The sequence below is a fragment of the Hemicordylus capensis genome, chromosome 4, assembly GCF_027244095.1.
Source record: "Hemicordylus capensis ecotype Gifberg chromosome 4, rHemCap1.1.pri, whole genome shotgun sequence".
NCBI classification, from domain to species: domain Eukaryota; kingdom Metazoa; phylum Chordata; class Lepidosauria; order Squamata; family Cordylidae; genus Hemicordylus; species Hemicordylus capensis.
In genome coordinates, this window is record NC_069660.1 from 9,270,360 (window position 1) to 9,342,448 (window position 72,089).

General features: G+C 46.2%; 1 long non-coding RNA gene across 2 annotated transcripts; it reads right to left on the reverse strand.

The window, feature by feature from the left end:
- Positions 1-11,693: 11,693 nt before the first annotated feature.
- Positions 11,694-37,746, reverse strand: LOC128324756 (uncharacterized). 2 transcript variants are annotated; one of them, XR_008307078.1, is made up of 3 exons: positions 37,615-37,746; positions 36,477-36,583; positions 11,694-11,809 (listed from the first exon to the last, which is right to left on the reverse strand). It is a non-coding gene; the product is annotated as an uncharacterized LOC128324756 (long non-coding RNA). The 2 variants fall into 2 exon arrangements; XR_008307077.1 differs by lacking the exon at positions 11,694-11,809 and adding an exon at positions 33,470-33,774.
- Between the last annotated feature and the right edge of the window lie 34,343 nt (positions 37,747-72,089).

Below are 72,089 nucleotides of genomic sequence, written 5' to 3' on the forward strand. Positions count from 1 at the left end.
TCAGCTTAAAAGAGGTATTCTCTCCTGTGTGAGAACGGAGAATGCCTCTTCCCAAGATGGTGCCACCTGGAGTTTTAATTAACAATTGTGCCAGTATAGTTAAGCTGGAGAGTGTTTTCAACATTCCACCATGATAAGCCCTGAACATTCTCTTGCTTATAAAATCAAAACCCTTGGTCCGCTCTGCCTGGCCCCCAGCACACATTATTCTGTGTGTATGGCTTAGATAGAGCAGTTCAAAGCTTTTCTCTTGTGAACAAGGGTTTAAAGGGTTGGCGACATTTTTTGCAAACTGAGGGAGTGCTATTTAACTGATTTTTTAAAAGTCCATTTGCATAGTTTCAGCCTTTAGACAGCATGCCAGAAAAGTGCCTTTTGTATAGCCCCCCGCTGGAGCCCAATTGTTGTTGCTTTGCCATAGATCCTCAAAGCTGGGTATTAAGAGGGAGCAAAATGCATTTTTAGTGCTAACAGAGTCTGTGCACTAGCCAGTTTGAGGTTACCGTGCCCACAGCGCTGCCCAAAATAAACATGGTGGCTGACTCACCGCTCTGCACCTCCAGCTGCTTTGACCCTGCTGCCTGCTGCCGCCACCACTCCTGCCCACCGCTCCATTCTGGCATGTGCCCCTAACCCATTCCAGCATGTGCCCTTCCCCGGCCCCCGGCCCCGGCAAGTGGACATTTCCTGCTGGCTGCCCCAGCCTCTGCCCCAAGGACTCAGATGGTACAGTCTAGTATGGCTTTAGAAATGAGGCTCCATGCACCCACACTTTGCCTTGATCAGAGATGCATCAGGCAGAAATTCACAAGGGGCATCTCTGGGAAGTGGTTAGGTAAACTGCATCTGTTAGTCTGACTGGATGCATCCCTCCCCAGCCCAATGTCCAAATGAAAGGCCAAGTCAAAGTGTGGGTGCATGGAGCCTCATTTCTAAAGCCATCGTCATATACCAGATTGTACAAAGTCTTTACAGCTTATATGGTACGGAAACTAAAATGGGCAGCTTAACTTGCGATTTCTGTTCTTTTTAGAGCATGATTGAAAATGTAAAGCAGCTTAACTCTCATTTTTAACTGAAGATTTTTGGATTACAGATCAATATTTACATTAAAGAAGAATTAATTAGTGGCTGACATCCAGGCTAACAAAATACTTGCCAAATGTATTGTGCAGATGCAAGGCTTCTGCACTAGTTAGTTGCATGAAGTCTGGAGCTTGCATTCTGTTGGGAGTTCTCTAATAGCAGAATGCACAGAGGCAAAACACAGCGGAGTCTGCCCAGGCATGTGTGTCTGCTAAGAGCCAAAAGAAACTTGGAGCCAGTTCATAGTTTCAAGTCAATATGAGGAGTCTTTATTGGAGAACTCCATTTTTGATCGTAAAGTGGAGAGATGGTATCTGTAATCTAGCTAGCTAGCTGGAAGCAGAGAGATGCTGTCTGCATCTCTGTGCACACATGGTGCAGAGAGAGGCAAGCATGTGTTAGGGAGAAGAGAAGGAGGAAAGGAGGAAGTCAGGCAGGAAGGAAGTCCCTGAGAATAGCAATCTACATATCAAAGGGATAGTGTCAGAGCAGTAGAGAGGAGGAATGACCAATGTCTTGACCCCTCTAGCCCTCTGACTCACTAGTCTGTCCCCCTCTGTCATTGAGGCATGAGGCAGTGCAGAGTCCTTCACTCCCAACACATTCCACACTAATGTTGTGTGAGGTTGTAGTGGTAATCAGGCTTGAGAAAGGACTTGGCCTCAATTAGAGTAACTGCTTGTAGGGTGGGTATCTCCAAATAAGGAAGAAAGCCCAGAAGAATCAAATTTCTGTGGCCCAATCCAGAGTGAGGGTCAGGGTATACTGGACAACAGCCTATGGAGAAGGGGATGAGTGTGTTAGAGTTCAGTTCTTCCCTGGAGACCTCTGAAAGTTGTCTGATCAGGGGTGTAGCTATAATTGAGTGGATGGGTTCAAAGAACCCAGGACTCCCAGCTCCTGAGGGCCCCCCCAGTTCCACCCTTCTCTATTTTCTTTGTTATGTCCCTCACTCCTCAAGGGGCCACCAGGGCAAACACGGGCCCCCTCTCCCCTAGCTATGCCCTTGGGTCTGATCTGCAACTACTGTAAGGAAAGGGGAGATTAACAGCCTTGGATTAGGTATCAACTGGAAGCTCCTTACCTGGAAGGAAGGAAAAATGATAGGGACCAGTTTAACTAGATGCGTCAGGGAGTTTATTTTTGTTTAAGTGCTTGGATCTTACTGCATGGTTCTTGTAGTTAGGAACATAGGAAGCTGCCATATACTGAGTCAGACCATTGGTCTATCTAGCTCAGTATTATCTTCACAGACTGGCAGTGGCTTCTCCAAGGTTGCAGGCAGGAGTCTCTCTCAGCCCTATCTTGGAGATGCTGCCAGGGAGGGAGCTTGGAGCAGTGATTACTGATACCTCTATAGCTTTATTTGTTTGTTATAGAGTGTCACTCCTTATTAGGTTCTTCCCTAGCCACATGCTCCTGAAGGCCAAAGATTGCTCAAGCCTTTTTTGTAGGGAGGGGTTTCCCACTTTACTCTCCCAGAATATTCCCTTGGAAGGGTGAATCTGCTCATATTAAAAAGTGGATGGTGGCAGCCTATCTGGCACTTCTCATAGCTAGAGGAGAGATTTTTTTTTATCTCCCCCCACCACTTTTGATCATTACAGAGGTACACAACTGTAGCACACCTCAACTCTTTTGCAGGGAATGCTTGCACAAGAGCACAGCTTTGACCATCTCTGTGATTTCAAGTAATTATGCAGCCTTCTTGCACGAGCTAATTTTGTTTGTTATGCAAGCACTTTACTAGTCTGGATGTCAGCCAAAATTTTTAAACATATGCTGCTTGATTAATTGGGGATGCCTTTATAGACAATTAAGTGGTTTTTATTCAATTAATCTGAAGAATATTTTGATTAAAGGTTGCAGCTCCAATCTAAGGCCCTGCGTTGCTGATAAAAGAGCAGAATGTTGTTACTGCTGTTGCATAACACTCAAAGAAAACATGGGAGTTCTGACAGGAATGAAGTCAAAAATAATAAACTGGAATAAAGAGTTCATCTTTTATAACTCTCACTGAGCAAACTGCAAAGTAGAGCATAAACCATCACTCCTTCTGTAATTTTCATATGCGTAAACTTATAATTTAAAGGCGAGAAAACACTCAATATCGAAGTTTGATATTGGGGAGTTTGTTTTGAATGAGCAACTGAACTGATGGCGCAAGCACACAGGTCAAAATAACTGACAAATATTTATAATTAACAAATGAGTTCAGTGTCTATCATTTTAGTGGCTGATATACTGCAGGAGCTTCTGTTTGCCTTATAATGAAGTGTTTGCATAATTGCACAAGACAAGAGCATTCTTGCACTGAACGGGGATTTGAACTCAGATCTTCCTGTTCCTAGTCCCACATTCTAACCACAACCGCATTCTGGCTCTCAATTTTCATTACTCTTGAAACAAAGGCCGATGTGGACTGAATGGGCCAAATGGGACTATTTGTGGTCCCATTTATTTTCACAAGTCCCACCGTAAGTGGTGCAGCGGGAAAATGCTTGACTAACAAGCAGAAAGTTGCCGGTTCAAATCCCCACTGGCACTATATTGGACAGCAGTGATATAGGAAGATGCTGAAAGGCATCATCTCATACTGCACAGGAGGAGGCAATGGTAAACCCCTCCTGTATTCTACCAAAGAACACCACAGGGCTCTGTGGGCGCCAGGAGTCGAAATCGACTTGACGGCACACTTTACCTTACCTTACTTTCACTACACGTGGGCTAACCTTCTGTTGTGACACACTGCTGGGCTTTTTCCCCTTTAAGAACAACCTTGTTTTAAAGTATGAAAGGAGCATCAGAGCATCTCCTGGTGGATGCTCCTGGCAGTTACTTTGTTTTCTCTCTTCAACATCGGAGTGTTGTATGAGCCCAGGTCACTGCATAGGAAAAATTTGGCCGCCCGTGCCATGTGATGAACTGAATGCCAATGCAGCGGATGAAGGCTCATATGGAGGAGACTTTTAGGCCTGAAAATGAAAGGAGTCATGAAACAATTCTTGTTTTCTTTTGTGCACCTTGGTACTACATAACAAATGCCTGCTAGAGACACACAAGCCAGTCAGCGTGTTCTGTTTTTCCAGCTAGTTGGCAAATGGCCAGTGAAAAACACCTATGAGTGCATGCAAAATGTTGTCCTGAATAAAAAATGGCCTGGCAGGAAAAAAGTCAATAGGAAAGGGATGCGTGGGAGAAAGGGGGAGAGTTGTGCAGAGGGAAGAGTGCTGGAATCCCTCTTCCCCTGTGTGAAGGAAAGAGGGAGTGTAAAGCAAGATGCAGAGGTGTGCTGTTGGATATGGTTGAGGTCAGGACATCAGAAGAGGCCTGCTGGATTGGGCCAAAACTCCATCTAGTCCAGCATGCTGTGAGTTTATTGTGTACCTGAGTGTGTGTGTGTGTGCATGTGTTCCAACAGTGATTGATTAACCGATTCAGTGTGTAACTTCCTCCTATATTCCTCATGAGGACTCTTACACACACACAGCTCTTTTGATGTTATTTTGGGGTAGTTGACCCCCCACACCACGAGCTTAAATGTGCCCAACTCTTCCCCCCACAGAAATACAAAAGTGTGAAATGGCTGGTGAGAAAATGAAAGGATGTTAGAGTAGACACCTTTCTCTTCAGAAGTAGAAAGGGTTGTGACCGTCTTGAGAGAATATTCTCCAAGTTGGTAAATTTCCTGATCTTTTGTTCCAGCCCTCCTTCCTTCACCACTGAGTTCCATTAGCTGCATCCCCGCTGGTTGTCTGTTAACCGCCTTCTGAGTCCGCGGACATTCTGTTCCATTGCATTACATGGAGGCAGATTTGGGGAGAAACTGTATTATGTGGAGCCAGATTTGAGAAGAAAAATCTTTTCTTCAAAACTCTTAGATCTCTCCACCCGCCACTTCAGATATTTGTGAAACTTATGTATCTGTAGGATGTCTAGAATCTGTCGGTACCTCCCCTTCCCACTCCCCTGTACGTGTTCCGGTTAGGAATCCATAAAGAGCATAACATTTCCAGCTCTTTTGGAAATAGATGTTGGATATAATCAGAGTCCTGCTTCTGACTGTGTGTCTGAGACATTCTCCTTACATTTCTTTCCCCTGGAAATGCTCGCTTAATGGTTTCCCATGCAACTACAAATACCATTTTTAAATGGTAGAGATGTGGTTTGTGCTTGGGTGCTGCTGACAGCACGCCTTGTTTGCTTTTCTGTTGGAAGAATACATGCAGAGTCGACTTTGTGCAAACAAGAGCTGTGATAGGAATATTAGCATGGGTTTCAAAGGGTATTTAATAAAGGGAACTTGAAAGGTAGAACTAGAAGAACAGGAGGTGGATAGGTCCCTGGAATGGAGTGGGATGAAAACAAAAACAAAAAAACACCCCAAAACTTGATTGCCATTGACATGACCTGGCAAGGAAATAAAAGGAGAATGGGTGTATGGGAGAGAGAGATGATTATACACAAAAGAGGAATTATCATGCAGGATCAGATCAAAGGACTACCTTGTCCATCAGTTCATCTCCAGCAATGGACAACCACATGGCCATGTGCTTTATCAAATGCAGGACGTGATGGAGACATCCACTCCCTACTGCTTCTCCTCAGCATCTGGCCATCAAAGCTACATTGTCTCTGAACAGCTTAATGGCGGAGTGCCTGATTTGCGTGTATAAGGCCCCAGATGAATCCCTACCAGCCCAAGCTAACAGGATCTCAGGTAGAAAGCCTGAATTTGCAGACAGCTGCACCAGCCAGAGTAGGCAATACTGGGCTTGATGGACCACTAGCCAGTGTCAGTATAGGGCAGCTCCTAATTCTATGCCCATTACAAGTCTCGGGGCTTGTTCATATATGTATATCTTCCATCTAGCCTTTGGCTATTCTGGCTGGGGATGATGGGAGTTGTAGTTCAACAGCATCTGGAGAGAACCAGAAATTTAAGAACCACTGTTCTACTCTGTCTGCTGGATTTCTTTGCTCTATAATAGCTTGTGCCACCCAGGCTGAAAAGGGGTGTTTGTTCTGGTGGATAAAGATACCCATGAAAGCATAATTGCCATTGTAGTGATCCGCCACTGACCAGCCTCTTCTCTAGAGTAAACTGGAAGTGAACCCTGTCCTGACTGACAGCTGATGAACTCCAGAGATCAGCCAATCAGCACACCATGTGGGTGGGACCTAGAGAGCCATGAGGAGGAAGAGAAGGTTCCTTTGTGGGAAGAAGCTAGGCTGGAGGTGAGGGAAGGGCTTAGTGAGGAGCAATGGAGTTTTGCTCCCCCATGGTCAAAAGTTAGCCTGGAGATTTCTCTCATGGAAAGACTTCTGCAGCTCCTTGAAAGACAGGAGGGCAGGAAACTTGAAACCTTATCCAGGGATTGATGAGTTAAAGACAAAGGATGCCAGGATTTTGGCTTCTGGAAGTTTAGCCTAGGGAACAGCTTGTTAGATTTTGTGTTAGAAACTTATATTGCTTTTTTGTGCTTTGTAAATCCCTGATAGTGTTCTAGGATGATCTATCTGTAAGTTTTTAAAGGCGCTTTTGTATTTTCTTACATCCATGTTATTTGCTATTTATGTGTTATTTGTTATTTACATCCATGTTATAATCGTGGATAACTACGATTTTTTAAAGGGTGCTTTTTGAAGTATTCTTGTAACCACTGTGTATTTTTAGCTGTAACTAAAAGCTGAGAAAGCCTCAGACCAAAGCAGTCTGTAGCATTTGAATAAAGTTTCTGGTGCAACATGCCTCATATGTTCCGCAACTACCAGTTGTTTCACCATGTATAAGCTTGCACGTGGAAGGTTTTTGTATACTTTTCCAGTAGAAAAAGAAGGAGAGTTTCCTTGGGATTCCACCCAAAGCTGGGGTGGTGTTAAATTGGGTGGTGGTGGCAGCCTAGATCCCACCAAGATTTCAGGAAAGTTTTGGGATAAGCCTTTACTCAGAAAGAATGGAGGGGATGATTCAGCATTTTTCTTCCCCTCACGTGGACTTGCTCTGAGACAAAGTCTGGTAATCCTTTACAGCGGTATATTATCAATGCTTCAAAATGAGCTGTTGCAAGCTGTGAAGTAGCAGGCTGCATTCTGCCTTAATGCGCATGTGCACAAAGTGTGTATGTGAGAGGCATGACCCCATTTGAAGACCTAACTTCTAAAAACAACTAATAGTTATATACCGCTTTTCAACAAAAGTTTCCAAAGCAGTTTATATAGAGAAATAATAAATAAATATTAGGGAGGGGTCCTGGGGAGGGGGCAAAACACTGAAGACTGGCAACAACTCTTGCAACACTGTTTTAAGTTTAATATAGCCCCCCAAAGCAAGAAACAGGGACCAGCAGTGGCTCAATCTAAGAAGCTGGGAGGAGGAGGGGAAATGAGGTGCAGCTGTCTCTGGCAACCCAATTATGCCTGTTTCTCCCACCCTGCTGCAGCCACGCTACCTGCAGGCTGGCCATTCACCAGGTAGAGCTGTGTGGGCTTAGCCTACATGACACTACCTGGTGAATGGCCTGCCTGCAGGAAGCACGGAATGGAAGATAGAGGTGCAACTGGAGCACCTGGGAACCAGAGGCATCTGCACCTCATTCCTCCCCGCCCGCCCCCGCTGGCTTGTTAGGATTAGCTGCTGACGACAAGGACAACAATTGACTTAGGAGTGGGTACCAGATCGATGGGGAAAGCTGGCGCATATGCTGAATAAGCACATGCTTAGGAGAGGATGTTGGAAAAGTACATTGTAAGACTGCATGATATGGAGCACATCCAGGTATTTGGTCCAAGCCAGGACTCTTTCCAAGATCCTGCTCCAGGGACTGAGATCTGAAAAACTGGAGTCTCAGGCCAAAAACCTGGGATCTCACAACCCTGTGAAGTATATTTGAGGACTACAGCTATTAGAAAAGTGTCAACATGCTGCATCTCAAGTACATTATTCTTATTATTCATGGGGGAGAAAAGGCTCCAGACAGTCACACTGGTGGGTTCCAGCTGACTTACAATGGGAATTTCAAAAAGTGAGCACCTTGGAGGGCAGGTATCCGGAGAGACATGAGGAAGTGTAATTATCCTGAACTTTACTCAGACTAATTAGCTGTAATTAAACAGTAAATTAGTAGCAAGAACAGCTGTTTCTACTTAGGAAGGAGCTGAGTTCAAGCAAAGATAGGAGTGAAGGGGAGTGAAGGGGATGAAAGAGCTATCTAGATCTATATTTCTCGTAGAGGTGCCGGACCGTGGGGATGCGTGGCAGACCTCTCGCAAGAGTTACTCTGGGCAGGTGGTGGAGCCGTGTGCGTGCCGGGAGGTGGCTGGCCCGACCTAGACAGTGCTTTGGGTGGAGGCAGCTGACAGGAGGTGACCAGAGCCACGCCGGCAGGTGGAGGCAGCTGGCTGGCGGGAGGAGGAGGCCGGCAGCAGAGCCAAGCTGGAAGGAGGAGGTGGGCGAGCAGGAGAAAATGGGCCAGCGGGAGGAGGCAGCCGGCCAGTAGAGCTGAGCCGGTGGGCAGAGGAGGTGGCCAGCTGGCCAGGGGCAGCTGACAGGCAGGTGAGGGACAAACCCTCACCTGGACGTAGATGCTCTGCGTCCAGGCCAGCTAGTTAATAATTATTTTTCTGAAAGACGGCAGCAATTTTTAACTGTCTGCGTTGATTCAGGTGTCAGTTAAAGTGTGGCTCTGTGCAATGTTTCTGAGCCTCCGGAGTGTATGTGATTCTCCACTCCATGTCTTTGTGAGCAATGCATCCACTTCACACCTAGGCTAAAGTAAAGGAAGCTTGGTTGTGACATCATCCGATCCTATTCAGTTTATTCCAGCCCAATAACATCTACTAAGCCAAGTTCTGTACTCGATGTTTGAAGTAAGTTGCAGATATCAGCTTATTTGAAGCATCCACCTATCTATCTATCTATCTATCTATCTATCTATCTATCTATCTATCTATCTATCTATCCCCTGATATGTGTATCCCTAGCTGGTGTAGATAATTTAAAATACAACAAATGTAAAAAGAGAATAAAAAACAAAACAATTTCACAGAATAAAATCAGTTAAAACAGTTTAAAATTAGTTTTAATTAAAAGCCTGAGAAAACAAATGCATCTTGTTTGAGGGTCTTTCAAAAAGCAATCAGAGATGGAGAAGCTCTTATTTCCCCAGGGAGCATAGTCCAAAGCCCCGGGGCAGCCACAGAGAAGGCCCAGCTCTGAGTCACTACTAAACAAGACAGTGGCAACAGGAACCAGAGCTCCCCAGATGATCTTAATAGGCGGCAGGGTTCATGACAAAGGATGTGTTCTCTTAAATACCCTGCACCCAAGCCCATGTAAGCAGGCTAGAATAAAGAGACATTGATGGGCTTGGATATCATGACTGATCTCGGTTTATTTTAATTAGATGGGTTCTCGCATGGGGGTGGGAGGAGGGATTGGGCACTCCGAGGCTCAGAGACATGGCACGGAGCCTGGCTGTAACTGAGTTTTCCACATGAAACCAGCCCATTGTGTCTCACTTCCTGTCTGAGATGCTGCAAAGGTCCACAGAGTAGCTAGATGGGCCACAAACCGTGGGCTTGTAAGTGGATCTCGCAGCGTGGAGCTGGGGGAGAGTGGGCTTGTGTTTGCCCCTCTCCCCGGTGGCCCCTTCTGCACCCCTACCCCACCCCCTGCATGCAATGTCACAAGTAGGGGGTGTGACCAGCTCCTGGAAAGGCCAGTGCAGCACTCCAGAGCTCAGTTGCCAGCTGGCTTTGTTTCTGGGTGGCTGTTTTCTTTGTTCTGTCCTTTGCTCAGAGCAAGGAACAAAGAAAATATCCAGCCGACAATGAAACCGGCTGGGAAATGGGGTTGTCGGTGCTCGTGGTCCTTGCCGGTTGCAAGGGGCAAGCTAGGCAGCTTGCAAGAGCTGGGGGGCTTGGGTTGTTCGAACCCATCTGCCGGATTTTAGCTCTGCTCCTGCCTCAGAATTAAGGTGGTGGGCCACGTCTGCTTGGTTCTGCACCTCTGTATCACCTCCTCAACCTGCACATTGGTAAATATAGATTATTTTACAAGGGCTGGTGTCAGAAGTCTTTGCTTCTTCCCCAGGCATCATGTCCCTCCTTGCTGTTCGTGACGCTTGCGATGGCACAAAGAGGCAGGAAGGCAGGCAGGCAGGCAGCCAGCCAACGTGCTCTTAAATTAATGCTCTTGAGTCGAGCTCCGTCTCATTTACTTCTGACACCCCTCCTGTGTCAAATCACCGGCTGGAACATGTCCGACAGGTCGAAATAGCTGGGGGAAATGCAAAACACCATGGGACTGCATCTTTTATGCAAAAGAGGAGGCCTCATCATTTGCTTCCATTAGCATCACTGTGCAGTGGCATGGCCATCCCAGGAGATTTCTCCAGCCCTGGGAATGGCTAGTGTGGCAGAGAAAAGAATGAAGACAGGACTAGATTAGTGCCAACGTAAAGTCTATTTTCAGTATTAGAACTGAATATATGAAATAATAAAACCACAATACGTACTGGCCAACATCCAGAATACCACTTTGCAAATGTACCAGAGTTTTCCATACAGGGGTGGGTGCGATTTTCAGCTATCTCTCCCTTCCCTCTGCAGCAACCTGTGATCCCCAAAAAATGTCCTTGAGGGTCCCCCAACCCTCAGGGGCATATTTCTGGGAGCCCGAAATGCCTGCAAAGGGAAGGGGGGATTACCAAAAATCATACCCTCCCTTGGGCAATGAAAAGCTCTGGTACATTGGCACAGGGTTCATCTGGATGTTGGCCATTATTTTAAAAATGGCATTTATTTAATAATAATAATAATAATAATAATAATAATAATGTGTAAATAAATAATAATACACAAATATTCATTTGCATTGTATAATATAAAACAATGCAATATACTTATATTATACATTCACATTATATGCATTTAATGTTTATGATGGTTAGAGGTAATAGCCATGTCATTAATATAAGTATTTTAACAACCGCCAATTATTTGAGCAATTGTCAACAGAAGAGCCTAGCTGGGTCAGATCAAAGATCTGTCTTGTCCAGCTTCCTAGAATGGTCAATTAGAGGCCCACAGCAGAGCTTTACATCAATAGCTATCTTGTCTTGTAGCTCTCCAGTGGTATACTGCCTCTGGCTTTGGAGGCTTTATTTAGCCACCATGACTAGTAGCTGCTGATAGCTGCCCTCCCTGCTGGTGCAAGTCTGGCAAATATTGCAGTCAAGACCACTCATAAAGCAAGTTGGTGTCCTTGCATGACTCATATCACATATATAAAATTTGCAGGACCAGTCCAAGATATTGCCTGAAGGAGAAAATCCAAGTGGAATTTTCCCTTTCCATTAATCAACATGAGGCATAATCCATTGGGAATTTCTCCTGTATCAGCTTCAATGAAACAAAGTAAAAACTATCTAAAACACTTTTGCAAGAAAGCCATTTGGCTTCCCACTGCCGTGATCATCACTGGCATTTTCCTAGTGCACAATGTATTCATCACAACTTGTCATCTTATGCAGGTCTTTCTTTTCCCCTCTGAGCAGTCCGTGTTGCAATGATGGCTCAATTAAACACTAGAACTGGGTGTTTACCTGTCCTGAGTGTTGAGTTGTCAGGGAAGCTATAAGAAATGTATTTTCTCCTTCTGTTTTGCTGTCATCTCCCAAGTTGCAACCTTCTCCCTGTCATTTTATGCTGCTCATTAAAGCTGAAAGAAAAAGTTGGTTAAATTGTAATTACTTGTGCCAAGTATCAACTTCTGTAAACAGAAATATCCTAATCCCATCACTTGATGACAAGAAACAATCAAGAAAGAACTCAAAAGGCCACTCAGCGGGGAGCTGTATTCTTATGGAAAACATAGAAATAGCAACATTGTATACATTGAATTAATTGCACAAATTGCATGCATTTGATATTCTGCAGGGGTTTGCAGATCATCTGCCCATCTTTTTAACCTAAGTTCCTTAAGAAAAGTAAGTGTATGAGATCACCTGGCATATTGTGTGTGTGTGTGTGTGTGTGTGTGTGTGATCTGTCTGTCTGTCTGTCCCCCACTATCAACTTCGCAATGCCTGGACCACTATTAACCAAATTGAGTACAGTTGTAAGGACACATAGGGAAATCTCAACAGTGTAGTTTGTGATGATGTCATCCACCCCAATTCAAGATGGCAGACGCATAAACCTTTGAGGTGCAAGTGAGCTAACATGTGAACCGTTTAACCGATTTGAACCAAATTCGGAAAAGCTGTAGTGAGTGACACATAGGGACACCTCAATGGCATAGTTCATGATGATGTCATCCACCCCATTCAAGATGGCAGACACATGAACATTTGAGGCCTAACTGGCCTAACTTATGAACCACCTATCTGATTTGAACAAAATTTGCTGCAGCTGTAGGGACACATATGGATGGCTTAAGGGTGTCGTTTGTAATGATGTCATTATCATTACTAGAGTCATCCACTCTGATTCAAGATGGCGAATGCATGAACTTTGATGCGCAAGTGGGCTAACTTGTGGAGCACCTAACCGATTGGACCAAATTTGGTGCAGGTGTAGTGAGTGACACAAAGGGACAGCTCAACATCATAGTTTGTGATGACATCATCCACCCCAATTCAAGATGGCAGACATGTGAACTTTTGAGGTGCAAGTGGGAACTGATTTGGACCAAATTTGGTACAGTTGTGTGGATACAAAGGGACACCTCAAAGGCATAGTTTGTGATGATGTCATCCATCCCAATTCAAGATGGCAGAATCATGAACATTTGAGTCATAAGTGGTCTAACGCGTACCACTAATTTGAACCAAATTTGCTACAGCTGTAGGGACAAACAGGGACACCTCAAGGGTGTCGTTTGTGATGATGTCATCCACCCCAATTCAAGATGGTGGATGTGTGAACATTTAAGGCTGAAGTGGGCTAACTTGTAAGGGTGATAATTATCAATTAAGATTATAGTAAAAGGAATGTAGGCAGATTAGTTCTTAGCAGAACAACTTGCTTTGCTTTTAAATCAGGGATTGATATAGTTATACTAGGGAAAACAGCATGTCATGGTACCTTTGTGCTTTAATATAAGGATCCCTTTCTGGATTGCCCCACTACCAGACAGATATGGTGGCTGGCATCTGGTCTAGCACTACATGGGTTGCATTCTAGGCTACCAGAATGCTGTTGTGCATGTGAGGGAAGGGGAGATTTTGTACAATCTTCCCCTTCCCTCTGAAGTCCACTGAATATTGCGGAATACATTCCTAAGGGTCATGTACCTGTGCTTCATGGAAATATGTCAATGACAATCACACAGCCCTTAGGGGCATATTTCCACAAGCGATAGTGCAGCAATTGTCTGGATCTCAGCACTGATGCACCCACACAGTGCTAGTCTGGATGTGAGCCAGTATCTTCACAGGGTACTACGCTCCTAGCTTCTGGGAAATCCCTGCACCCTAACTCCTCGCGCACTACTTGGTTTCTGACTAACTCCAGTGGTGTGGGAGGACATGAGAATCAGCGGGAATCAGTGAATCAATGGGAGAACATGAATCAGTGGGAGGACATGAGAATCATTGGAAAGGAGAGCTGGTCTTGTGGTAACAAGCATGACTTGTCCCCTTAGCTAAGCAGGGTGCACCCTGGTTGCATATGAAAGGGAGACTTGATGTGTGAGCACTGTGAGATATTCCCCTCAGGGGATGGAGCTGCTCTGGGAAGAGCAGAAGGTTCCAAGTTCTCTCCCTGGCAGCATCTCCAAGATAGGGCTGAGAGAGACTCCTTCCTGCAACCTTAGAGAAGTCACTACCAGTCTGTGAAGACAATAGTGAGCTAGATAGACCAACGGTCTGACTCAGTATATAGCAGCTTCCTATGTCCCTAAGACAGATCAATTAGCCATGGCGGCTGGATGGAGCCTCCATGTTCAGAGGCAGTATGCCACTGAATACCCGCTGCTGGTGAGCAATAGCAGGAAGGGCTCTTTTCTTCATGTTCGGCTTCTGTGGACTTCCTGGAGGTATCTGGTTGGCCACTGTGAGAAATGGGAGTCTGGACTAGATGAACTCTGTATCCCTGTTCAGACATCGTGTTGAACACTCGTATAATGAGTGTGTAGCGTAAACGGGTACAAATCTGTACACAAGTACAGTTGTTCACATGTTATGTTATTTGTACACAGGTACAGCAGCCCACTTTCTATCTGCACCATGCATTTGAGGGGTTTTGTGCAGATTCAGTTTTAAAGTGAACCCAGGTATAGTCATTCGCACAAAAATGTACTAGTGTGTACGCATCTGTACACTTGTTACAACATAATGTCTGAATAGGGCTTCTGTCTTATCCTGGAGGGCTGCCCCTAGAATCTCATTCTAGCAGGGGTTCTCGATCATGGTTCCCCATATTTTTGTCCGACTACAACTCCCATCATCCCCAGGCAAAGTGGCCAAAGTAAAGGTCAGTGTGGCTGAGAATGATGGGAATTGTAGCCCAACAACATCTTGGGACTCAAGTTTGAAAACCCTTGTGTTATAGGGAATATTTAAGGACTTTCCATTTGTTGAGGTTGTTCTCATAACCATTTTTGGCAGCTGGGGAGGGCGTGGGAGGGAAGGCAAGATGGAGCTTCTCTCCCCCCCCCCGCCCACCCTCAGTCAATCTTGAGCGGTTCACGCTACAACTCCCTGTCCCTAAGACAGGGAATTGTAGAGCAGGGCCAGGACAATGGAGGCAGGGACTCAGCTGGGAGGCCTGACCCAGTAGGGTTGTTGACCAGCAGAGTTTGGATAGCAGAAATTGGGATGCAAGACTAGGCAAGGATCTTCCCCTGGAGTTGTTGCACCAGCAGGCAGTCTGAAGGATTTCACAGTTGATCTGTCTACTCCATTTTTTCCTAAGTTGGGTCCTGATCCCAAGCAGGCACTTGCCTCCTCATCCCGAGTATGGCTGATAGAGTGGAGGCCCCACTGTGCTGCCAGTTCTGGGTTTCTACACAGGTCTATTGTTGCCATTCCTGAAGTCCTGGGGTGACAAGGTGGGGAGGAAGATGAAGGAGGGAGCCCAGGCAAAAGGTGTTGACTCTCTCAATTTTTCAATCGTTCTTCTTCCTTGTGTGCAATGTCATCCAGGGGCTGATCTCTGACTCTCCATCAAGCCATGTTGACTCCTCCAGTTTGGGCAGGAGGCCGTAGTAGGGTCCTGCGCCTCCTTTCTGGAGGAGGTGGCATAGAGTCAGGGCCTGGATACAGGTGGTTGCTGACATGTCGAGTAACATGTCCTGCACAAGGCATGCAAGCAACTGCAATAGGCTTGCTAATCCCAAGGAAAAACAAATTGCCTTGCAGTCTATTGGCTGGCATATAACAGGGGCAGAATTCATCCTCAAAGGCAAAAGGAAGCACAAGCCAAGACTGGGAATAAGGAGAAGCATGTCCCAGATGGTGAGAAAGTACAAGCTGTTTGGCTCCTCTCTCGGTCCATTCATCCCAGTCTGATGAGCATGCAGCAGCAAAGAAACAAGGAAATGACCCTTGCTAGCTGAGCAAAGAGGCGTCTTTTAAAGTGGTGAGTTGCTCGGGGGTTAGGGTGCGAGTTTTGCTTTGTTATTGCATCCATATCAATTTAGTGGCTATACCCATTGTATATCCGCCTGTCTGTCTGTGCAGGGTGATTGTTGGGGTTCCCAGGTACCCTATGTTACTCGTAGGGTCACAGTGTGAGTATCTCTTTGTTACTGTATCTCCATTCATTTTGTGGCTCTACCCATGGTATATCCATCTGTCGGTGGTTGTTGGGGTTCCCGGGTACCCTTTGCTACTCATAGGATCCCAGGCAGTCATTGTGCCAAGTTCAGTCCTGATAGCTCACAGGGTGTGGGAATGTATAGGGAACAGACATTCATTTTGTGGCTATCCCCTCTATATATCCACCTGTCTGTCTGCGTGGGGTGGTTGTTGGGGTCCCCGGCTACCCTATGTTACTCGTAGGGTCCCAGGCAGCCACCATGCCAAGTTTGGTCCCAATATATACCGCTCTCAGATAGATAGATAGATAGATAGATAGATAGATAGATAGATAGATAGATAGATCCATCGGCGGCGGGCGGGGAGGGAGGCAGCGGTGAACTAGAGGCACAGATGCTCTGCGCTCAGCCCAGCTAGTATTACGGTAAAACCGAAACACCCATGAGCCATCTCGGATCTTTCATCTTCTTTTTTTGCCTCCTCACAGCTATGTGTTAGACATGCTAATTGTTTATAGCTGACCACTGAACTGTAAATAGCTTTTTATGGTTCACTGAAGGAGTAATTACCTGAGTAATGAGATTAAGCCATTTGCCTTTAAATCACTGCTGATTATTAATGATACCAGATTTGGGAGTCTTGGTTTCATTTTTGTATGATGATGGGGATGACACAGGCCTCTTTGCCTGCCAATACACCCTCTCCGAGAAGCTCAGGGTCTGACCAACAATATTCACGCAATGATTGTATTGTGAAAAAGGAGATCCCCAGTCACAGTCTCAATGGCTGTTCATGCATACATATACATACGCTGGCTTTTTAATTTAAGCTGATGGACAGCTTTCAGAAGAGATTCGTACCCAGAAAGGTGTAACTTTTGTTTAATTTTTATATAAGTTCCTTGATGGAGAGGCTTGGTAATTTAGATCACCATCCTCCAAAATTAGCATTTAAGTGCATATCTTTTCTCCTTTATGCAGATGATCCCATGATTTTATCCCTGTCCCCTGTTGGGTTAAGAAGAGCATTGTGGGCTCTTGCATGCTACTGCAGGGAAGATTCCTTGCAGGTTAATTACCAAAAACCTAAAATCATGATGTTTGCAAAGTCCCCAAAGAAGTTGAATTGGAGTATCAATGGATTTAAAATCGAGCAAATTGACCATTTTACACATTTAGGGATAGTTTCCCAAGCAAAAGGCAGTTTAAATGTGCATAAAGAGTTTGTAACACAAAATGCCCAAAGAAGTATTTCAGCAATCTTGTCTTTTTTCCAGACTAGAGGTGGACAGTTTATCCCAGCTGGTATCAAACTATAGAAAGCTAAAGTGTTAGCTCATCTCCTCTATGGTGCCCAAATCACCTTATTCTCCAATTTCGCAGCCTTAGAAACAATCCAAACCAAGTTTTTGAGAAGCTTATTTCAAGTGCCTTGCTGTGTGCCTAATGTGATTTTATGTTCAGAGGCAGGTGTACCAAGTGTGGAAACCAGGGTCTGGCTAGCAGTATGTTTATTTATGGTTAAAGCTTATCATTTTCCTCCCTAAGGGTTTGGCACAAAAGGATGGTCTTCTGTTATGATGAAAATTACTAGTAGCACAGAAATTCTATTCACTTGGAGTCTGCTCTGAGTTATTGATAGCGTGGAGCCATGAACATGCCAAGTTAGTTCTCAAACAAAGGCTCCTAGACGTGGCATGCCAAAAGGATCTGAGGTAAGTTACAAATAAGTTTTTCCTTGGGAACCAAATATGAAACTCCAAACCAGCTAGGTACCTTAGCATGTTAATGGTGCCTAAGTATAAGAACATAAGAACAGCCAGGGGCGTAGCAAGACGAGAGTTTAAAATGGGCCCCTCACTGCCTTCCTCTCCTTCTCCTGGCTCAATGTCTCTGCTAATTATCCCAACTAGTTACAAGGTGTACATAACAGCAGAACCAACTAATACAACAGAATCAAAGACAAATATTATTCCAAACTGTTATCGCTGTTATTATTCCAAACTGGCTACAAAGAAAAGAGGCAAACTGACAGTTGTTTGCAAGAGCAAAATACACACACACACACACACACACACACTCTTTAGTTTTATCAAGTACATGTGTTATATACCTGTTGGGAACTGAAAAGTTATCTGATTTCTCTGTGTAAGCTAGAATTTACCTATAAGGAAAGTACTGTATGGCATTGCATATTCACCATCCTAACAGTTCTTGGCTCCATTTTCAGAGATCTGTCATCTGCTTTTTCTTATAAACTTTACTTCTTCAAGTTCAGCCACACACACACACACCCATTCTCTGTTTTTACTATTCTATCAAGCCACAAACAAACCAACAGAGCTGGAGCATAATGAAAGACCCAACAGAGGATACACGAGCAGTTACAGGTTTCCAATTGCACTGGAAAACATGCTGATTTCCCAACTGCACAAAGATAATCCAACACTTCCAACACAGCTTCATGCAAGAGACAGATCCAAGAAGCTCCAGATGCCTTGAGTGTTTAATTACATACAGGGCTGAGCAGCTAAATTATTTGCACTCCTGACTGAAAACAGATCAGGTCTGTGTGAAGGGCTGTATCCACTGAAGTAAATGGAAACTATACATGTTGGTTGTTTCCTTACACTGGTTAAAAGGGTTGGGCAAGGATCCTCAGATTCTCTGGTGCCCTTACGAGGGGAGGAGGAAGGTGCTGGGGGAGAAAAAAATTAGGGGGTCCCCCCACCCCTGCCAATTAACTGGTGCCAATCGGAACCTCAGGAACCTCTTGCCAATCAGCACAAGGCTACCAACCCTATCAGCTGTGTGGCTGGGATCAGCCTTGTTTTGCTGCAACCAACCAAGGGTCTCGTAGACTAACCTGAGGAGTCAGGGTCAGGCTTCATGTCTCTCCTCTCAGTGAATCAGCACAAACAAACACACAGCAGCTGCCCTCACTGCCTATGAAGCAGTCCAGAAAAGAGCAGCAAGGAGGGAAGCCGGGAACAGCGTAGCGGCTTCAATAAACTGGGCAGGCATGGGTGTCCCTCAGCGAGCTCTTACTTGCTTACTCGCTGGCCAGCTGATGTACCTTTCTGAACTCTTCCATGTGTGGAGGAGGGCTCTGATGCGTCACAGTCACGCATCTACCCACCAGCCAATGAGAGCCAAGGCAAAAGGGAGACGGGGAAAGGAGGGGAGGGAGAGAGAGTACTGTGAAGGAATACCTTCTGGAAGGAAGGAATACTGCAGGAAGCCCAGCAGCGGGCGCTGGGGAGTTGGGGTCATGTGACTTGCCTCTGGGTGGCCTTTTGGGGTGGTGGGCTGGGAGACAACTGTCTCCTCTTTCCCAACGGTACTTACACCCCTGAGAACAGCCCTTCTGGATAAGGCCCAAGGCTCATTTAGTCCAGCATCCTGTTTCACACAGTGGCCCACCAGATGCCGCTGGAAGCCACAGGCAGGAGTTGAGGGCATGCCCTCTCTCCTGCTGTTACTCCCCTGCAAGTATAGAAGGATGTTCTCATTGGCACTTTTTAATGCTCTCCCATCAGTGGTTCTGGAAGGTAGGTTTAAGTGGATTCCACATGAGGAATAGATATGCCCATGTGGAGATGGAACCGTTGAGTCTATAGCTCATGTTTTTATATATAGGTAAGGTAAAGTGTGCCATCGAGTCGGTGTCGACACATGGTGACCACAGAGCCCTGTGGTTTTCTTGGGTAGAATACAGGTAGGGTTTACCATTGCCATCTCCTGCACAGTATGAAATGATGCCTTTCAGCATTCTTCTATATCGCTGCTGCCTGATATAGGTGTTTCCCATAGTCTGAAATATACCACTGGGGATTTGAACTGGCAACCTCTGGCTTGCTAATCAAGTCATTCCCTCGCTGTGCCATTAGTACTGTACCTTTTATCAAGATTTTCATACTTCTCTTATACATCTCTTATACATCCTTTACTAAGAAATTTCCCCGGCCGTTCAGATGAGTTTTTTGTTTGCTTTCTTTTTGCTGATCACGATTCTGACGTTACATATAATGTAGCCAAATATTGTGTGGTGGCTAATAACACTCAATCCAATTGTTATACTTTAGGATGAATTGTTATTAATGTTTAAAGTTTTTTATCTGTCTACTTTGCATTGCTGGTCAGAGACCAAAATAAAACTGATATCAGATTTGGGAATCTTGTTTTCATTTTCTTATGATTATGGGGATGACACAGGCCTCTTTGCCTGCCAATACACTCTCTCCAAGAAGCTCAGGGTCTGAGAAATAATATGTATGCAATGATTATATTATGATAAAAGGGATCCCCAATCATAGGCTCCATTTGCATGTAATACGGAACTGGAGTTGAATGGGCCATAGGTTCCCAAAGCGTTGTGTGCAAATGCATGCAAATGTGGTTTGGGGTGGTGATGTATCCGAGGTTTCAAATTTCTGATTCCAGTCTGAACCTTTGGGTTGTAATGAGTTTCATCACGAGGCTGGACACAGCCTGTGTTGCATCCAAATGCAGAGCTGCAGGCTGTGTCCAACCAGAGTTGAGGGAGGAAGCGCCTCCCTCAACTCTGGTGGCCGTGATTGGCTGCAAGGGCTGTCCTTCAAGCAAGAAGGAAGCCCACACAGGCAGTTCCCCCTCCTTTCTGCAGTCTCACTGACTGCAGAAGGATCGATGTCCAAATTCAGACAGGAGAGTGGCGGGGTGGGGGTGGGGGGCAGAACCGCAGGTCCATTGGTCCCGCAGTTCTGCATTACATGCAAATGTAGCCACAGTCTCAATGGCTGTTCATGCATACATATACATGGATTTCCGTCTTCTTCATTTGAAGGTTTAATGAAAGGCTTGAATGTATGGAACTGACTTTCCTGAAAAGCACTGTGTTGGAACTGACGTGAGAGCATAGGATGGACAGCTCTGGAATAACAGCAATCTCATGTAATAGAAGGTGTACACCATCATGATCCATGGTACAGCACCTTGCATATTGTTGTTGCTGTAGTTGCATTAGCTTGTTTCTGATGCCGGGTCCTATTCTAATCCTTTGGCTCTTGACTGCTACTTTGCTGGGCCTGGTTTAATCCATGGTGTGTTCCTGGCTCTTTCAGTCCTGGCTTTGGACTTGTGCCCGCTGGTGGCTGCTGCCCATGGCTCTGCTTCTGATATCCTAGGCTCTCCATATTTGCTTGTTGTCTTGCTTGTAAGTATTTTAAACTCATACCTTCTGTAATTATTACCGAGTCATTTGAATTTCATAAACCAAAGTAACAGAACAAACACTGCAATCCCATTATAATTATTTTAAATTAATGTGATTTTATGCTTCAGTTTTGGCACCAGATCTAACTATTTGATACTGGCTTCATTTCATCATGTTTGTCTGTTGTTTTTAAAGGTAAGCTAATGCCAGTGAGGAAACTGGAACAGAAAACAAAACACTAGAGAGATCTGGGCATCATACGCCAGTTTTGAGCAGATGGGCTGCAGTTTGTCTGCCATGATGCGTCTCCGTGTGGCTCAAGACAACTGCAGAAAGGGCGAATGCTTTACACATCAACACCTACTTATTATCACTGGGCCCTTGATCAGGACAGATGTTCCCATTTGATTCTGTGTTGCAGCCAGCAAATCGGCAGCTGTCCAGGTGCTGAACTGGAATGCTGGCATAACCAACTCTCTAGACCAGTGTTTCTCAACCACCGGTCCCTGGACCGCTGCCGGTCCCCGAAGGGTTGAGTGCCGGTCCCTGACTGGGAGTCAACCCCCCCCCAACTGAAATCAAGGCACTCACTTCCTCAATTTTGCACATGGCACGGAAGAGGAAGAGTATCACGGAGGCATGGGACCCTTCTTGTGCCTTGCCTCCACGTGCTGCTGAGATCTTCCTACAGCTATCTTATTCCCTATCTTTACAGCTTCAAACTGTATGCGATGCGGGGGCATGGAGGAAAAAGTATGGCAGTGGGTGCCACTTGAAGGACTGCTGGTTCTTGCATGCTCATTGTTTGCAGCCAAAGGTTGGTTGATTGAAACCCAGCTGCCTGTTGTGGTTGAGGCTCCTTGAGAGGGAATGCTGTTTCCCTCTTGCATCAGTGGGGCTTGCTTGTATGTTGTTTTCATTGGCCCCATGTAGCTTTTGAATTTTTCTAATGGCCCAACATCCCCTCTCCATTGAGTAATCACAAGCACCTCCACTCCAGACATACTGGAGACAAATTTGTTCACTCAGGCTTTTAGATTCAGGGGTTCTCAACCTTGGGTACCCAGACGTTGGTGGACTTCTACTCCCATAATCCCCAGCCATAATGGCCAAATGCCATTGTTGTTGGGGGTTATGGGAGTTTAACTGAGGGACCCAAGGTTAAGAACCCCTAATATTCCATGTTTGCAAAAGATTCCAAATTTAATTATTTTAATGCTTATATTATTTTCATTCTAAACTGCCCAGAGATGCAAGTTTTGGGCAGTATAGAAGTCTGATAGATAGATAGATAGATAGATAGATAGATAGATAGATAGATAGATAGATAGATAGATAGACTTGAAACCCCTTTACTAACTGCTGGTCCGGGAAACTGCGCATGAAGAATGTAGCGGTCCTTGAAACTCTGCACGAAGAATTTAGTGGTCCTTGACTCCAAAAAGTTTGAGAAACACTGCTCTAGACAATGCAGCTAGGAAAGCCACATGGGCAGCTATTCAGAGTGTTGAAATAAAGCAAAGAGAGGTAAAACACCACTTTTCCCAAATGAAATGTGGAATATTCTGACCCAGCTTCTTCACTGTCCACTTGATCCATCTGATAAAGTAGCGCCTATGAAAGCTTCATCATGTTGGCCATGCTATCCTCACAACAACCCTAGGAGGTAAGTTCAGCTGTGAGTTTGACTGGCTCAAGGTCACTCAGTGAACTTGGTGGCAGAGTGGGGATTCGAACCCAGATCTCCTTAGTTCTAGTCCAACACTCTGTTATGTCACACCAATGCTTCTTGAACTTTGCTCAGAAAAGGAAGAGTGTTCCACCTAGGAGGAGTGAGCCCCACAATTGACGACATGGAAGCAATGCTGCAACTATTTATCTCTCACACTTATTTGCACTGAAGTGGATAGGAACAAGGAGCCTGTGATGATTTCTCAGAACTGCATCCTAGCAAAGGAACATATCTCTCTCTCTCTCTCTCTCTCTCTCTCTCTCTCTCTCTCTCTCTCTCTCTCTTTGTCTCTGTGCTGCTCAAGAGGGATATAGCACCTCTTACCCATGATGGCATTTACAGATGAATTATGAATTTGTAGAAGGGGAGGCTGATGAAAATAATTCCTGGCAGGCTCTTAATCACAGTATATGAAAGATTGTCTCTTTCAGACAGCACCAGGGCAAAGAGATCTGATGATAAGGCAGAATCACTATTGCCCTGTGAACAGCAGAGGAAGAAGAAACCAGCAAGGCACACTATGACAACTGCCAAACCTTTAAATAGCCTATTTAAAGGTGAAATATGCCTTTTACTGTTTAATTTTTAAAATTGATTTTAGGTGTTCATTGCTTCATAATTCAGTGAAAGTTCAGAATTTCTGTCTTGCAAAGTACTTGAGAATATTACCAAAGTTGGTCTGAAGGTATCATTCCCCATTCTTTTCCAATGGGAGAGTTTTTCTGCAATTTTTGGCCAATTACTCAATTCTCCTGGTATTTTCTATTTTTCTGGTTGTCTGGATCTGGTCTGGAACCTACCTGTGAAAATGGCATGTTTCTATCTTTCATGGTTCGGTCTGGGAGTTTCATGCCAGTCAATGAGTAAGTGAGGCCCAATCAGCTCTCTCTCTCTCTCTCTCTCTCTCTCTCTCTCTCTCTCTCTCTCTCTCTCTCTCACACACACACACACACACACACACACACACACACACACACACATATCCTGCAATGTAATGTGGGCAGTGGGGGTCTCAGTGACGCTGAGGAGCAAGAGGGCAGTATCAAAGTTGCTGCCTCTTATGCAATTGCATGGTGCATGGGACTTCCATTGGGGGAAAAGGAAGTTGTGTGTGACATGTGATTGCAGAAGAGACAGAAACCCCATTTCTACCCCGCTGAGCAGCAGCACCATTGTGTGTTTTAGAGCCCCACAGCAGCATGGCAGATCTGGCACCACATATGTTACTCTGAGTTCCATGTAAGCATTCTAGAAAACCCCAGGAAGTATTATTACAACAACCAGCCTTATATGATAATTAGAAAGCTAGGACCACCATGGACCACTATGGTGAAAGGACCACCATTCGAAAGGACCACCATTCGAAAGGACCACCATGGTTTCAAAGCCATGTTCAATGCATTTACAAACCGTGTTTAGGCATGTTTAAACTGAACTGGGGTCTACTGGGATTAGGAAGACGTTCTCTCTTTGTCTCATTGTTTCCTCTGTGACACCAAAGATGTGCACAATAGTCAGGAGATATTGGCCTTATAAGAAGATATCAGAGTCAAGATTTTTAAAAATATAGCTTGTCTAATGTCATGGTTAAAAGCAGGAAATGTGAGACCCCACTTCAAATAGGTGTATGAACAAGAGTGGGTGCTTGATCCTGTGTCAAACCATTGACCCATATAGTCCAGCACTGTATATTTGGATTTGCAGAAACTCCCCAACAATGCAAGAAGAGGTTTTACTCCAGCACCTGTTATCTCTTCACTGGTGGTGCCAGGGGTTGAAGCTGGGACTAGAGCTAGAGGCTGGCATCTCTATCACTGGTGCAGTGATAGTGCAAGTGTGCTTCAAGAGAGGAGCAATGGTTACCATAAGAACATAAGGACATCCCTGCTGGATTAGGCCCATGGCCCTTCTGTTCAATCTCCCCTTCTTTCTTTAGCCAAGCATGACTTATGAAAATACATCCCTGAGGGTTGTGTAGCCCTCAGGGACATCTTTTCAGGACTCACAGGGCTTCAGGGGTGATTAAAATAAATATCCCTTTTCCAACAGTTTGTGCACTGTCCCTGTTCTAGCATTTTGCTAGTCTGGGTGTTAGCACTAATTCTCTGTGGAGAACTTTGCACTCAAAATTTGGGAATTAAAGGGGAGAAAACGGTCCCCTAAATTGCCTTCCATTCACAGATTTTCTCATCAGCACTGCAGCCTGTTTTACAGTGTGGTGGTGCTCTCCCCACAGCCATTGGTTCCTTCCTTCCTTCCTTCCTTCCTAGAAGTAAGTTCTTTCAGATGTATAAATCCTAAACTTCATAATATGATTTAAGTTAAAGAAAAAATAAAACCCTAGGAGCAATTGTGCTCCAGTGCCACTCTAGCTGCCATCTCCTCAGGTAATTTCTGAACTAATTTAATAACCAGTAAAAGTTGTGAAGTCAGTGTGAATTTTTATTGCTGTTGCTTATTGTTCTCCTTCTGCTCTCCCATTTTAAAGGCTCACCTTCTGATTCCTTATGACTCGTTCGCAGCACTTTCAATCTCTTCATCTACAATGAGGCTGGGAGGGCGTGTGCGTGTAGAGGGTGTTATTTAATTTTTTTAACCATGTGCATCAAAAATGGTGATTACAAAAATTACTGCCGCATGAGTGTTTATGGCACGGCAGTTCGCATTTCAGAGAACTGAGATCTCCCGAATGTGTTCCTGGAAATGACACTCCCAGCTTCCCACTCCCTCCTTGGTCACCCCCACATGAAGCCAATCAGCTCCAGCTTCAGAGCAGACACCAACTTTTGCCTTGTTGGAGAAAGTAAAGAGCCCAAGACTACTTGTGCCTGATGCCAGATTACGTGGGAGAGTTGCTCATTGCATCTTCATTTTGATTCTTATCTCGGAGCTTCAAGGTAGGCTTCAGCACATTCAAACCAACATGAAAACACTTCTGTGAAAAAGAAAGCGCTTATAAAATGCCACAGTAAGAATCCTTACAGCAGGGATGTTCTTAACGGTCGAGAAGGTGGCTCTTGAAATATGAAGTGATGTGACACTCCATGCTCCGATGGTGATAGCTAGTGTTCAAAAATTAGGATTAGGTTCTAACCCCAAACAGTGGCTGACATTCATGTGATGGTGGGAGGTGGCTGGTTGTTGGCTTTCATCTCCTTGTCTGCCTCCCATCACCCCTGACCCTTGCACCTCAGAGACATTGGGTAAGACTCCCAACAGCTCCCTCCTGACCTCCTTGTGAGACCTGTCCTGGGGGATGGCTGGGTCACAGCCCACACTTTGAAACCCCCTGCCTGAAAGTGTAAAATCCTAGGGCAAGTTCTAAAGAGTTGTAGCCAAGGTTCAAAGAAGGAACCCAGAACAGGTTCTAACTTCTAGATCTTCAATCCTTGGGAGGCTCGTACAGAAGGTAAAACTCAGGGCTGCTGAGGGTCCTCGGAAAAGAGCTCTCCCACTAGGTTCCTGAATGGTCCATCTGCTTCTGGGAATGGATGTGCAAAACGTTTCAATGTCAAAATGGGCTGTTCTGAATGTTTCAAGGTCCAAACAAAACACCCTCTAAATAAAGGGCCTGTGTCGAGCTTGAAACAAAGCAACCTCGGTTCGAATGAAATGTTTTGACATTTTGAGCGCCATTTTGGAGGCCTGTTTTCCCCTTGCTGATTGGTTTTCTGGCACTGGCTTCCAAGTGGTTTGTGATTTCCTTGCTTCTTTATTACAATACAAATAAAGTGTTGTCATGGGCAACTGTGGCTAGGAGGAGGGAGGAGGGAGGGGGAACACTAAAGGAGGGAGTTTCAAAATATATTCAAAGGGACTGGGAGGCAGAGAGCTCTTATAGTGTGTCTCTCCTGAAGAATATACATCAGGAGCAGAGTAGGAAGGAATCAAGGAAGTTTTTATTTTGTGGTTTTCTCAGCACCAAATATAACATGGTGTGCAGTTGCTGCTATAACTATCTGGTTTTGCTGGATCTCAGTGACAAAGCAGAACTTGGGTGCCTTCCTTCCTTCCTTGAGTTGTGGGTTCCCCCTCCCCCCATGAAATAGTGTTGCGGTGAGAAATGGACAGTGGCGTTTCTCCACCCCCTTGAGACTAACTTGTGCTTCATTCACTACTCTGATCTGCTCTGCAATCTGCATTGCAAGGTGTTGTATTCTGTCAAAATGTAGCTGAAGTTGCTCTAGTTGAGCTTATGACTATGCTTGCAGCTAAGTGGTGCTGCTGTGGCAGCTGTTGCAGTGCAATGAAGTAAGGAGTCGTAATTGTGTGTGACAGAGCAACTTGTGCCAGTGATGTTACTGCCACACAGGCACCGTGGCTGGCAGTGGATTCTTTTTTGGCCATTGGACTGTGTTTGAAATGTGTGTTCTGTGTTGGGAGGGACAACTTCCCTTTTACTGTGTGCTTCTGCAGTGTTTTACAAGGCAGGGTTGCAAAATGCATGGCAAATTGCAATGCAAAACTTGTTTGCACTCTGTGAGAGCAGCTTGTTCCAGCCATAAGGAACAATGGGGAAACTCGAAACACCCCATTGTTCCCCATGGGTTGTTCCTAAGGACACCAAAGTGGGTTGTGTGGTAGGGCATCATGGGTGCTACCTACCACCCAAACTACAAAAGAAATGGGCAAGTGGGTGACTTTTAACACATTTTAACCTTTCCCCCCAAACCCCCAAAGGATCCTATGGGGGTTTTGTGGGAAAGGTTATTTTTTTTTAAAGTCACCCACTTGCCCATTTCTTTTGTGGTTTGGGTGGTAGGTAGCACTCATCATGCCCTTTCACCCAATCCTCTTTGGTATCCTTAGAGGCTACCCATGGGGAACAATGGGGTGTTTAGAGTTTCCCCATTGTTCCCTATGACTCCCTATAGTTCTCTATCGAATCCCTATCCCCATTGTTCCCTATAGCATTGGCCGGAATGCCCAATTCAAGTTTGTTTTGTTGAAACAACTGGTTCGACCACTGTTTTGATGAAACATTTTGACTGTCTGTGTTTTGTTTCGAGCGCAAAACAAAATGCAAAAACCATTTACTGCACATCCCTACTACTGGGATTACCCAGGCCATTCTGGCACCTAGATGGACAGGTAAAGAAAAGAATCCACTTGGAAAATGAAGCCTCTGGTTGCATGCTGCCTCTGGAGCAAAGAGGAAATAAGGCAATCTGTCCCTTACCGCCACCCCCCAGTTACTGGTGGTGGTGAGGAGGAGGAGGAGGAGGACAAGGAGAAGGCAGGGCAGGGCAGTTGATTGGATGCTGGAATTCCAAACTGACCTGACCCACCAGTGGAGAAGGACCTTTTGGCCCCTCCTGGGTGGGGGTCACTGTCATGTGTGTCAGATCATGTCAGAAGTCTGGCATTTGGGGTCATATACAGGCCTGATCTCAACATCCATTTGTGCCTGCAGGACAAAGTGCCTATGGGATGGCTTCGGAGCTCTTAGATTCAGCCAGGGAGGAGGTCAAGATGGGGGCTTGGATGTTATTTGTGGCTGCATCTCTGTGTAGCTTGAGTCAAATGTTATGCTGTATGAGTGTACAGATGACTGTGCTCTCGTACATGTGCTTGTGTGAATGACTGTACCTGTGTTCACTTTTAAAGTGAACTTGGATATAGGACTTTCATATGCATGGTACAAATAGAAAACATACTTCTGTACCTGCTTTCAACATAACATGTGAATAACTGTAGCTGTGTACACTGTAGACGTGTTGTAAGGGTCATAACATAGCCTTCTATGAGCACGCAGGGATTTTTTTTAAACAGTTGACCACTTCATCTTCATTCCAAAGAACGTTTCATGTCTTCTTCTTTTTTTTAGAAGATGGGCAGTAACCAGCACTTAATCAAACTGAGTTTCCTTAGTCTGTCCCCCCTCCCTTTCATCTTTTTTGAACTCAGAAAATAGCGGCAGTGAAATGAATCAATTCAAATAAATGTGTGCAATTTGGAGGGTTTTGTGTGCATGTCATTCTGGTAATTGGGACTGTTTGTTGCCGCCTCCATGTGCTGAAGTGAAGAGGGAAGACAGCATGGATTTCTTTTCCAGAAAGTTTACTTTCTGGCAAAGTGTGGACAATCTCATTTTGTGGAGACACATTTATTTATTTAAAATATTTATATCCCACCCCTCCAGTACACTACAGCTCGGGGTGGCTCATAACATTAATAAATTAGATACAATGTAAAATAAAAGACTAATAAAGTTAAACATGTTAAAATACCAGGCTAAAACCACATTCAAAATTACCATTTTTTAAAATTTCAAATTAAAAGTTATTAATAAAAAGCTAAAAACTGAGATCTATAAAAACAAAAGAACCTACCAGATATAAGCAGCAGCTAAAGCATTCAAAACATTAAAAAGCCTCTTTAAAAAGATGTTTTAAATGTAAAAAAACACCGAGGGAGGGAGCATCGAGAACCTCTTTGGGGAGGGTGTTCCAAAGATGAGGGGCCACAACCAAAAAGGCCCTGTCTCTAGTTCCTGCCAGCCGGATCTCTGTTACTGGTGGCACCATGAGCAGAGCCTGAGATGATGAGCAGAGGGCCCAGGCAGGTTCGTATGGGCAAATGTGGTACCCTGGCCCCAAGCTGTGTAGAACTTTAAAGGTCAAGACCAGCACCTTGAATCTAGCTTGGAAGTGGACCACTAACCAATGAAACTGCCGCAGGATGGGTGTGATGCTCATGAAGCAACTTGCACCCATGAGCATCCTTGCAGCAGCATTACAGACTAGCTGAAGCTTCCAAACCATCTTCAAGGGCAGCACCATGTAGAGAGCATTGCAGAAGCCCAATCTGGATGTTACCAAAGCAAGAGTGACTGAGGTCAGGTCCGACTTCTCCCAGTAGGGACTCAGTTGGCGTACCTACCATAGCTGGTAAAAAGCACCTCTACCACCACTTGTGCCTCCAAGGATAGCGTAGGGTCGAGAAACACCCCATGGCATGATACCATTGGGTGACCCAAGTTCTGATATTATGAAAAAGGGAGGAAACTCCCCCCCTCTTCACTTTCTCCAAACTATGCAGAGCTGTATAGAGTGGGTTCTGACATCACATGGAACCTACTTGTAATCTCAGTTACCCAGTTGTCTTGCAACTGTATGAACCCACCCAGTAGCACAAATCACATGTTTGCTCAGGGCAGAATCCTTAGATATGTAACCAAGAAGGCAGAATGAATGCTTCTGGAATTGATTCTGCAAAAGATAGTTCAGATAATAATTAAGAGATGTGGATTTGTGACTGTCTTCCTTTGATTTATTGTTTACAAAAAGTATATTTAAAGTGGTTCAAAGTCATTGACATATACTTTAGGCCAAGGTAGTTTTACTTGAAAAAGTTTGCATGCAAAAAGCATGCTTGAAAGCAGATGCAATTTAAAAAAGACACAGCAAATGTCGTTTCTTGGAGATGCTATCTGTACAGTATATGCCCTTGAACACATTGACAATTCTACCAGGTTGGGTGTCACTGCCTTCTTCCCTTTTCATACCAAACTTGTTGACTGAAACCAGGAGGCTGTACTCACAAGCAGCTAAGAGTGGGCGAAGGCACCCAAGCTTGCACTTGGCTGCTCACGAGAAGCCGTGGGAGGAAAGTGGCTGCCACCAACACTGCGGCTGGAAACCTGCCTGCAGAGCCCTCCTCCAAAATGAGGTTACGAGAACAAGTGATTTTTGTTGTTGTCACCTGCCAGCTCCAGCTGCTTGCAGCCAGGGCTGGGAGACTGTGGGGTCTCCAGCCGGTTGTGGGAATCTTCACAATGCACCACACACTCGTATGGTGCATATGGGAGTTTTGGGTAGCAGGGCGATGCTTCCCATCCCCTGACGCTCTGCACTACTTGCAATTGTGTGGACGGGCAATTTGCCCACCCTGGAAGAGAGAAGAAGGATCATCATTGGGGAGGTAAGTGCTAGCAGCCTTCCTCCCCACTTTCCCTCGAACCCTTTCTCACCAATCGTGAGAAAGGGCTCCCCGTGTATTTTGCTAGTAGTCTATGCATACTGCTGCCAATGATCTCACCTTATTTTGGCTTTCTCAGGCCGACCAGTGGAAGGCTGCAGACTCTCTGCTCAGCAGCATAGATAATCACTAGGTAACAGGCTGTCAGTGAAAAGTCCTGCTTGGTCATTCTCTTCCGGAAAAAGAAGATATAATATGGCTTCCCTTTAGCCAAATGAATGCCAGGAAAACCCCACAATGGCATCAAAATGTTATAGCTGTGAAATTAACCAAGCTATTTTCTGATTTTTTGGGGGGGAATGTTCAGTTTGTTGAGTCTCGTTCTGAACTGCAGGGAGGTGGGGAGGGGAGAGGGGAGAGGGAGGGAGAGAAAGAGGGGAGAGAGAGGGGTGGGGTGGGTGGCTTGCCTGTCACTACTCCCAGGAACCTAAATGGCTTAAATGCAATTGTTTCCGCTTAACCGATTGGTGGGTTGGGTTTGCTTTGTTTTTTGTTTTGCATCCGATGTCATAATTTGGACCCTTGGAGTTCACAGCAGTTGATGCAACAGGGAGATCTTCTGCAAGCCTTCAGTAAGACAATGATGGCATGTGGTTGGGGTCTGTGCGTGAACATTCTACCTTCCAGATGTTTATAAGGTTTTTTTTTAATTGCTGTCCTATGGTGCAGTGCTACATCCCTTTATAATAACTGTGAACTGCAAGTTTCGAAACTTGGACATTCTGGCATCCTCAAAACAAGGCTAATTAAGCATTTGTCATAAGAACTGAGAAATCAGTCCACTCTGTAATGAATGACATAAGATCCCCTGTTAATGAGAAGCATACTAGCTGTCTGAATAAAAGCAAAAAAAGGCCTGCTATTAAATACATACTGGGGATGAAATATTGAATGCTTATATTCAGTGTGCAACTTGAACTGCAGGAAAGAAATCACACTGCAGTATTATGTGTTGTTTAAACAACACACAGAGCCCATTCAGGTAGGCAGCGGGGCAGGCAGTGAGGCAAATGGGTTGGGGGGGAGGAGGAGGCAGGGTTCAACCTACCTTCCCCCAGATAATCTCTCTTTATCCTTCTGGTGCCCAAGCCACATGCCCACATATCCTGCTCTGCTGGGAGCAGCACACAGCAACAGAGGCTGGGACTCTTCCCCCCGGCCTCCACATATCCCACAAGGCACCGCATGACAAATACAGTGCCTTGGGGGATTCCCCCATCAGACAGGCGCTCTAAGCACCCATCTCTGTGTCTCCTTGCTTCTGTGGAGCTGAGGAGACACATGAGCCCAGCAGCCAGCTTAGGGAGTGCTTGCTCCCTTAACCTCGGCTTAGAGGAAGGCTTTGGCGGGAGGCTGGGTGGCAGCACTGGGATCTGCACGGATCCTGACACTCCACACGAGCAGCCTCAGTTTACGAGTTCACTTCAGAAATCAAACCCCAGTCAAGACCTCAAAATACTGGCAAGTCTGTGCATCTCTGTCCTGTCCTACAGCGTTGAGTTGTGGAACTTCACTGTTGACATATGGAAAGGGAGGTCCTTGTTGGATAATTAAAAGGAAACGAAGTGCTGGAAAGCTGATTAACCTTATGGCTGTCAGACATCAGTGTTCAAACCTGCGTCCTGCTTTCGAAACAGCAAAACAGACACATTTTCTTTCAGGTGTTCATAATTCAACAATGGCAAAGGTTCTCCATTCCCTGGGCAAGCAGATGAAATATTGATAGAGACCAGATAGCAATGTAGTTAACCAAGAGCAGAATCCACACACCTGTTCAGATTGATTATTTGGGATGTCAGCCAATTTAAGGCCAATTCCCATAACCTTTTCAGAATCCTGGTCTGACTCAATTTGCACTTCAGATGAGTGTGTGATGAAGCGGCCATCCAATTACTTTTCACCATGCATCCAAATCTCCAGCAAGCCTATTGTGGATTAAGTAAGCAAGTAGTTTTCAGTAGACCTTCTGGAGACTACTTCCTGATTCTTTCAACAAAGAAGTTGGATTTGTATTAAATTCAAACATAAGAGTTCGAAAGGAATGGCGCTTTTCTGGTGAGTGGCTGCCATCTCGTTTCAATATGATGAATCACAGTAGCTCCAACCAGATAAATTAGAACCCTCTCCCAGACATGGTGCATTTGGTTCATATGGAGCTGTAAACCCATGAATTCTAAAGGGGTGGTTTTGCTTTAAGATGGTGGATTGTAATCAAAGTACTCCCATCAGCATTGCCTTCCGTGTATTGTAAATGGGGTTGGTATCTGACTCTAAGCACGTGAGCTCCAAAGGTGTGGTGCATCTAGCTTGAGTGGTTGCTACCTTATTTCAAGATTGCAGAGTGCAATAAAATGACTCCCATCAGGATCCCCTAGGACAGGGCTGCTCAACTTTGGCCCTCCTGCAGATGTTGGCTTACAGTTCTGACAATCCCTAGTTTTGGGCCACTGTGGGTGGAGATTATGGGAGTTGTAGTCCAAAAACTGCAGTGGGGGGGGGACTAAGTTGACGAGGCCTGCCCTAGGGTCTCCTTTCATGCACTGTACATTTAGTGTTTATTGGCTTTTAAACACAAATGTTATTGGGGTGAGCACACAGAAACATACATACATATACACACACAGACACACAGATTGCATAAGTCCTGTTCTCTTTCAAAAGCAGATTTGAGATGTTCCTTGACTGAACAGTGTCATAGGAGTAGGCTCTTCAGGCTGGTTCACGGATGCATGTACACCACCCTTCAACTTCAGCACCTGATGGCTTGGCTTCCAGCTGAATGCACAGGCTACCTCAGTGGCGAAGCACTGGATCCGTGTTGACACTGGGTGATGTGAAAGGTATGTGCTATGGTGTTTGATCTGCGTTGGCTCACCGGCATGTGGAAGCAGCCTCCACCTGATGCTTCAGTCAGCAAACGATAAGCAAGCCTGCATGAACCAGTCCCACATCTTACTAGTTTAAGTTTGGATTGCCAGCTTGGGAGCCCTCCACACAACAGGTTTGGGTGCTTGGGAACTAAGTTGGAAGCAGAAAGACAACTACCACAATGGATATTCATACACCACTTTTCAACAAAAGTGCTCTCAGCGGATTACGTCGAAAAAAAAAAAAAAGATCTGATATGATAAATGAGGAAATCATGCAGACCTGCTCTAAAGTTAAGTTGCCTCCTTGACTAATGCTAAGTGACTCTAGGCCTGATCAGTGCCTGGATGGGAGACCACCCAGAAACCTCATTTATGCTCCCTTCCATTCCATGATGGAAAGCGGGATATGCATTCAGTTAATCATGAACACTGGCTGACATGATGAGGAGAATTACTCAAAGTAGTCCCATTGAAATACAAATACAAAACATTGAGGCTGTTCTCATGAGCATCCAAGACAGGCTAGGGCAGCTTAGCCTGGGCTTGACTGTCCGTGGGGACCGCAGCATGGCACCTTGGCGGCAAACCCGCCTAGAGAGCCCGCCTCTTAAACGAGGTTATGGGAGCAAGAGCTCCCTTAACCCCATTTCTCTGACTGTGTGTCAATGCTAGCTACTTCCAGCTAGTGCTGAAACACTGACAGGTACCCACCCATCACTGGGCAGGAGATCCCCACAATACACCACACACTCAACGCAGTCCCTTTTCATGTCAATGGGACTACTTTGGGTAATTCTCATCATGTCAGCTATTCAGTTTAAGGTTGAAAACATACTTAACACTTTTACATTCAGCACCAATAGAGGGCATGATTGCATGACCTAGTCCATTTACTAGGGATGTGCACGGAACTGGTTCGGAGGCCCTTTACGGGCCTCTGAACTAGTTTGAAAGACCAGCGGGTTGGCCAGTTCGAAGATAGGGGGTATCTCTTTAAGGACAAGGAAGGGTGCCCTTACCCTTCCCGTCTCATTTCCCAAAATGGTCCAGTGGGGAGGCAGTGTACTTCCTTGACACTCTGGTGCCTCCTCGGACTGGAAGTGACTGGAAGTTGCTGCTGTGTTTGCACATGTCGTGACGTGTGCAAAAGCAAGTGTGACATGTGGTAACTTCTGGTCACTTCCTCTCCGAGGAGGCACCGGGGAGGCAAGGAGGTATGCTACCGCCCCACTGGACCATTTTAAAGGCAGTGTCGGTGGGAAAAATGCAGCGGGAGGGGTAAGAGCACCCTTCCCTGTCCTTAAAGAGATACCCCCACCTTCAAACTGGCAGGGGCCGGTTCCTTCCGTGTACACCACTACCATTTATGTCTGCTTCTCACGAATGCAGCTCTTGGTATGTAAGAGAGGTGCTGATGCTGGGGTGTGCCCGTGTGTTGGGGGATGGGCAGATTTGGAAGTTTTATCCGCATTCACACCCGCCCAGAGTTGTACATATCAGGTGGCATTTTTAAAAATTATTTATTTAAAATATTTATACCCCACCCTTCTAGTACACTGCTGCTCGGGGCGGCTCACAACTGCTCGAGGCGGTATATAGATATGACGGACGAGAACAAACAATTAAACCAAACGACTGCTAGAGGATGTTTTCCAAAGTCTGTAGCAAACTCCCTCTAAGTGGAAGGTGAACCTGATAAGCTACAACAAGCACAGCAAGCCGTTCTTAAAAGCCAACTAGGGGGCCTTTCTCACGATCAAGTGTGAGGGTAGCCAGGTGGGCGGGGAGGAAGCCCTGGGAAGCTTCTCTCCCTTGCAGAAGATCATCCTGTTGCTGCTGGGCGTGCGGATTCCATGCCCAGGCGTCCCGCTGCTGCCCCTGGTAGCGCAGAGGTGTGGGGGCCGGGATGTGTTGTCCTAGCCCTCAGAAATCCCACAATGCACCATTTGCTGGAGTGCAGGACTCAAATGCCCATCTTTATCAGCTGCTGTGCTCTCTGGTACACTCTCTCAGCTGGAATTGCTAGCATTAGACACCTCTTCAAAGCGTGTCTTTATTTAACACTGAAAGTGTCTCACTGCAGTAGGCTGACCTGATCAATAAGCAATGGCTAACTGGACAGTCCCATGGCCTTATTATCTTCAGAGATGGGGCTGTTGATTCAGCTGCAGGAGGGAGGGGCTGCCTGCAGGGATGTGCACAAAGAGGTTTGGTGCTCCCTTTCTGGAGCACTGAACGTGTTCGAATGCTGGCATTTGAGCCAGCTTGATGGGGGCCTGTGGTGGGGTGTATGCCATTTAAAAACCTTACCTGTTTGCCTTCTCCCTGCCACTTCCCCCCTGCTGGCACTCGATTTTGAAAGAGATATGCAGGGCTGCAGTGTTCCTTCCTGCAGCCCCAATCAGCATCAGTACACACGTGGCTGGCATGCGTGGGAAGGGGTGAAAAGGGAAGGAGCGCTTTACCTGCTTGCTTAAAGGCACCCCCTCCCACGTGGCCCCATGGGAGTGCATGTGTGGATTGCTAACTGGTTGAAAGACAGGAAACAGAGGGTAGGTATAAATGGAGAGTTTTCACAATGGAGGGAAGTAAGGAGTGGGGTCCCCCAGGGATCTGTACTGGGACCGGTGCTTTTTAATTTATTCATAAATGATCTAGAAGTAGGGGTAAATAGTGAGGTGGCCAAATTTGCAGATGACCCCACACTCTTTCGGGTAGTGAAATCCAAAACAGATTGTGAGGAGCTCCAAAAGAATCTCTCCAAACTGGTGGTGGAGTAGGTGACAAAATGGCAAATGCAGTTCAATGTTGTTAAGTTTAAAGTGATGCACACTGCGATGAAAGACCCACCTTCATGTAAATGCTGATGGGATCTGAGCTTTTGGTGACTGCCCAGGAGAGAGATCTTGGGGTCGTGGTGGACAGCTCATTGGAAGTGTTGATGCAATGTGCGGTAGCTGTGAAAAAAGTCAATTCCATGCTAGGGATCATTAGGAAGGAGATTGAAAATAAAACAGCTAATATTATAATGCCCTTATACAAACCGATGGTGCGGCCACATCTGGAATACTGTGTACAATTCTGGTCACCACATCGAAAGAAAGACATTGTAGAACTGGAAAAGGTGCAGAAGAGGGCAACCAAGATGCTCAGGGGGCTCGAGTATATTTCTTATAGCACTTACATTTATATACCGCTCTATAGCCGAAGCTCTCTAAGCGGTTTACAATGATTTAGCATATTGCCCCCAACATTCTGGGTACTCATTTTACCGACCTCAGAAGGATGGAAGGCTGAGTCAACCTTGAGCCCCTGGTCAGGATCGAACTTGTAACCTTCTGGTTACAGGGCGGCGGTTTTACCACTGTGCCACCAGGGGCTATGAGGCAAGGCTACAACACCTGGGGCTTTTTAGTTCAGAAAAAGGATGATTGTGTGGAGACATGATAGAGGTCTATAAAATCATGCATGGTGTGGAGAAAATGGATAGAGAGAAATTCTTCTCCTTCTCACATAACACTATAACCAGGGGTCATCCCATGAAATTGATTGCCGGGAAATTTAGGACCAACAAATGGAGGTACTTTTTCACACAACATATAATCCACTTGTGGAATTTTCTGCCACAAGATGTGGTGACAGCCAACAACCTGGATGGCTTTAAGAGGGTTTCGATAACTTCATGGAGGACAAGTCTATCAATGGCTACTAGCCATGGCTATAGGCCACCTCCAGCCTCTAAATACCAGTTTCAGGGGAGCAACAGCAGGACATGCCCTCAGCTCTTGCCTGTGGGCTTCCCGGAAGCATTTGGTGGGCCACTGTGTGAAACAGAATGCTGGACTAGATGGGGCTTGAGCCTGATCCAGCAGGGCCGTTCTTATGTTCTAAGATTTGAAAGATCACACTATTGTGAAATCACATAGTTTTCTTTACAGCAAACTATCCCTATCATGTTTTAGAAGATGGGAATAGCCACAATAAATACCTAGAAAAGCTGTGTATGTCCCCAAGAAGCCTTGTCTCTTCTCCTGACTGCACAATTAGCAGCTGCCAGTAATGAACCTGCAGCTTGGTTTGTTACCCAGTCTGTCCTCCTTTCCTCACTGCTACATTCTCCCCTTCTTGAATAGAAGTCAAGAACTGAAAAAGAACATGAGATATAATTACCCTCAAGGATCCAGCTGGGCTGTTCTTATGTTCTTGTCTCTAGGTTTGTGCATCTGAGGGTTTTTAAAGAGTCCTGAGATGTCGAAACCCTAGTCATCCTATGGTATATAGTAGCTTACTTATAAGCTGCAGGCAGATTGCCCTATGCTTATTATAAGCAGGCAGGCTGCTATTCAAGTGAGGCTTGTCTGGAAGGTCAGACTGCCAGGGACTTCATTACTGAAAAGAGGAAGATTTAAATACTATCAGCCATGACTGGCAATCCAGATCCTAGGCAGAGACCTGTAAATTTGTCCTGGCTTGAAATCAGGAACTGTGAAGCGAGGGGAAGGCATGGCAGAACACAGTACAGCACCATGGACAGCTCCCTGAGAACCACTTGCTCCAAGGAGTGCCTTGAGCCTTAAATATACCTCCAGGCTCAGACTACCAGGCTCTGCCCTCCTGCCTGGAGAACAGAGAGACTCAAGGGGACACACCTCTGATCCGGAGTGCAGCACTTCTCCTCTGCTCCATCAAGTCTCTCCTGGCCTGTTGTTGGCACTCTTGTGCAGGCTTGGGAGAGTGCAAGGTTCTTGGTGCAAGAGACCAGTTCACTGGGGGACTTGGGCTCAGTGAGAGCTAGTTCTGGGGTCTCTGCTTCCTGGGTCTCCAGTTCTAGGGTCTCTCAGTTGGCAGGCTCAGCCTCCAGCCTGGTGTCAAGTCCTCCAGACCAACTATCTTCCCTTCCTCAAGGCCAGACTCTGTGCTACAGCTCAGGGCTGGGGTCATAACAGTCCCACGTGCAGTGGGAGAAAAGAAAGCCACGTCTCTTTCTGCCCATTTGAACACACAAGGCTGCTGTATACTGAGTCAGGACAATGATCCTTCTAGTCCAATATCATCTGCTCTGATTGGCAGTAGCTCTTTTCTAAGAATCCTTAACTAATGATGCCAGGATTGATCTGGGGACCTTCTGCATTCAAACTACGCTTGCAAGTACTGAGCCTCTCTCTGCCTTAAACCCTCCCTCACCTGCCATCTAGCTTTGTACGCTCAGGGAAATTGTCATCACTTGAGTGCTTTCAAAGAAATGGTCTCCCTTCACAGCATACATAACTAAAGCGGTACTGGTCAGGCTGCCAGCTTTCAAATTGGCTCTGTAGCTGTCCCTTCAATAGCACTTTGATTTTCAGTAAGTGGCACATGCTGAGCCCATTCTCATTAGTAGCGCTACCTGGGTAGGACAGAGCTAGCACAAATAGGGCTGGGTGTCTGGGGCCCTGAGAGCATTCCTGATCCTGCCACTCCTCCCATAGGTAGCCCCAATTTAAAACCCAGGCTTAAAGGGAGGTAGGAGGACAACTGTGCACCTCCTACCTCACTCTGGCTGCATTAACATGTAATGGGAAACCAGAGTTGAAGGGGCCTGAGGTTGAATTTCTTGTACGTCTGAATGTGTCTGACCATGGTTCGGACACAAAAGCAAACTACCCAAACTACAATTTGAACCTTCAGTTTGTAGTGGGTTTTGCTCCTCCTATCTGAGGTTTGAGTTTGGGGTCGTTACATCTGAATGCTGCATTGGAGCCCCAGTGAGCTGAGCTCTAACTGGGGCTGAGGGAGGAAGCTCCGCCTCTGCTCTGGCTGTGATTGGCTGATGGGGCTGTCCTTCATCCCAGAAGGAAGCCCACACAGCCAGTTCCCCCTCCTCTCTGCAGTCTCTCTGGCTGCAGTTTGAGTCCTGGTGGTTACTTCCAAACATGGACAGGTAACCAGGGCCAGTGGCAGGGAGGACGGACTTGCAGTTCTGTGTTACATCTGAATGCAACTTCAGTGGTCGACTGAGGCACTGCACTGCCGTAGCTGCTCCTGGGCTGCTGGCAGTCATCTTTATAATAGAGTTGAGGAGAAGGAGTGGCCAGGTAACATGAAACTTCCACAATGCACTGCGCTGCTCATGTGGTGCATTGTGGGATACCTCCAGCTTCCTCCTCCCCTAATACCCCCAACTTGCTCCCCCCCGATAAGGCTGCTGGGCTCGCCGACATGCTGTTTGTGTGGGCATATGGGAGGCAGAGCCCTGATGGGCAAATGCTCACCTGGGGGAAGGCAGGTAGTCTCCTAAACTGAACCGATGACTCAGGAAGTGTTTCTGCCATGAACATATTAGGTGCCCTTAAGCAAACCTTTCTCATTCTCAGCCCCACCTGCCCTGCAATACGGGAATAAGGATACTGGCCTACTTTTCAGGGCTGTCGTATTACTACAATAAGATAATGTGGCCAATGTACTGCCATGTTGGGTTCCATGGGGGTTTTAACGGAACATGCACACAGTTGCGGAGTTGCGCTCTTGTGCAAGTCTGTGAAATTGTGCAAACGGTGTTGCTCAGTGGATGGCCATTACTTCCAGTGGCTGTCTAATGTACGGCTGTGTTTGCACAATTTCACATGTTTGCGTAAGAGCACTCTTGTGCAACTGTGCTGCACACTCCATGAAAACCCACATGGAATGTTGCTCCATGTAGAAGTCGTAGAATCCTCAGCATTGTTCTTTCTCAGCAAGCAAGAGAGTTGCCAGGAAAAGCTCCTCTTGAATGTGATGCAGGAGGACAGCTGTGTTCAGCTGTGAGGCCGCATCCAATTTCCTTTGGCAACAGAGCAAAGATTCCTTGGGGAGATCAGGGCCACTGAACCCTCCCTGCCTTCTCCTGGCAGAACGTGCTTCTTCTATCCAGGACTCAAGTTTAGCTAATCAATGCAGCTGTATTTACAGCCCAGCTCATGACAAGTCTCTGTCCATCCAGCAATCTAACTGACATGGACACTGCTCTGTGCTGGATCCCGCTTTGCTCCTTTAGCTTCCTCACTTAGGACATGTGCTATGAGAGGTCTATGATCAGATCTCTTCCTCAGACCAGCTCAGGGATTGCACACCTCCCTTCTTTCCATAGGCTCTGGAGCTTCTGTGAGTAGCTCAGAGACCGCACAGCTCTCATGACTTCCAAAAATCAGATCGGGGCATTTGCACAGCCCCATTTCAGTTTTGATTATGTCCATGATGTGTAAGTAGAAAGAGAAATGCTTTAAATTGTTGTGCAGCTTGTTCCCCTGTTTGGTGAAAGCTTCTCCCACACTGACCAGGTGAAGTTTGACATGAACACTTGAACTTATGCAAACTGGGTCCAGGTCTAACTTGGACTGCCAAATGGGCCTCTCTAGAACAGTTTCAAAAAGAAGCAGCCACTGATACAGGCAAAAAGAGAAACAGCTTGAGTCAGGAGTTCTTTGTGGCTTAGGGAGCTCAGCAAAGCACAACAAGGTTACCACGGCTGCATTTGGAGATGCCAAGAATCCTTCATCCAACCGAAATTAGAACAGTGTGGTCAATCATTTTCCACCCAAGAAACAACTTGCGGTGTGGGTGGGGAATACACTTCTTAGATGGCCTCTTAACATTTCATATGGGGGAGTATATCCAGGGGGCATATATCCAGGGATTCATGCTCATGAGAACCTATAGGAATTCCCCAAGCCCAGATCCTGAAACCCAGGGAAATCCAGATCTTCTATCTAGTCCTTAACTGATGTAGGGCAGGAATAGGAGCCCCCTTTCTTGAACCTTTGATCGTGTGTGAGCATTCAGTGTTTCTCAGTGTTCCCAACAGCTGGCAGCCATGTTTGTAATAGAGCACTGCAGCTACAGAGGCTGCCATCTCTGAATGTGCCGCTCTGCACAGCACACTCTATATTCCTTTGCTCGACATGGCTTGGGCTCATGGCCCATCAGAGGGCAGCTGATGACATCATGAGGTTTTCCTTTCTCCTGGCAGTACGATGCATGCCAGGGAGGTTCTCCTGAACGATGCTCAGAGGACCTTCTGCGTTTCAAGCATGCAGCTGCCACCATCGTGTGTGTGCTGGTCTTGCAGAGCCAAATGGGGGCTCTGCTTATCTGCCAGGTTTAGGGTAGGAGCTCTCCACCTCCAGATGCTCATGTGAAAGGGCTCTGTGTGTCAAATAATGTGGCTGAGAGCGATTCCTGCCTGCAACCTTGGAGAAGCCGCTGCCAGTCTGTGAAGACAATACTGAGCTAGATAGACCAATGGTCTGACTCAGTATATGGCAGCTTCCTATGTTCCACTTGGTTCAAATCATAACTGGCTCCCACAAGTGTGATCCGAGCATGCTCAAATAATGATTGGTTGAAAAGAGAATACTGCTTTCTTGGGGACATTCTAGATGGACTCCCATGCTTTTGCACATGCATGCTCTACGCAGCCACTTGGGATTTGCAGCATGGTGGGCAGAGAAGTCTGTGCATCAGCTAGGCGACTGCGTGACCCTCCTTTTCCTTCTGCACATGTTGTGCATCCTGATAGCTTTCCTGTTCCTGGAGTTCATGAGCATCTGCTGGTGGCGCAGTGGTAAAAGCCCCTGGTGGCGCAGTGGTAAAAACTGCTGCCCTGTAACCAGAAGGTTACAAGTTCGATCCTGACCAGGGGCTCAAGGTTGACTCAGCCTTCCATCCTTCCGAAGTCGGTAAAATGAGTACCCAGAATGTTGGGGGCAATATGCTAAATCATTGTAAACCGCTTAGAGAGCTTCGGCTATAAAGCGGTATATAAATGTAAGTGCTATATTGCTATATTGCTATATTGCTGCAAAGGACAGCACAGGCTTTCGCCTCCTTGTGCACGCCACTCCCCTTTGCCCCGCACCGTGTGAAATCCATTCAGTATTGCCTTCTTGCCATTAGGGGGCACCAAAGGAGGCAGCTTGGGTTGCTCCTCTCTCTTTCTCCCATCCAAAAGCCGTACTGCCTGCAGGCTGACCATTCGCCAGGTAAAGCTGTGCCGTTAACCACACAGCTCTACCTGATGAATGGTCAGCCTGCAGGCAGCACAGCTCTTGGGCGGGGCAGGATAAAGAGAGAGGAACAACTGGAGCTGGCTCCTTTGATACCCTCTGGCTTGCTAGGGTGAGCCACTCCTGGGACTTGCTAGATAATTAGCAGTTTGTTCTTCTGCTGTCCTCTGTATACACGTTAAACATTTACTTTTCATTTGAATCATTTTTAAATTGATTGTCTTGTTTGGCCAGTGCTTAAATTTGTTGTTTGGTTTGTGTTTCACAGGGCAAGGCTTATTTTCCAAAATGACCAGAAGTTCTTTGTTTCCCCCCAACAGCTGGACGTCTGCAATTTGCTTTTATAATGGTCCCATTTGCATGATGTCTGCCTTGCCCTTGGGCATATGCGAGTTATCCCAGTATTGTTCTGTAAATTCCACAAGCATTTTCAGAAGTTCAAGTCAATTTCAGCGGTCAACAAACAACCAACCCAGCAGCTGTCTTTCTGGATGCTTAGTCTGAGAAATGCAAACTGCCCGGCTGCCAGATGGGTGTATTCTGGACGCATGTGCCTGCCTGATATAAAAGGCAAACAGAAGACCACTTTTAGGGGCAAGGGAGCTTGCCTTAAAACATATTTGTATATCGTAAACAGGATAAATTCACACTGTGAGCCAGATCTGATTAAGTTTCAGTGTCACCAGTAATGTCAAATAATGAAGAATAATGTACAAACCATGGGCGGGGGGAACCTAAGGGCAGAAGGTGGGACTTTAAACCTTCACATTTAGCTAGCCAGGTGCCATACTCCAGGAATAGGAAAGCTATCATGATGCACAACATGTGCAGAAGGGTAATAGGAACAGCTCGAGAAACAGCTTCGTTGCAGGGCTGCTCAACTTTGGCCCTCCTGCAGATGTTGGCCTACAACTCCCACAGTCCCTGGCTATTGGCCACTGTGAATAGGGATTACGGGAGTTGTACTCCAGAAACAACTGGGGGGGGGGGGGGGCTAAATTGAGCAGGCCTGGCTTACAGTGTCACCACGGACTTATGGGATACAATTCCTCAAAGCCATGCACCAAAAGAGAAAGAAAAAAGAAAAAGGAAGAAAGCCAGTAGCAGCTCATACGAATGAGCCAGGGAGCAGGGAGCACTAGAATCCAGCATCCTATCTAGTCCAGTATCTTGATTCACACTGATGGCCGATCCAACCCCAGCACCGCGTCCCTCCAGTGGCTGTTGCAGGGATCTGCCTTATGTTTCTTTTGAGATTGTGAGCCCTTTGGAGACGAGCAACCATCATTTCATATTTATTTATTTTTCTATATAAACTGCTTTGGGAACTTGGTTGAAGAACAGTATATAAATACTACTACTACTACTACTACTAAACTAGGCACAGCTGCCTCTGGTTCCCAGCAGCCCCATTCTACCTCCCTCTCCCACCACATCTCAGCATAAATAACATAAGAACAGCCCTGCTGGATCAGGCCCAAGGAGGCCCATCTAGTTCAGTATCCTGTTCTCCACAGTGGCCCACCAGATGCCTCTGAGAAGCCCACAGGCAAGAGCTGAAGGCATGCTTTCTCTCCTGCTGCTGCTCCCCTGCAACTGGCATTGAGAGGCATCTTGCCTCTGAGGTCGGAGGGGCCCTCTAGCCCTCAGCCTAGTAGCCGTTGAGAGATGTGTCCTCTATTGGGAGCCACGCTGCCTGCAGGCTGGCCATTCATCAGGTACCACTACACTGGCTCATTAGGATGAGCCACTACTGCCCCACAGAACAGAGATGTTACTGAAGCGCAAATGAACTCCCGGGGCTTATAATGCTCACCTCAAAGATGAGGCAAGTATGGCAAGTGCACCCTTCTCGGCTGGCTCTGATTGAGATCTAGGGCAGTCTCTCACCCTCCTGTCCCCTAAGCCAGTGCTTCTCAACATTTTTTGAGTCATGGACCGGTACATTATTCATGCACAGTTTCCTGGACCAGCAGTGAGTAAGGAGGTCGCCCCCCTCGCCTCCACGCTCCCCCACCCGGCAGCCTCAAAAAACCGATTTCGGGCAGCTCTCTGGAGCTCATTTCCAGGCAGCCCTTGCTGCTGGATAATGTTCATTTCGAGGAAGTGAAATGAATGCTATCCAGCAGCGAGGGCTGCCTGGAAATTATTATTATTGTTTATTATTATTATTGTTTATTATTATTATTATTATTATTTTACATTTTATATCCTGCTCTTCCTCCAAAGAGCCTGGAGTGGTGTACTATGTATTTAAGTTCCTCCTCACAACAACCCTGTGAAGTAGGTTAGGCTGAGAGAGAAGTGACTGGCCCAGAGGCACCCAGCTAGTTTTATGGCTGAATGGGGATTTGAACCTGGGTCTCCCCGGTCCTAGTCCAGCACTCTAACCACTACACCACGCTGGCTCTCTGGAGAACTCCTGGTGGCCCCTGCCACCCCAAACTTGTTTTTTTGGGGGGTGATTTTTATTAATGCTGCCTCACGGACTGGTACCCAACGCTTCGTGGACCGGCTCTGGTCCACGGACTGGTGGTTGAGAAACACTGCACTAAGCCCCACAACTGATCATCCAGATCCCCTTCCCTTCCCCCAGCCCACTTACCTGGCTGTTGAGGAGGAGGCAATGGGAGCATCATGTCCGTCAACAGTCAGTTAGAAGGGCCCAAGGCAAGCTCATAGTCCAAGAGTGGCAGGAGTCGAGAGCCTGAGTGGCTATCAAAGCTGACAGAGGGGCCAGAGGAGAGTGCATAGTCAAGGCTGGGCAGAACAGGCGGGTTCCAAAGACAGAACCCTGAAGGGAAGGCAGGGCAAGAGCCACTATAGCAGGGGTGGGCAAACTTGGCCTGCCAGCTCTTGTTGAACTACAGCTTCCAGCTGGAAGGACTACAACAACAGATGGAGGACCAGGTTTGCCCACCCCTGCTCTAGAACAGCTGCTCCACCTGACATTGCTCCATAAGGGTGTGCCGAACCGGTTCGAACAGAACCTGGTTCGATTCAAACTGGCCTGGTTCGACCGGTTCAAACCAAACTGGGCCTGGTTAGGATTGAACCTTTTGGCCCAGCTTGACAGGTTCGAGTGCTCTGGTTGTAAAGGGGAATCTGGTAAAGAATCTCCTTTACAAGCAAAGGGCAGGGACGGGACTCCCTATCTAATAGATAGATTCCCTAACTATCTAAAAAGGAGTTCGGGGGCAGGCGAAGGGACAGCTTACCCTTCATGGCAGTGGGTCCCCCCGTGGCGGTGGTGGCAGCCCCTATCGGCCCCACTGGCATTCCCCCTCACATTGTGGGCCAGCAGGCAGCCCTCTTCTAGGCTTTGCACACGTGCTGAGGCCGTTTGCGTGGCCTCTGTGCATGTGCAGAGGCCATTTATGTTCACCACACTGTCATCTCTGCCAGAACACCCCTATTGCTCAAGCTGAAAGCAACAATTATACAAGGGCAGCCAGGCTCCTAGTGGCTCACTAGGTCACCGGGTCGGAAGACCTGCAGTGCAACTATTATCTGGGTGGAGCTGCAGAGCAGCAAAATTGGATCATGAGCTCGCTCTGCTTGAGGGTCAAGCACCTGGGCTTTGCTGCCCGCCCTGCACTCCCTTCTGTCTGGCACCTGCTACCTAGCACCCTGAGGATGTCAGTGGCTGACATACTATGCAGCATGCTGCCCATCGAACAGGGATGCATGTGGGGGGACGGAGAGCCAGTCATGAGCACATCCTCCCTGCTAGCAGGGGCTCCGTGCACACTCAGCTGCCCATAATTGTTGCTTCCATGCGATTGCTGTTATTCCCAATGGTGGAAGTGGCAGAGCAGTGATTATGCAGATTAGGGAGGAGAGCTGGTCTGGTGGTAGCAAGCATGACTTGTCCCCTTAGCTAAGCAGGGTCCGTCCTGGTTGCATATGAATGGGAGACTCCATGTGAGCACTATGAGATCGTCCCCTTAGGGGATGGAGCCGCTCTGGGAAGAGCAGAAGGTTCCAAATTCCCTCTGTGGCTTCTCCAAGATAGGACTGAGAGAGATTCCTGCCTGCAACCTTGGAGAAGCCGCTGCCAGTCTGTGAAGACAATACTGAGCTAGATAGACCAATGGTCTGACTCAGTATATGGCAGCTTCCTATGTTCCTATGCACAGCTGAGTGTGCATTGAGCCTCCCCTGCCTCAGCTAGCAGCAAGGATGGGCTTGTGGCTGGCTCACAAGCCATGCATGTGTGTCCCTCTTCAAAGGGCAGCTTGCTGCCTGGCATGTCAGCCAGCAGCCCATGGGAAAACTGTGTTTCCTAGGTCTACCTGCACCTGGTGCATTGCATAGCAGTGCTCCAGGCAGAGGGGGTGGGGACATCTTCTTGTCTCCTACTCACTGCCAAAAGGGCAACAGGAAGGTAAGTGGAAGTGCATGATCCCCATCGCCCACTGTATACATCAGGGGAGGCTAATCTGTGGCTACCTTCCAGGCGTCTGGTGGCCACCCAGGGACGGGCCTTCTCTGTTGTCTCCCCGAGACTTTGGAATGCGCTTCTCATGGGAATAAGAGTTTTCCCATCTCTAGCAGCTTTTAAAAAGTGTAAAGACTTATCTTTTTGCCTAGGCCTTTTAGCTTTTTAACTTTTTAAACTTTGGATTGTTTCTTATTTGTTTTAAACTGTTTTTAGTATTTAATTGATTTTAATGTTGTTTTGTTTGTTGTGAACTGCCCTGAGACCTTGGGTTAGGGCAGTATAAAAATGCACTAAATCAATCAATCAATCAATCAATCAATCAATGAGCCATAGGCTTGTGGGTGGGTTATTAGGAAGGGTGGATTTGAATAGAAACTTGAATCAAATTCTCCACTCTATTCAATGGTTTTGAATTCGAATCAATTTGAGCAAATTTTGTGTACATCCTTAGTGAGAGATAGGCTTGTGGGTGCGTTATTGGAAAGGGTGAAGGTGACCTCAAAACGAAATGCTTTTTGAGGCAAAGTGTGTTGCACTTGACTATCACTGCATACAGAATGGTTACCTTTAAAAAACACAGTGCATACACACATATATTTATAACGCGATGCCTGTACACAGTTACATAGCACTGGCTACACACATGACAAATCATTACACCAACCATCACATTCTAAACTATTTACTTATTTTTTGTATTTCTGTTCCATCCCAGATAAAATCCCTGGGTGGTTTACAATTAAAACCTGTATTCTACCAAAGACAACCCCAGGGCTCTGTGGTCGCCAGGAGTCGACTCTGACTCGACGGCACAATTTAAGAGCTGTACAATACTGGAAGAACCTGCCTCATGCAGTGTGATGCTCTCCTTCGCTGGAGGTTTTCAAACAGAGGCTGGATGGTCATCTGTCAGGGAAGCTGTAGCCCTTCCTGCACTGGGCGGGGGGTTTGGCTAAAAGACCCCCAACATCCCTTCCAGCTCTGACATCCTGTGTTTCTATCGTTCAGGTGCCGGGCAACTTGGGCACCTGAACGATACTTGGTGTCTCTTTGAATGATATCTCTAATGGTTTATTGGCCTCCAGGGATGCCAACAATGGTACAAAGGTGGCATATACATTTTTTAAGGTAAATGCATGGAATGGGGACTGTGCTCTATGTTGGAAGAAAGGACTTTGCACTGTCTCTTTGTCTCAGACAGTGGAGGACAGACTAGTAGTAAGTCAGAGGGCTAGAGGGTCAAGACATTGGTTATCACTTCTCCACTGCTCTGATGCTATCCCTTTGATATGTAGATTGCTAACCTCAGGGACTAACTTCCTTCCTCTCTCTCTTCCCTACCTGCCCTTCTACCTTGCAACATGGCAAGCCTCTCTCCCTGCAGCATGTGTGCAGAGAAGATGCAGAATCCATCTGCATCCAGCTAGATAGATAGATTAGAGATCCTAACTCCTCACTTTCCTATCTAGAATGGAGTTCCTTAATAAATGCCTTTTATATTGATTTGAAACTATGAATTGGCTCCAAGTTACTTTACTCTCAGCATACACGCATGCCTAACTAAATTCCGCTGTGTTGTGCCTCTGTGCACTCTGCTATAATGAGAAAGGGATTCTCTCACCACAGAGGATTTCCAACACTCTAAAGGGGCTTTTAAACATTGCACTTTCTGCATGCAGTGCCATGAAAAGAGAGAAATCTTTGTTGGTCTGAGCATAGGATAAGCAATGTTTGAACTGAGCCATGAATGTAGATTATAAACAGGGGCCATAGCTCCATGGCAGAACATCTGCTTTGCATGCAAAAGGTATCTGCTTCAATCCCTGTCAGCCTCTCCTGCCTGAAAACCCTGAGAGCTGTTGCTAGTCAGTGTTTTATTATTTATTTATTTATTTATTTATTTAACAAATTTTTATACCGCCCCAATCTTCCATCTCTGGGTGGGTTACAACAAAAACAAAAAGTTAAAACATTTGTTAAAACAAATAAATGACAAATTAAAACATTGGTTAAAATAAATGACAACAATTGTCAGAGATGGGGAGGCTCTTATTTCAGCAGGGAGCGTGTTCCAAAGCATTGGGGCAGCAACTGAGAAGGCACGTCCCTGGGTAGCCACCAGATGAGCTGGTGGCAGCTGTAGACGGACCTCTCCTGATGATCTCAAAAGGCGGTGGGGTTCATGCCGAAGAAGACATTCTCTTAAATACCCAGGGCCCAAACCATTTAGGGCTTAATAGGTTATAACCAGCATCTTGTATTTTGCCCGGAAACTTATTGGCAGCCAGTGTAGCTCTTTCAATACAGGAGTAATATGGTCACTCCAAGATGACCTGGAGACCAACCTGGCTGCCACATTCTAGACCAGCTGTAGTTTCCGGACTACATACAAAGGGAGCCCCACATAGAGCACATTGCAGTAGTCCAGTCTGGAGGTTACCAGGTTACCAGCATATGTACCACTGTCCTGAGGCCGTTCATCTCAAGAAACGGATGCAGCTGGGGTATCAGCCGAAGCTGATAAAAGGCACCTCTGGCCACCACCTAAACCTGGGAAACCAGGGAGAGGCCCAGATCCAGAAGCATCCCCAGACTGTACACCAGCTCCTTCTGGGTAAGTGTGACCCAATCCAGAACAAGCAGATCAAACTCATCTCCCAAGTTTCAACCCCACACAACCCAGGCAGGCATACAGGGTAGGGATGTGCAAAACATTTCGGGTACAGAACGAGCTGTACCCGAAACAGCGAATTTCGGGTGATTTGGATCCGAACCGAATCATCCTTCTAGCCATCCAAAATTTTTTGGAGCCAAAACGAATCACCCCCGTTTCGGCTCCGAAAAATATGTTTCGGCCCTCCATTTTGTGGCCAAAAAATGCCTTCTTCTTCCCCCTCCATTTTGAGCAATGACGTCTATTTGAATTCCCCGCCTTTTTGCCTCCCATTGACTTCAATGCAAAAAGGTCTGATGTGACGTCTGCTTGAATTTCGGGTCCCAGGGGCAAAATAGTGGGGTGGGGTGGTAGTGCCTAATGGGTGGAGGCTACCACCCAAATTGCACAGGGATTTCATGTAGATATTAAACAACATTGGAGACAATATAGAGCCCTGAGGGACACCATATTAAAGTTCAGATTTTGAAGAACAGTCCCCGAGGGACACCATCTGGAATCTTCCCGAAAGGTAGGCGTGGAACCACCGCAGAGCAGTGCCCCCCACTCCCAACCCCCTCAGATGCTCCAGAAAGATATGATAGTTGATAGAATTGAAAGCCGCCGAGAGATCCAAAAGGACCAACAGAGTCATACTTCCCCTGTCAATTCCCAATTGGAGATCATCCATCAGGCTGACCAAGGAACTCTCCACTCCATAGCCCGCCCGAAAGCCAGTCTGAAATTGATCAAGAAGATCGGTTTCCTCCAAGAGTGTCTGGAGCTGGGAAGCCACGACCCTCTCAATTACCTTGCCCAACCATGGAAGGTTGCAGACAGGCCTGTAGTTACCCAACTCTGAGGGATCTGAGGCAGGAAACTGGAACTGATCCAACCTAACCACACAAGAGGAGTTCCTGGACACCTCCACATCAGATAATGAAGTAATTGTGGAGACTGAGTCTAAGTCGGCCTGAATACGAGAAATTTCCCCCAGAAAGAATTCATTAAAAACATCACAGCATGTAATCAATGGTTCCAGGTTCTGAGTCAAAGGAGGAGGGGCATGTACTAGCCCTCTCACAACCCTGAACAACTCCGCCGGACATGAACTTGTGGATGCAATACGGGCAGAAAAGAATCGCTTCTTTGCCGCATGTATTACCTGAGCATAGGTCCTCAAATGAGCTCTATGTTGCAATATGTCGGATTCAAGCCAAACCCTTCTCCACCTGTGCTCTAGTTGTCTACCTTCCCGCTTCAGCCCCCATAGTTTTTCCGTATACCAAGGGGCCAATTTTGCAGCGGGTCGGAGAGGACACTTAGGAGCAATCATGTCTACTGCCCCGGTGAGTTTGCTGTTCCAGTTCTCCACCAGAGCATCAACAGGATCACCAGCAGAGCCAACACTAAATCCCTCCAAAGCTTCTTGGAATCGTATTGGATCCAATAACCTTCTCGGGTGGATCATCCTAATAGGACCTTCAGCCTTGCGAAGGTGGGACATGATTGTGAGTCCAACCTTAACCAGATGGTGGTCCGTCCATGACAATGGGGAAATCTCAGGAGTCCCCACCCACGGAACACCACCCTGATCAGAGTGAAAGACCAGATCAGATCAAGCATGTGACCAGCAATATGAGTCGGTCCCGAGAGCCTTTAGGATAGGCCCATAGTCGTCATGGCTGCTATGAACTCCTCAGCCGCCCCGGACAAATTGGTCCCGAAATGAACACTGAATTCCCCCAGCACCACAAGCCTGGGAGACGCCAACACCAATCCTGAGACCAAGTCCGTCAGCTCAGTTAGGGATTCTGTTGAGCAGCGGGGTGATCAGTACATCAACAGAAGTCCCAATCTATCCCTGGTCCCCAAACTTAGGTACACACATTCAATATGGTCCAACACCTCAACAGGGATCCTGGTAAGGGAGATGTTGTTTTTATAGACCACGGCCACTCCACCTCTCCGCCCGCGGAGGCCACTGGCCTCCCCCAACTAGGTCTCTGTAATACAAAGCAGGTCAGCTCCTGAATCCAGAATCAAATCATGAATGGTTTCTGATTTGTTCTGGCATTACAAAGGAGCAAGATGAGGTTCCGAGGGTGGTTGACACTGCTCCCCGAGGTCAAAGAGCTGACAGGGCAGGTGGAAGGGGGGGGGAAAGCTACTAGATTTCTGATCTCAACAACAAAAAAGAAGCCAAACTATTAAATGCCCCCACATGTGGGTACTTGAACCAGGAAACGTGGCCCTCGCTGTCCCCCAAAGTGGCTCCCCCAAAGAGGCGACCCCCTTTGGTGGCGACCCCACCAGTGGTGGGCAAGCCGCCACTGGTAGCACCCTATATAGCCCTGAGCAGGCATCTCTAGGCAGGTGGAATCCAGGAAACTGCCACTTCACCCTCCTCCCCGGGCCCCAGTCCTGCAAGGCCTCACCTCAGCACAGCAGCCACTCCTGGGGGGCAGATAACAGACAGGGGGGCAGCCAGTCTCTCACCCTGGGTCTTCCTAGGGGCAGATGGTGTCCCCCCTTTTCTCTCCCCTGCAGGCTTCTGGGGGGCTGGAGTTACTGGCAGCACTCTATATAGCCCTGAGCAGGTAGCTCTAGGCAGATGGAATCCAGGAAACTGCCAAGTCACCCTCCTCCTCGGACCCCAACCCTGTATAATGAGCTAGATGGACCAGTGGGCTGACTTTGTAGGTCAGCGTCATGCCTCTTCTAGAATATTCTCTCTGTCACTTTGTGACTCAGAGCCAGCCATCTGCAGCAGGAGCTATTAGCCAGCTCTTGGCTGCCTTCACAGATTGCCAGTGACGTGCCTCGTAACTCAAGCCAGAAATCAATGTGTCTCCGGGGCTTCTTTTCTAAAACCCAGAGCTCGACATCAGACCCATTAAAAAGACCTCTCCACTTAAATCTATCACTTTGTTACTGACCAATTAGTCTGGCTGCTGGCAGGCCCTCTTGGAGTAAACAGGATTACAGATGTGTAATAACTGATGGCAAGACTGGTAGAGAGGCCTAGACTGGGCTCTGCAAATGGAAACCCCAAATATGCATTAAATCGGGGGTTCCCAAGCTTGGGTTCCCAGATGATGCTGGACTACAACTCCCATCACACAGTGGCCAAAGTGGCTGGGGATGATGGGAGTTGTAGGCCAACAATATCTGGGATCCAAGCGTGGAAACCCTGGCATTAAATAGTCAAATAAGAACATAATAACATAATGACATAACAGCAGCCCTGCTGGATCAGGGCCAAGGCCTATCTAGTCCAGCATCCTGTTTCACACAGTGGCCCACCAGATACCTCTGAGAAGCCCACAGGCAAGACCTCTCTCCTACTGTTACTCCCCTGCAACTGGTATTGAGAGGCATTGTCCGTTTGAGGCTGGAGGTGGCCCATAGCCACTAGACTAACAGCCATTGATAGACCTCTCCTTCCTGAATTTGTCTAATTTGTCTAAGCCCTTTTAAAATTTGGTGGCCATGACCACGTCCCATGGCAAAGAATTCCATAGATTAATTATGCGCTGTGTGAAAAAATACTTCCTTTTGTTAGTCCTAAATATCCCAAGCATCAGTTTCATGGGGTGACCCCTGGTTCTAGTGCTGTGTGTGTGAGAGAGAAAATTCTCTCAGTCCACCCTCTCCACTCCATGGAGATTTTCTATACCTCAATCATAATTCTATACCTCAATCATGTTTCCCCTTAGTTACCTCTTTTCCAAAGTAAAGAGCCCCAGATGCTGTAGCCTTGTCTCATAAGGAAGGTGCTCCAGGCCTCTGATCATCTTGGTTGCCCTCTTCTGCACTTTTTCTAGTTCTACAATATCCTCCTTAAGATATGGTGACCAAAGCTGTACAAAGTACTCCAGATGTGACTGCACCATAGATTTGTATAAGGGTATTGTAATATTAGCATTTTTATTTTCAATCCCCTTCCTAATGATTCCAAGCATGAAATTAGCCTTTTTCACAGCTGCTGTGCACTGGGATTACACTTTCAATGAGCTGTCCACCATGACCCCGAGATCCTTCTCCTGGTCAGACACGGACAGCTCAGATCCCATCAGCGTATATGTGAAGTTGGGGTTTTCTGTCCCAATGTGCATCATTTTAAACTTGCCAACATTGAACCACGTTTGCCATTTTATTGCCCACTCCCCCAGTTTGGAGAGATCTTTTTGGAGTTCCCTATAATCCATTGTGGATTTCACTACCCTAAATAGTTTGGTGTCATCTGCAATTTTGGCCACCTCGCTGCTAAACCTGAAAAGCTCAATTCCAGAGAGGGTATATGGTCAGTATCCTCCATATGCAGCCAACAAATGGATGTTGGCTACTTGATAAAGAAGACTGTGATATTTTATCTGATGGGGAGGGCTATACACATTTTCTTTACATTCTTACTGGCTGAGATACAGAGCAAGTACTAGTACTAGTAGAATGTACTAGTGCAGTGAGAATGCAGTGTAACAGAACTTCCCAACAAACTGCACTGGTGCATCAGTGAAGTGGCAATTTTTGACTCCCTCCTCTTCCTCAGGAAGTCCTCTGTGCCACCCAGAAATATGTCCCCGAGTGCTGAACAACCCTCAGGGACATATTTTCAGGTTAGGCTGCTTTCTCTCTGCACCGTATGATAGCCTCCCTCCCTCTCTTTTAATATACACAACAGAAGAATATATGGAATCAGACCAAAGGTCCATCTAGGCCAACATCCTCTCTCCAGGGGGCCAGTCAGATGCTTCTGCGCAGCCCACAATGCAGGGCATAAAAGAAACAATCCTGCCTCACTGTTGCCTCAAGCAGCTGGTATTCAGATATGTACTGCCTTTGAACATGGATGTTCCATGTAGCTCTTGTGGCTAATAGCTGGCGACAGACAGAGCTGGAAGAGGTTTGTTTCCCACAAACCATTCCTCCTTTGCAAGTATCGATGTAGGGACTGGCCATGGCTTAGGGCCAAACTGCACTTCACATTCATAACATGCTTGGCCCTGACATGCAGATTTTTTCTTTACTCAATAGCCACTGGCAGAGGTGCACCTAGGTAATTTTGGAGCCTGGACCTTAAAGGCCTTTGGAGCACCACACGCTCCCCTGCAAATTAAGCATCATCATGCTCAGCTGGGCGGCCACACCACCCGGGACAGAATAAGAGGATGGGGGCGGGGGGGATGTGGAGGCTCTGGATTTCACAGAAAAACAGGATTGGAATTTATGAACCCTTTTGCACATTATCTTTGGGCTGGCAGGATGAGCACCACCTGTAACAATCAAGCAGGGAAGAAATCTGGTAACAAGCAAAACTAGGGAGCAGAGCTGGTCTTGTGGTAGCAAGCAGGGTCCACCCTGGTTTCCATTTGAATAGGAGACCACATGCGAGCACTGTAATCTATTCCCCTTAGGGGATGGGGCTGCTCTAGGAAGGTTCCCGGTTCCCTCCCTGGCAGAATCTCCAGGTAGGGCTGGGAGAGACTCCTGCCTGCAACCTTGAAGAAGCTGCTGCCAGTCTGTGTAGACAATACTGAGCTAGATGGACCAAGAGTCTGACTCAGTATATGGCAGCTTCTTATGTTCCTAGGATGGGGTTGCCCTGAAAGTGCACGCACCCTGACATTACTGGAGGATGCCCCTGTTGCAAGAGGGAAGCTTTCATCTGAATTTCTCCTCTGCACATGTCCCCAAACCCTACAGGAGTCTGGAGTGTGTGTAAGAGAAGAGGCACAATCATTAGGAAGATCTCCTATGCAAGTCTCCACACGCCACCTCTCCAAATGCTAACAAAGCAGGCAGCAAAACATTTTTTTAATGTCTGCAGACTGAAAAATGACAACGAGGTTATGATGCCGCAACCTAAATGACCAGCAAGGGAGAGGAAACAATACCCATTTTCTGCAAATGCATCTGTGTTTAGTGGCATGAAAAAGGAGAATGTGGGTGAATTGCCATCCTCGGCTAACATGAGCTTTAAACAGCTTTGTTAAGGCAGCTCAGGGGATTTTTCCTTTCCAAGACAAACTTGCAAGAAAAATGAGCCCCTTGCACTTGCCTTTCCGGAAGGGTTTTTCAGCAGCATGGCAAAAACCATGATGTGTTTGTTAAAAGCTTCTGCCAGCCCACAGTGCTACATTAAATTCCTTTGATACATGCTCATGTCGCTCTCAGAACGATTTTTTCCTCTTGGTGCAATTCATCTTGCTGATTATTAAACGGACCAGCAGAAGAACAAACACATACCCTTCATTTGTCAATAATATTAGAAATAGCACACCGTAAATCCTCAGTGCTGCCCCCCCGCCCAATTCCTTTGCTTTGTGAACAGGGCTGGATTAATCTGCATTCTTAATATGCTTTAGCAAAGTATCCCACAGCCTACGGAAGGGATACCTTGATATTCTTGAGGGCTGCACTATTCCCTCAGGGATTCTTTGAGAAAAGAGAGTTCTCTGAGAAAGCTCAAGGAAGCTGAGCTCATTATGAGTCCAGATAGGTAGAACTTGCCCATTCCTTGTCAGACAACCCCCTACCCACATAATTTACATTTACATTTACATTTAATATCCTGCTCTTCCTCCAGGGAGCCCAGTACTACATACTTAAGTTTCTCCTCACAACAGCTCTGTGAAGTAGGTTAGGCTGAGAGAAAAGTGACTGGTCCAGAGCCACCCAGCAAGTATCATGGCTGAATGGAGATTTGAAATCGGGACTCCCTGGTCCTAGTCCAGCACTCTAACCACTACACCTTTGCCCCATGTGGCAAGATATTAAATAGTCACCAGGAGACTATCAGGTTTCCATGTATTATTTTGCCAAAATTGTTCATCTAAAAAAAGCTACAGCATATGTACAGCAGACCATTTATGTGCCACTGGGAGCTTCCACAGTCCACAGTGAATAGTGTGTCCTGCCACAAGTATTTATTTATTTATTTATTTATTTATTTGATTTGATTTGATTTGCTTTGATTTGATTTGATTTGCTTTGATTTGATTTGATTTGATTTGATTTGTATATTGCCCTTCCAAAATGGCTCAGGGCAGTTAGCATGATAAAAAAACAATTAAAACAAATTAACAATTAAAATCAAACTATTAAAACACAATAAAACCAATTAAACAACCCAAAACCCTGGAAATCAGGGCAACAATTTAAAACAGTTAATCACTTAAAATCCTGGAAGGCCAGGCCGAACAGATAGGTTTTAAGGGCTTTCCCGAAGGACAGCAATGATCGTAAATTACTAATTTCTGCCGGGAATGCATTCCACAGCCCAGGAACAGATACAGAGAAGGCCCGCCTCTGTGTTGCCACCAGAGGAACCAGTGGCAACTCGAGACGGACCTCCTCAGATGACCTTAACATGCGGTGGGGATCATGTAGAAGAAGTTGTACGTCACTTTTTCAAGTGAGAAAAGCAGTGCAAGCACCAACCTTTGCCAGGGGTTTCCAACTTTGACCTATGCCAGGGGTTTTCAACGTTGGGTCCCCCAATGTTGATGGACGATAACTTCCAAGGCCATTGTGGTGGGCGATGGTGGAAACTGTAGTCCAATAACATCCGGGGACTGAACATTGGGAACCCCTGTCCTATACACGTATACTAGGAAGTAAATTTAAATGTGACTCATTGGGTTTACTCTCAAGTAAGTATAGACAAGATTGTAGCCTTGATGCTAGCAGTGTTGATTTGTATCATTATTTTGTGATGCCTTTCATTCCAGCTATTGCCCCTGTCCTCTTGCCTTTATCAGGGTTCTTTCTATTTTGATCTTGTTAATCTGAGTGTGCCTAGATCTGTCTGTTCACCAACCTTCACAAAAGAAGCTCCAAACTTTTCTTGGCTGACTTTGGGAGTCACTGTTAATTAATGCTTAAGATGGAGGTGCTGTTGGTCGGTAGGAGAGCCAGTTGGGATGAAGGGATCTGACCAGTTCTCGATAGGGTGGTACTCCCCTTGAAAGAGCAAGTGCACAGCTTAGGAGTACTGCTGGACCTGGCTCTGCTTTTGGAAGCTCAGGTGGAGGCAATGGCCAGAAGTGCTTTTGCACAGCTTTGACTAGTGTGTCAGCTGTGATAATTTCTTGAGAAGGCAGATCTGGCCACAGTTACCCATGCCCTAGTCAGGTCATGGCTGGATTACTGTAACACGCTCCAGGTGGTTCTGCCCTTGAATAATATTTGGAAGCTGCACCTGGTGCAAACTACGGCTGCTAGGATTGTATCCAGAGCTGCCTGTTGGGATCATATTCCACCCAGTCTGAAAGAGCTGCACTGGCTAGCAATTTGTTTCCGGGTCCAATTCAAGGTGCTGGTTTTGAACTTTAAAGCCCTTAACAGTTTGGGCCCTGGATATTTGAAGGACCACCTGCTCCCAAGGGTTTCTGCCCACTTGACAAGGTCATCAGAGGGGGCTCTGCTCTGTGTGCCGATGGTGAGAGAGAGACAGTTGTCAAGCACGCAGGACAGGGCCTTCTCAGTCATTGCCCCCAGGCTTTGGAATGCTCTCCAGGCTGGAATCCGCTCCCCCTTGACAGTTTTTAGGGGCAAAGTAAAGACGTGGCTCTTCACCTAGGCTTTTGAATGCAAGCTGCTGCTTTGTGTTTTATGTTTTTTTAATGGGTTATTAAATTGTTAAATAGAAATTGTTTTTATATTTATATTATCTGTACTTTTGTATTTTAATTATGCATCATTTTAATTATATTGTGAACTGCTTTGAGATTATTTTAATGAAAAGCAGTATATAAATCAAATAATCAATCAATCAAGTCTTCCAGTGGCCTGATTTGGATAAGATTTAGCAATATATCTGAGACTTTGGAAGATCATGCATGACCTCCATCTTGCTGGGGCTACAACTTGTCCCAAAAAGAACATTTTTTTCTCTCTTAATAGCTTAGTCCAGTTAAGCAAATTGAGGAATGCAAATTGTGCCGGACTTACCATTGCTTTGCTTTCCAACAGTAAGGTCATCAGGATCTTGCATCCTTGTTTTAATGTAATAAAACCTTAGCAAACCTATGACATTTTTTGAAGAATTTGTTTATTGGTTGGTTGGTTGATTGGTTTGTGCAAAGTAGTCATACTTCCCAATGACCTATAGATACCAAATTTTCCTTACACCACCCTGCCACCGAAACTAGCTGAATGAACTATTTTTAACTGTAGAATATGCTCAGTGAAAATGTAATTTTTGAAGCAATTCTGAATATCATAGTTCCCGATTACCTACAGATAACAAATTTTGCATGAACAATCCTGCCACTTAAATTAGCCGAATGCACTATGTTTTACATGGGAAAATGCTTGGGGAAAGGTTTAAGTAATTTTAATGTATATCTAAGAAAAAATTATGAATATAATAATGATATTTTAACTGTTATTGTAACTGGCCCTATCCACCCCCAGCACAGTACCTCCAATGACTGTTGCTGGTGTCTATCTTGTGTTTCTTTTTAGATTGTGAGCCCTCTGGGGACAGGGATCCATCTTATGTATTTGTTGTTTCTCTGTATAAACTGCCCTGAGCCATTTTTGGAAGGGTGGTATAGAAATTGAAACAACAACAACAACAATTAACTTGAAGAAAGAAACAGAGGGTTTAATACTGGCTGCGCAAGAACAGGCACTAAGAACAAATTTAATAAGAGCAAAAGTAAAAAAATCAACAACAAACAGCAAGTGCCGCCTTTGTAAAGAAGCAGATGAAACAGTGGACCACCTAATCAGCTGTTGTCAAAAGATCACACAGACTGACTACAAACAAAGGCATGACAAGGCAGCAGGGATGATACACTGGAACATCTGCAAAAAATACAAGCCACCTGTAGCCAAAAATTGGTGGGACCATAAAATTGAAAAAGTTGAAGAAAATGAAGATGTAAAAATATTATGGGACTTCCGACTACAAACAGACAAACATCTGCCACACAATACAACAGATATAACTGTAGTCGAGAATAAAGAAAAACAAGTCAAAATAATTGACATAGCAATACCAGGGAATAGCAGAATAGAAGAAAAAGAAATAGAGAAAATCACAAAATACAAAGATCTACAAATTGAAATTGTAAGGCTGTGGCAGAAGAAGACCAAAATAATCCCAGTAGTAATTGGCACCCTAGGTGCAATTCCAAAACACCTTGAAGAGCACCTCAATACCTCCTACAAATCCTACAAAATTAAAACTGTTCTTTTATTTCCCTTTTGCAAGCACATTAATAAAAATTCTATGACATATACAGGTGGCCCATCCACTCTGTCCTCTTTAAACTTCCACGCATGTCAGCTGAGAAGTGAAGAGAGTGGCTATTTAAACTTTGCACCTTTCCATCCTTCCCAGCTGATGTGAGGGGAGGTTTGAAGTTTAAATAGCCACTCTCCCAGTGCAGGCTGCTCCATCCACTCTCGCCACAAAAACAGGTTGTTTAGCTAAGGAACTTGACCCATTTTTCTGGGTTAGGTCAAGCACTCCGGTATCGCGGTTTCTGCAAATGTTACGCCTGTGATATTAGAGGGGTTCCTGGATTTCATGTCTTGAATGCTCCCAGCAGCAGAAACGACACAAAATGACTTTGCCTGGTCAGCAATGGCCCTCACATAACAGTAACTCAATATTTTACTGGAGTTTTATGTGGAAATTGCATCCCAGGAGAGGAAATGAGAGACAGAGAGAGAGAGAGAGAGAAAGGGAAGGAGAGGGATACCAGCAGTGTTGTTCTGATGTGGCTCTCAGGAGAAACCATCCTCTCATTGGCCTGAGAATTTCACCGTTTAGATGGAGAGACTGAACAACAGTCTTCTCCAAACCAGTCTTATGGTTGCTTAGCAACAGATTCCCAAGGTTCTGGACTATCCATGGTGGCGTGGGGGGCAGGCTTCCCATAGGCCTCTAGTGACTAGAGCAGAGGCATAACTAGGGAAAAAGGCGCCTAGGGCAAGCACTGAAATAGTGCCCCCCCGCCACCCCCTCCCAAACATACATCTGACTGACACACATTTTAGATGTCATTTACACAAAAACTAACAGAATGCAAACTCAAGACAGAAGCTCAGAGCTGAACTGCTTAAAGCAAAGACTCCACAGGAATCTGGTGACCTCCAAGACCCAAAGGCTAGTTCTTGTTCTAAAAACCCCAACAAAAATTGTACACAAGGTGCAGGGGATAGAACATTGCTACCAGGGCCCTTTGTGTTCCGCTCAACAGATCAGGGCAATATGGAAATGTGTCACAGCCATAGTCAAAAGTGGGTTGTGGGCTGCATCCGTGCAAGTATACTGGGACAGGAAAAAGGAAACATGAGGCTACAAGGCTCTTTAGAAATATATATTTTAAAGAAATGTCTTGCATACCAACAGGCGAAGTTTGCAGTCCTCATGGCCAGAAAATAAATGCTTTTAAACATAGTAATAGGTTTTGTGTCCCAAAATGGAAAAGACAAGACAGGTATTCTAGTCTTGTCCATCATAGATATTCTAGTCTATTCTAGATTTATGCTTATATTATAATTGAGACTTAAATTATAATAGACATATATTCTAGTCTATCATAGATATTCTATGTTTATTAATTCTATAATAATGTCTATTTGTAGCACACTTTACGTTGGTTGTATTCCTGAGAAAATCAATGGCCACATTCAGCCACAATTATTTGAGCCATGATCTCCTCCTCTTCCTGCTTCCCTCTCATACACAGTCTTAATAAATAACCTCCTGGTTTAATTAAATCACCGTTTGCCTATACACCTGAACAGCAAAACTGAGGTTTGGGCCCTTCATATACCAGAACTGCAAACCACACTGTGTGATCCTAGTTTGGAGGGCTTACTCAGCAGTTTATTGGATGTAAGCTGTGAATGTGAATGCATCCAATTGGATCGAACGTAAGGGCAAGTTATGGTTTGATTACGTAGGAAGCTGTCTACAGAGTCAGATATTGGTCCACCTAGCTCACTATTGCCCACACTGACTGGCAGCAGCTCTCCAAGGTTTCAGGCAGGAGTTTCTCCCAGCCCTACCTGGAGGTAGGGATTGAACCTGGGATCTTCTGCATGCAAAGAAGGCACTCACCCCCTGAGCTCTAGTCCCCATCCTCCATACTTAATAGGAAGTCAATTATGAGACGTAACTTTTGGGCGGTATAAAAATATGTAAAAATTAAAAAAAAATGACTAAGGCTGAGATAACGGGAGGAGGGAAAAGGAGGGACTCTTTTATTCTTCCATTTTATAGAGTGGGAAATTACACAACGGGAAAGCCGATAAAGCAGGCAGGTGAAATTATAGCTGGAAGCTTTTCAGCCCGCACGAGTTTAGAAACTCAGGTTCAGGTATTGTGTTGTCTGGCTCAGCAATCTGTCAGCAGCTTTCAACAACAGCCCTCCTCACAGATCTCCTCCCACAAAGCCACTTTCTCTAAGAAAAAAAAATCAGGAAAACTTGCAAAACAGACCTACCTTTGAAACGGAGCACATTATCTGTAATGGATATATTAGGATCCTGCAGACAAACAGGAAAAGTGGGTAGGTTTATACGGTGCTACTAACTCATGTGCTCCAATTTATGAACCTTGATGTCATTTTATAGTGTATCCAAGGCTTTCTGCAAGATTTTAAAGGATCTACACCACCTTCTTTCTCCCCCACAAAGCACTAAAACCCAAATTACATGCAAGTTTTAATTAAAATAAGTTGCACAAACTATTTTGCAAGCAACTTCCTTTCAAAAGACCTTAGAATATTGCCAATAAGGTATCTGATCTTTGACTGTAAAATGACTACTACTGTTGCTAATAAGTGCCTTCTGGCAGATCAATGAATTGATTTTAGTTGACTGTTTTCACAGTTTGGCCGGCTTTTAAGTGTGTTCTTATTGTTCTACCAGGTTTACGAAGTTAAATTTGGGCTTAATTTTATGACTGGGCAGCCACTCCGAGAACCCTGAAAAGTATATTTGTGTACTTACAGTGGCAAACCGGAGCTGCTGACCTCCCCATCTCAAGGCTGCAACCTGAGCACGTTTACTCGGGAGTAAATCCCCCCAGCTGAGCAGGAGGAGCGCGTTCTAAGGGGCCAGGCCGAGTAGGGCTGCAGCGGCGTCGGCGTCACGCCCCCTCCTGCAAAGCCGAAGCACCGCACTCAAGGAGAGCCAGCCGCACCCAGGGCCAGGCCGGTGAGGGGAGCCGAAGCCAGCGCTCAGCGCAGCTGGAGAAAGCTGGAGAAAGCGGCCGTAGTGTCCAGATGTAGCGGCGGCGGCGGCTTGAATGGCTCTCCAACGGGGTGTGGTGGTGCCGGTGCAGCCGCCTCTGCCGCCTCCTCCTCCTCTGCTGCTGCCGGCGGGAGCTGGAGCTCACTAGGGCTCTCATGTTTCGCTCCCTCTTTTCTTCTTCTTTTTAAGCAGCGCGCGGGGAGGTGCTGCCACCGCGCGCCCCTTCATGTCACCGAAAGAGGGACCAGCGGGGAGAGCGTGTGCGTCTGTGTGCGTGAGGGAAGGCGGCGGAAGAAAGGCACGAACTCCAAGGAGGCGGAGAGCGTGTGTGCGAGGGCGCGCGCTGGCCGGCGCAGCAACCTGGAGTGAACGTGGAGGACGGAAGGGGTGTGGGTGGGAAGTGGGAGCCGCTGCTGCGTCACCTTATAAGCTGAGAGATATCATGAATGCAGAAGGGGAGTTGTGGAAGGAGTTTGAGGCGCTTTATAGAGCAAAGTAAAGCTGTTCACCTCACCGCCCCAGCCCCGGGAAGCGGATGAGATGAGCAAGTGGGGGGGTGCCGGGACCAGGGGGGAGGGGGACCTCTGCACCCCCCCAAAAAAAATCAGACACACACACACACACACACACACACACACACACACACACATTTTTCGCCAAAGGCAGGGAATCAGCGGTGGCACTTTTTGGCGCCCCCTGCCAAGTGGTGCCCAGGGCACGTGCCCTGCCTGCCCCCCTATCGTTACGCCCCTGGACTAGAGTCTTGAATCTCATGGTTTTACTTTCAACAGAACTTACCCCCAAGGGTGCAGCAAGATTGGAGGGAGCCCTGGGACCAGATTTTAAGATCCCCCCCCCCATTCTCTGCCCCGCTTCCACCTTCACCATTCAGTAGCAGTAGATAGTGTTTCTGTGTTGGATATGACTGTTTCTGGCTACATAGGAACATAGGAAGCTGCCATATACTGAGTCAGACCATTGGTCTATCTAGCTCAGTATTGTCTACACAGACTGGCAGCAGCTTCTCCAAGGTTGCATGCATGAGTCCCTCTCACCTCTATCTTGGAGATGCTGCCAGGGAGGGAACTTGGAACCTAGATGCTCTTCCCAGAGCAGCTCCATCCCCTGAGGGGAATCTCTTACAGTGCTCACATGTAGTCTCCCATTCAAATGCAACCAGGGCAGACCCTGCTTAGATAAGGGGACAAGCCATGCTTGCTACCACAAGACCAGCTCTCCTTCCTTCCTTCCCTTTCTTTCTTTCTTTCATTTATAAACTGCCCCATCTGAAGGCTCTGGGCAGTATACAAGTTTAAAAAGACACAAAAACACTCACCATTTAAAACACAACACTCAAAATAATATAAAAACAATGCAAAATCAATTCAAAACCATTTAAAACTGAGTCAGCCCATAGGTCTATGGTCTGACTCAATTAAAATACTTTAAAAAAAAATTAAAATACTTTAAAAACAATTTAAAAACCTTGGAAGGCCAGGCCAAACAAGTAAGTTTTTAGGGCTCTTGTAAAGGCCAACAGAGCCTAAACTGTGGATATCTGCTGGGAGTGCATTCCATAGGCCAGGAGGAGCTACAGAGAAGGCCCGGCTCTGAGTCGCCACCAGACATACTGGTGGAAACTGGAGACAGACCTCTCCAGATGACCTCAACATGCAATGGGGATCATACAGAAGAAGGCGTTCTCTAAGGTAGCCGTTCGGGCTTTAAAGGTAATAACCAGCACTTTGTATTTTGCCCGGAAACATATCGGCAGCCAGTGCAGCTGTTTTAAGCCAGGCAGAATATGGTCTCTCTGGGTTGCCCCAGAGACCAATCTGGCTGCCTCATTTTGAACTAACTGAAGTCTCTGAACTACGTACAAAAGAAGCCCCAGGGGGGTAGCTATAATTGAGCAAAAGGGTTCAAAGAACCAGGGCCCCCCAGCTCCTGAAGTTCCTCCAGCTCCATCTCTCCCTATTTTCTTCATTATCTCCCTCACTCTGGGCGGCTGCCAGGGAGAGGGATGAACACGAGCCCCGTCTCCCCTAGCTACACCCCTGGGCAGCCCCACGTAGAGCTCATTGCAGTAGTCGAGCCTGTAGTCAACCAGCTGATGCACCACTGTTTTGAGATAGTTCTCTTCAAGGAACGGAAGCAGCTGTTGAATCAGCCAAAGTTGATGGAAAGCACTCCTGGCCTTAGCCTCCACCTGAGACACCAGGGTGAGGCCTGGATCCAAGAGCACTCCCAAGCTGAATACCTCTCCTTGGTGGCTGCTTTCGGCCCCAGCTTTGCACCAGCTGCTTTCTGGTCTAGCTGGTGTGGCCTGATGTTGTCACTGGGCTGATACGGCTACAGGGACTACCTGCGCTCTTTGGGACTGGCACAGCTCTCACTCACTGAACCGCCCAGCCCTGCTGGCTCAGTGAAGCATTACTGCCCAGATGCCACCAAGAACAGGTGGTCCTTTTAAGGCTGACCTGTTCTCTCTGTCATTGGGGCAGCCTTGACTCATCAGGTCAGCATGACTGTTGGAGTCTGGCCGGAGAGCATGACCAGAGAGTGACCAGCACCAGTTGGGACCAAATGGCCAGTGCAGTTCAGAGGTGCAAGAACCCCCCACCCTAGAGGGGGGCAGGAGAGATGGAGGACATTTGCCCTCCTGTCTCCGTGATAGCTACATGTCCCGCTCAACCCCAAGATGTGTGCTTAGGATCACAGCCTAAATTGCACCTGGCAGATTCGATGAAGAGACCAGTGAGTTCTCCCAAACATTTTGTGCTTTCACGTCAGCTCCATGAACTTCTTTTGCTCTGCCAGTACGTTTATGATGGATTAGAAAGTCATCATGCAGGTTATTGTCTGTGCGACTTATAAAGATATCTTTCATCAGTACTGGGTGACTCCCTTGGCAGCCAGGTCTTAATATGTGGAAGAATATATTAATCTCCTATCCCATCACTCCAATAAATTAAGAAGTTTCTGTACAATTACAGAACGAGTGGAGCAGCAGAGCTATGCAAACCACATTAGAGATCCCTGATGTTTTTATTGGGGCTAATGATGATGATTCCATCCTACCCCCAAGTGCTGAAAACTCATTAGCAAGTGTGGACTGAGATGAGAAATTAAAAATAGCTCACCAATAAATAATTGAGCCGGTTAAAGCTAGATGACAAATTGCATAACGACAACCAGGGACATTTTCAGTGCCTTTCCATGTCATGTACTGCATTTCAAATTGGATTGCCCCTAGGTCTGTGCAATGTCAGATTTAGGAAGTAGGAAATAGCCCAACATGAGCCACGTCAGAGGGTGTTGGGGATATTCCAACTCTTTGTTTGGGTTGGAATTCTCCGATGCTGTTTTTAGAACTTGGGAAAAATTTTGGAGCTCCAAATGGTGGCAGGAGTCTGCATCCACCCCCACCCCCCACCACTGATCACAGCTGCAAAAAACCAAAAACCATTTTCCGGCATCTATCTGCACACCCTACTACTCACCCACCCCGCTGCCCATGCATTTATTTCTTGATTTTTAATTTTTTTTACCCAATTATTTTACTCACCATTTAAAAAATAAAGTAGCTGATTTCCAGGTTTCACATCACTTCACCTGAGATTCTCCAATATTACATCACTTACTCTGAGATTCGCAGATGTGTCATAATTTTTCTTCCATGATTCTCTGTGAATACAATTTCTGGGTTACTTAAAAAAAAACACACACACACAATGGATGGTCAGATTCACTGTTAATTAAAAGCACAGAGTCCAGCTGTAGGGATTTTATGTATGTATGCATTTATTTATTTAAAATATTTCTATACCATCCAAAACTTGTGTCTCTGGGTGGTTTACAATTAAAATAATTTAAAACATCAAATCAATTATCAATTAAATCATTAAAACATTTAAAACATTTAAAACCCAGTATTAAAATTATAAAACTATAAATCTAGTTAAAAACCTGGGTGAATAATTGTTTCTTCGGTGCCTTTTAAAAAAGTTGCCAGAAATGGGGAGGCTTATTTCAACATGGAGCGCATTCCAAAGTCCAGGGGCAACAACAGAGAAGGTCCATCCCCGTGTGGCCGCCAAATGAGTTGGCGGCTGCCCATGAAACGAAGTTAGTGTACTGGTTTGGTGCCAATCTGATTTGGGCAAGGGCCAAACTGGTTCAACACCCCACTGGGGCGGGGTGCTCCCTCCAACAACCTGTGCATAGCACCAGCACGCACGTGGCCTACATATATGCATGGAAGCCATGTGGGTGCTGGTCCCCTGTAAGTGTTGTTGGGGAGAGTGACACCACATCAGAAAGCTGCATGGGGAAGTGGAGAGCAGGTAAGGACCTGCTGTGCTCCCTCTCAAAGGTCCCACTCGTCGCTCTCTCCCCCAGCGGCATCAAACCGGGTTGGCCCTTGCTAGAACTGGCTCGGTGCTGAACCAGTCCACAAACCTCAGTTCATTTGTGTGGGTGCCCAATACTTCCGGCCACTTACAACCGAAGAGGAGGAAGGGGTGGCAGGGAGGTACACCGCCGCCCCGGAGGCTTTTACCAAAACTGAGCGCCGGCGGAGTGGGGAGGGAGTGGGGGGAAGGGTAAGTGACCCTCCCCCACCCTTAAAGCAAAACACCCCACCCCCTCGAGCCACCCCCACCCAGTTCCATGCACATCCCTAGCCCCTTCCCCTAAGGGGAATATCTTCTAGTGCTCACACATGTAGTCTCCCATTCAAATACAAATCCGAGCAGACCCTGCTTAACAAAGGGGACAATTCATGCTTGCTTCCACAAGACCAGTTCTCCTCATCCCAACGCAAGCTGATGGAAGGGATGTCACTGTGCAATGGAGCTCTGCACAGGGGGCCCCTTTACACACACAGGGTGCTACGGGCGCCTCACATGCACAGTTCTGTGCATGCACAGATGTGCACAAAGGGCACTGGATCATGATTCATGTTTGATTTGTTGAGGGTGGGCTACAGTTGCCAAGTCTGCCAAGAGGAGAGCTGATCTTGTGGTGGCAAGTATGAATTGTCCCCTTTGCTAAGCAGGATCTGCTCTGGCTTATATTTGAATGGGAGACCACATGTGTGAGCACTGTAAGATATTCCTCTTATGGGGAATATGGGAAGAGCAAGAAGGTTCCAAGTTTCCTCCCTGGCATCTCCAGACAGGGCTGAAAGAGACTCCTGCCTGCAACCTTGGAGAAGCTGCTGCCAGTCTGTGAAGACAATACTGAGCTAGATGGATCAAGGGTCTGACTCAGTAGAAGGCACCTTCCTATGTTCCTGTGCTCTGACTGAAGCTAATCCTAGAGAACCCACCCCCACCTATATTTTTTTTCACCAGATCAAGCCATCTACATCTTCAGGATTGCTTCCAAGAGTCACCTGGAGATGAATGCCCACTCTTGGAGGGCTGGCTACCCTAGCAGGGGCTCTGATGATGAAGATGATGATGATGATGATTACATTTTTTATCCCGCTCTTCCTCCAAGGAGCCCAGAGCGATGTACCACATACTTAGGTTTCTCCTCACAACAACCCTGTGAAGTGGGTTAGGCTGAGAGAGAAGTGACTGGCCCAGAGTCACCCAGCTAGTATGTATGTATGTATTTAAACATTTTTATACCGCCCAAAACTTACATCTCTGGGCAGTTTACAACAGAATAAAAACAAAGTAAAACATTTATTAAGACAAAAATGGGGAGGGAACACACACATTACAACAATTTAAAAATTTTTAAATAATATTTTAAAACAGCATTAAAACCATTAAAACAACATTAATTAAAAGGTCCCACTCATCTTTTATCACTCATCTGGGTGAAGAAATGTGTTTTTAAAGATTTTTTAAAAGAGATGGAGAAGCTCTTATTCAGTATCATGGCTGAATGGGGATTTGAACTCGGGTCTCCCCAATCCTAGTCCAGCACTCTAACCACTAGACCACGCTAGCTCTGATATGCATGTGGTGTCCCTCTACCCAAAGGGGTGTTGTTAGCCAAGCCTGATAATTACACTAGATATGCTCTGGAGCTAGCATATGAAATTAGACTTGTTTCACCAGTCTCACAAAGTGGCAAATTCTTTATACAGTGACCATGTACAGCTTGGATACGAGGCTTGGGAAGGATGAGGCTCCAGATGGAAAAAGTTGCTGCTGGATTTCACAGACAGAGTCCTTGATTCTTTGCCCTGCAGCAAAAATCACAGATCAAAAATCACAGATCAAAATTTCACAGATCAAAAATCAGAGATTCTTTGCCCTGCAGCAAAAATCACAGATCGTGTCTGCAGGTTTCAGGCCTCTGTTAGCTCTGCAGCTAGACAGCAGGCACTTGGGATGTGCACATTAGCAAAGATCTACTAGTCAGGCAAAGTTTGCTGACTCTCTGTCCAGTGAACTCCTTTCTTATAATTGTTCCATCATTTGATCTCCATAGAGTCTATTCAAAATATCATCACCCTTCCTGGATCACAAAAGGTGTCAATTGCTGTTACCCTCTAGATCCTGTCTTCTAATTATTGATCAGTTCATGATATTATGTCAGTCCAGGGTAACAGGATCTGGGTTCTATCTCCTGTTACTTTTGTTGGGAAGAATATTGTTCTATTGACATTCCCAAAGCAAATCTGCATCTCTGAACTTGCAAATGGTCATCATCTCTTGTCCCCAGATTTTTTGGTACCTGGTCTTGTAGAATGTTAAAAATCAAAGGTGTTAGGAAAGAAGAATCAAGGCTATATGTGTGAGACAGCAATTAAATCATTTTCTTTTGTGTACATCTACATAGGGTGTAACTATAAAGACAGCAAGAGGATATAAACAATGCTTATAATTCTACAGTGCAAATATCTCCTCAGAGAAAAGACAAAGGCAATTCACTGGATAGCAAAGCAATAACCAATGAATATTGTAAACTTTCTGTAAGAGGAAACGCGAGCTCAGTTCCTAGCTTCCCCCAGAGACATTACCTGAAAGCAAGTTCCAGACAATTTTTTAATCATTTAACTCTATTGAACTCCTGTTTCAAGGAGTTCAGTGGTGCTGACAAAGATACAGATCTCAGCCCAGCCTGCTGGACTATAAGTTCTGGTCCAACATAAATGAGCTGGACCAAGGATCTCAATGTTGGGTCCCCAGATGTTATTGGACTTCAACTCCCATGCTGGACTAGATGGGCCTTGAGCCTGATCTAGTCCAACAGCCCTGCTGGATGGGGCCCGAGACCCATCTAGTCCAGCATCCTGTTTCACACAGTGGCCCACCAGATGCCGCTAGAAGCCACAGGCAAGAGTTGAGGGCATGCCCTCTCTCCTGCTGTTACTCCCCTGCAACTGGTACTCAGAGGCATCCTGCCTTTGAGGCTGGAAGTGGCCCTCCAACTAGTAACCATTGATAGACCTCACCTCCATGAAGTTATCCAAACCCCTCTTCAAATCATCCAGGTTGTTGGTTGTCACCACATCTTGTGGCAGAGAATTCCACAAGTTGATTATGTGTTGTGTGAAAAAATACCTCCATTTGCTGGTCCTAAATTTCCCAGCAATCAATTTCATGGGATGACCCCTGGTTCTAGTGTTATGCGAGAGGGAGAAGAATTTCTTTCTATCCACTTTCTCCACACCATGCATGATTTTATAGACCTCTATCATGTGTCCCAGCAGTCGTCTTTTTTCTAAACTAAAAAGCCCCAGGTGTTGTAGTCTTGCCTCATAAGAAAGGTGCTCTAGGCCCTTGATCATTTTGGTTGCCCTCTTCTGCACCTTTTTCAGTTCTACAATGTCCTTTTTTAGATGAGATGACTAGAATTGTACGCAGTACTCCAGGTGTGGCCGCACCATAGTTTTGTATAAGGGCATTATAATATTAGCAGTTTTATTTTCAATCCCCTTCCTAATGATCCCTAGCATTGAATTGGCCTTTTTCACAGCTGCCGCACAATGAGTCGACACTTTCAATAAGCTGTCCACCACGACCCCAAGATCCCTCTCTTGATCAGTCACCGACAGCTCAGATCCCATCAAAGTATACTTGAAGTTGGGGGTTTTCATCCCAATGTGCATCACTTTACACTTGCCAACATTAAAGCGCATTTGCCATTTTGTCGCCCACTCACCCACTTTGGAGAGATCCTTTTCGGAGCTCCTCACAATACATTTTTGATTTCACTACCCGAAAGAGTTTGATATCATCTGCAAATCTGGCCACCTCGCTGCTTACCCCTACTTCTAGGTCATTTATGAATGAATTAAAAAGTACCAGTCCCAGTATAGATCCCTGGGGGACCCCACATCTTACTTCCCTTCATTGTGAAAACTCTCCATTTATACCTACCCTCTGTTTCCTGTCTTTCAACCAATTGGCATTCCACACATGTACTTGTCCCCTTATCCCATGACTGCTACGTTTCCTCAGGAGTCTTTGATGAGGAACTTTGTTGAAAGCTTTTTGGAAGTCCAGGTACACTATGTCAAGTGGATCACCTTTATCCACTCACTTGTTGACACTCTCAAAGAACTCCAAAAGGTTTGTGAGGCAAGAGTTACCTTTGTGGAAGCCATGCTGGTTCTCTCCCAGCAGGGCCTGTTCTTCACAATTTTATCCTTGAGGATGCTTTCCATCAATTTGCCTGGAACGGACGTTAAGCTAACCAGACTGAAATTTCCCTAATCACCCCGGATCCCTTTTTGAAAATCGATGTTACATTAGCTACTTTCCAGTCCTGCAGTACAGAGCCTAATTGCAGGGATAAGTTATATTTTTTAGCAAGGAGGTCGGCAATTTTACATTTGAGTTCTTTGAGGACACATGGATGGATGCCATCTGGCCCTGGCAATTTGTTGGCTTTCCATTTTTCCAGACAGTTTAGAACATCATCTCTTGTCACTGCTATCTCAGTTCTTTAGCCTCCGTCCCTAAAAAGCCTGGTTCATGAACAGGTATATGCTCAGTATCCTCTGCCGTGAAGAGAGACACAAAGAACTCTGTTGCATAACCTTCAAAGGAAGGTTATGCAACTGCCCAGAAGTGGTGTTAAGTCATTCTGCAGCAGTCCCATTCAGTGTGGTCACCTGGCCGAGTATGATGATGCTTACTTGCAAGGGAGGGGGG